We start from the raw sequence: 72,089 nt of genomic DNA on the forward strand, positions 1-72,089 counted from the left end.
GCAGTTAAACTCAATGCATGAAACTAAATTGAAAGTAATAAAAATATGGCCAGTAATAAAAATGTGACACATGAAGAGTAATGACAGTTATGTAGCAATTCTCTAACAATAGTGGTTGGAGGCCGTACACCAAGATCACAGATATGTTAAAATGCTCCAAAATCGACACTTTATGTTAGCTGAAATACATAAAGTTGTTGTACACAGCCAGCAGCCTGTGCACTCTACCTGGAACATGTGATCTGCCTGTCAGAAAAGGTGTCTAAAGTCTTCCAAGGTAGGCAGGACAGACAGACTACCTCAGCTGCTGCAAATCACCCTACATTTTATTCCTTAGACGTGACATATATCTTCAGTTTTTGTTTTTTGTTTTTAGAGAGCATGGCTGATTTGCTTACTGTCTTGGCCAAGACCTGTCTGCAGCAGTGTGCTAGGTAGCTTTAGCAAATGGATGCAAATGTCTTCTTTCTTCTGTTTCATGGGTAATTTAACAATAGATGTAATATGTTCAACTTCTATAAGTAGCCCTTTCGTAACTTCAATATTGGTGGCTGCATTAAAACCCATTTTCTCTCACAGGGAACCAGACATGCTTTCACTAAGTGCAGGTTTTTGTGTTTTTCTCTTTTCTGAAGCATCATTGACCTTTTCACTCTTCTATATTTTTTTCCTCTTCTGGAGACGGGAAAGAAGATGAATATTTACAATATGTAGCTTTTTTCTCTTCCTCTTGCCAAGAAAAAAGATATAACCTTGAAGACAATCATGAATGTCTAGTCGTATAGTTTCATCCAGACTAAAAATATGAAAATTTCTTTTTTGTGTGAATGTTTTTTCACTAATGGAATAGGTATTTTTATAAGAGGTTACATTTAGACATATTTTCCTTAGTAATAAAAATGATGAAAAATAATGGCTATCTCACCAGGTTTGAAACTTTAGATTTTAATTTAATAAATAACACATGTGTAAGAGGATTATTACAGTGTTGAATATAGACTATCTATTTTATTTTGCTCAATGTTTTGCGTGATATTTTTAATATTTTTAAATGGGAAAAAATTAGTACCACAAAGAATAGCTTCGAACCAGAATTTTATTCTAACCAATAATAGATAATGCTTCAAAAAATAAGTAGATTAGAATATATGCAATACTGTAATGACTTTTAAATAAAGGAATGCTGCCCCATGATAACTAAATGACTTAAGAAAAAACTTTTGAAAGTCTAACTACAAATAACTTAAGAAAAATAAATCCTGATTAACTATATTCACCATTTATTTATTTTCCTCAAGACAACAAGTATAGAGGATTCTTCCCTGACACAATACATGTGAACCTGAAAACCCATGCATTTTGTAAATCTTCCACTAAAGATAATAAAACATCTTTAAAAAGGTCAGGGGCAGACCTTTCAAAACCTATGCAACTTTGTGAGCAGAGCACTACCCAAAATTAATAATAACTGTATTTTTGGAAATAATTTGTACTGTCCAGGCAGGAAGCTCAGAGTGGCTAAGAATTGATTTTTGAGATGTTAATCTACATAAAATCAGTAGAGTGGAAATACTGACTTAGGGACACTGTGCCTGTGCAGGTGCAGAGAGGTGAGCCAGGGGCTGCAGTTAAGGTGGGCACCAGAGGAAGTTTAACTTTCTTCAGCCCAAAGTCACAACGGGGTGTGCATCTCTGAAGAGGGAAAGCTGGGTGCAGGCAGGCAGTTCAAATTTCCTTAAAATACAGCTGAAAGGGTCTCTCCTTTTCTGCTCAAAACTTAATTCTACTTGATAGTTTGTTTTTCCTTTCCTAGAAAAAATTCATATAAGTCCTGATAATTTTCACATGCAACTAAGATTGTTTATGGGCTAATTGTTATTATACAAACACACCGGGTAACAGAACAGGCTCAGTGTGCTGGAGAGGCAAACATATGAGCTAGTCCAACCATTCAAGAAATTTCCAACACAGGTGAGAAGATGTAAACTAGAGATGCTTTGATAAATGTTACACTTTTAAAATTTTTGATGAATAAAAAATGACACTTCAGTCAAGAGAGAAGAAAATATTAATTGAAAATATGCTTTAGGGTATGTAACTATAAGATATTAATCACCTCCATCTAAAATGTATTTTTTAATATGGCTAAGTAAAAATAATTTGATTTCAAACGACGTGCTATCCGTATTACTAGGATGCTGAATTGACTAAAAATGTGCACATGATGTTATGCTAAATATCATCTCAATAGATCACCATATATCACATTTGAATGACCTTTAAATGATTAGTAAATTCTGGATCAGTTATTTTTATTTACTTCTCACAAAGGGAGCCCTGTGACAAACCTAAATGGAAATTCTCTAAGCTAAAAAGGAAATAATCTGTACAGTCCAGGCATGAAGCTCAGAGTGGCTAAGGATTGTCTTTTGGGATATTAACCTACATAAAATAGATTAATAGAGACAGAGAAAAAAAGAGAGAAATCTGATTCAGTAACTCCACATCAAGTACAGTGCCTGACACAAAGGAGCCCCTGGACACCTGAGCATGGGTGAGCTGTCACTTTGCACGTGGACTCCATTCCTTTTTTTAAAAATTTTTAAAAAATTAAAAAAAAAATTGAAGTATAATTGATCTAATTAATGTTTATTAATGTTAAATTAATGTTTATTAATTACAATGTTTATTAATTTCTGCTATACAGCAAAGTGATTCAATTATACATACATTCCTTTATAAATATTCTTTTCCATTATGATTTATCATAGGATATTGAATATGGTTCCCCGTGCTATACAGTAGGACCTTGTTGTTTATCCATTCTATATATAATAGCTTACATCTGCTAACCCCAACCTTGCACTCTATCCCTCCCGGAAACCTCTCCCCCTTGGAAACCACAAGTCTGTTCTCTATGTCTGTGGGACTCTATTCCTTAACACTAATTTAGCTTCCATTGAGGAAGCTTTGGATTGCTCATTGTTGAGGATAAATAAATCTTTTTCTTTAAACATTACTCAGAAAAAATTTTTTAAAAGCTAAAATCTACTTTAAGTCCTAAATCAAATAGAGTTCCAACAGTGAGTGGCTATTCAGTAGACATTGCTTGAAATAGTGGAGGGGGCAGGCATGGCTGTGTGGCTCTCAGCCCCCTGCTGTGCATGCAGTGACCTACTTCACTGAGCTTAAAGTCCCGCTAAGTGATGATCTCATAGGCTAACTGATGAGCCTTAGTTTCATCTAGATTAACTTCCTGTTTTACAGAGGTGAAACAGATGGCTAGAGAAGTGAGGCAATTTAGATAATTTATATAACATTGAAAAAGTGATCTATTTTTGTAAATACAAAATAAAGAAACATTATCTTTGCTTATCTTGAGTGGGCCCTGAGGATCTCTTAATAACTATTTACACGTACGCACCTCTGTATGGTTGAATTGTGACAATTGTGTTTGTATCTTGTAAAACATTTTGTTAAATTCCTTGTCCCAAATCTTCCAGACACCATAAAAGAAATTTTACATTTGAGAATACGTGGAGACATGCCAAGTTTTTAGGAGTAAGAATCAAAGAGAAAGACTCAAAGTGCTAAAAATCTGCAGTAGGTCATTAGATTCTTCGCAGAGTTTCACAAAGTGCTGTAGTTACCACAAAGGTCACCCTCTCTTTTGCTGGTCTCTAAACTAGTTGTTCTCATCCGGATTACATTAGAATTACCTGATTTAAATTATACCTATACCAGGGCCCTACCTCAGAGACCAATTTAACAAAGCTGAAGTGCAGCCAGAACACTGGTGGGGTTTGAAAGTTCCCCAGGTGATGCTTATATGCTCATATGCAGCCTCGTGGAGAACTGGAGCTATAAAGGACAGCCCTCAAAGTGTTCTGGACCCCTAGAAATCCCCAAGACCTTTACAGGAAGTCCACGAGGTCAAACCTATTTTCATAATAATGCTAAAGCATGATTTGCCCTTTTCACTGTATCCGCATTTGCACTGGAAGAGCCAAAGTCAATGTTGCTTGAAACTGCTGGTGCAGAGGCTCAAATCAAGACAGTGGCAACTAAGTGTTCTAGGAGGTACTCTGTTCTTCACTGTGTCACACATGAGGCCATTAAAAAAAAAAGCTAGTTCCACTTAGGAATGTCCTTGATGTAGCAATTCTATTATTATTATTATTTTTTATTGAGGTATAGTTGATTTACAATGTTGTATTAGTTTCAGTTATACAGCAAAGTGATTCAGTTTTTTACACACACACACACATATATATATATTCTCTTTCAGATTATTATCCATTATAGGTTTTTACAAGATATTGAAAATAGTTCCCTGTGCTCTACAGTAGGTCCTTGTTGTTTATCTATTTTACACATAGTATTGTGTATCTGTTAATCCCAAACTCCTAATTTATTCCCCACTTTACCCTTTGGTAACCATAAGTTTGTTTTCTACGTCTGTGATATAGCAATTTTTAATTTTGTTAAATCTCAACACTTCAGTATGTCTTTCCAATATTCTGTGTGACAAAATCGGAAGTACACATAAAGATGTTCTGCATAAAGAAATAAGGAAGTGGTTTTAAAGAAAACACACATGTGATTGAGTTAGGAGCTGAACCAGCTACCTATTTAGCTCCTTTTTTCCATGAAACATCACTTTTACTTGAAAGACCAACAAACTATACTTTTTCAGAATTAAGTATTTGATGGATGTTTCTCTTTCTTTCTTTTTTTTTTTTTTTTTTTTTTTTGCAGTACTCGGGCCTCTCACTGTTGTGGCCTACTCCCGTTGTGGAGCACAGGCTCCGGACGCGCAGGCTCAGCGGCCATGGCTCACGGGCCCAGCCGCTCCGCGGCATGTGGGATCTTCCTGGACCGGAGCACGAACCCGTATCCCCTGCATTGGCAGGCGGACTCTCAACCACTGCGCCACCAGGGAAGCCCTCTTTCTTTTAATGAATCAGTTGAGCCTGTCACTTCAAGGAAAACAACTGATTGTATTTGTTGCCAATGGGAAAATTTGAACTTTCAAGAGAAAATGAGGATTTTGGAAAATGTGTTCCTACCACTGTGAGCCTCACAGCTTCCCTATACTGACTTTCCTGATTAGATTGGTGGTGATATTAACAAGTGTGGTTTTTTAAAATATTACATAATGAAACGTGCAAACATTTGAAAGGTCTACATACCACAGTGAATTTTCAAATGAGCAATGCATATGTTACAGAATCATGCATGGGTAAAAGATCCATTCAAATTCGGGGTAGATCAACAGATTTTAATGTAACAGAGTATGCAGTTTCCTATATATTTTATATATATATATATATATATATATATATATTAGTGACACATTTTCTTTATCCATTCATCCATCCATGGGCACTTAGGTTGTCCATATCTTGGCTATTGTAAATGGTGCAAAGAACATAGGGGTGCACATATCTTTTCAAATTAGTATTTTCGTTTTCTTCGAATAAATACCCAGAAGTAGAATTGCTGGATCATATGGTATTTCTATTTTAAATTTTTTGCAGAACCTCCATACTGATTTCCACAGGGGCTGCACCAGTTTACATTCCCATAAACAGTGTACAAGTTTTCTCTTCTCCACATCCTTGCCAACACTTTTTATCTCTTGTCTTTTTTATAATAGCCAATTTAACAGGTGTGAAGTAATATATCAGTGTGGTTTTGATTTGCATTTCCCTGATGATTAGTGATGTTGAGCATCTTTTCATGTACCTGTTGGCCATCTGTATGTCTTATCTGAAAAAATGCCTATTCAGATCTTCTGCCCATTTTCCAAATATTTTCTCCAATCCAGTAGCCTGATTTTTCATTTTGTTAATGGTTTCCTTTGCTGTGCAGAAACTTTGTAGTTTGATGTAGTTTGACTTGTTTATTTTTGCTTTGATTGCTTTTGCTTTTGGTGTCATATTAAAAAAATCATGCCTAAGACCTATGTCAAGAAGTTTACCATCAATGTTTTCCTCTAGGAGTTGTATGGTTTTGGGTCTTACATTAAAGTTTTTAATCCAATTTGAATTAATTGCTGTGGGTAGCATAAGATAGTGGTCCAGTTTCATTCTTTTGCCTGTGGCTGTCCAGTTAGTATATGTTATTGCATGCATGAATGAATGATCATTTGTGTAACATTTTTATTTTCTGACAGACTCTTTTAGGGATAATTCCATTATGTTTTCTTCCCATTGCTACTTTGACAATTATTTATAATATCATGGTTAAATTTAGTTTTGCTTCTTTATACATACATAGGCATATTTGACATGTACTTTCTTCTGAGAAGTCCACTAAGAGAGAAATTAAGAGAAAATTAAGAGGAATAATACTCATATTCACATATTTTCAGTTTAGATGGTAAAGGTGCCATGTTTGGATGAGGCTGATTTAAGTTGCTCCCTTGACAAATTCACATTCATATTTCAACTATTCTAACATTGTGGAAAGCTATTTTCATCAGGTCAAGTATTGAATTCATTAACTATTTATTAGATGCTTGGCATTAAGCAGTATTAAGGTCCCAGCTGGTGGCTTGGGACTTGAAGTTTCCCATCACAGCTATATCTTGCATTCAGGTCAGTTTTATGTTCTATGGAAATATATTCAGTATGTGTTCTATTTGGTTTCTAAGTCTGCAGAATATTCCCACAATATTATCCATTCTGTTACCTTCTCCTTTTGTCTTCATCCTTATTTCACCCCAAATTACCTGATTTGAGACTTCCAAACCAGTTAAATTTACAGTTTTGCTTCTTCTCCCTTTCTAGTAGATCTATTTCTCCCAAAGGAAGGAAAAAAATTAAAAGTTATATTACTAACTGCTTTCTTTATACCAATTTCTACCTTTTTTGGCCTTTAAACCTCATCCTTATTATTTTCATTTTTACTAAGTATCAGAGAGATAAATTGATTTTCCAGAAAATAAATTGCTAAAAACTGGTGGTGATGGAATTTGTTTCCAGAATTCTCTTATTACAATAATTATTCTCCACTATTATATTATTCCTACTTTTAAAAAAGTATGTACCCCAGTCCATTATGTTTTGGTAATAATTAGGAGATTAGTAATTACCTACTGTCACTTGCCTATTTCTGGTTTATTTTCTATTCTTTGTGCATCAGTACACAGACATATGAAACCATAAGTATTGCTATAGACGTCATCTTTACTTTTTCTTTATAACTCCAAGTACTATTTCTGTTAATAGAAATTCTTCCTTTAACATCTATTAGTTTCCAGTTTCACATTTGGAAACTGTTTAAATAATGATAGCCTGATAATAGAAAGAGCTAGCTGTCCTTGAGTGTGTAGTATTGTGCAAGGTACTGTGCTAGGGCACGATCCCTTGTAGCCACACAACAAACTGTGCAGCAGGGATTGTTCATAGGGGCAGTGGGTGCTCAGATTGGTCAAGTGACTCACAAAGATCTGTGTGAATCCAGAAGAAAGGGCATAACCACCTCTTGCTCAGGTGGGTAAATTTCCTCCCAAACTACTAGCTTTTAGCCTATTATTTTCAAGTCAAACGCTGTGTATAAAATCATTTTCTATAATCTAAATTAAGTATAAAATCATTTTCTATAAACTAAATTAAGATCACTACTATGAAAGACCGATATCATATGATATCACTTATATGTGGAAACCAAAAAAAATGATACAAATGAACTTATACACAAAACAGAAATAGACCCACAGACATAGAAATCAAATTTATGGTTACCAAAGGGGAAAGGGGGGGAAGGGATAACTTAGGAGTTTGGGGTTAACATATACACACTAATATATATTAAAAAAAAACAACAAAGACCTACTATATAGCACAGGGAACTATACTCAATATTTTGTAATAATCTATTAGGGAAAAGTATCTGAAAAAAATAGATATATATGTATGTGTAACTGAATCACTTTGCTGTATACCTGAAACTAACACAACATTGTAAATCAACTATACTTCAATAAAAAATAACTTAAAAAAAATCACTACTGTCTGAAGACATTATACTAATATGTCAAATATAGGAGATCTGGGAAGATGACTTTTTTCGCCATTATCAAATACCACATGTATAAATTAATTATTTAATAGGACTTATCTGGGGAGCATAGTAAGTTTTTATCATATCATTTGTTGACTATTTTCAAAGGATTTGAAACATAGAACAATGCCAAGAAGAAAGTAAAACCAGAAATAACTGTTATTAACATTTCAGGCTTATCTTTCTAGCCATGTTTTAATTTATAAAAAATGACATATCCTACTTGGTATACTATAAGAAGGCATGGCAGCTACTCACATTCTAATTTCAGTTGTATCAGAAAACACTTGGAGGAAATTATTCTCAGAACTTGTGATAAAAATGGTGGTGCTCTGTAATTGTTCCATATATTCCATCTTCCCTCCCTATTTCTGAGCAGTTTGCTGGAAACATCTGACTGGCTTTAGCTTCTGACATGGACCAGAGTTCTGGTTATAGAGTTGCCGATAAATATCTGCTCGGCTTTTGGCAGGTCAACCTCTCTGAGATTCACCGTCTTCAAGTGTAAAATGAGGTAGTTAGACTATGTGGCTTTCAAGGTCTACTTCTATGCTGATAATCTAATTTTCTTTGAAAATAGTATCAATTGAATTAAAATGATGAAGGAAGTATTTGAGCTGTTAAATCAGAACTCCTTTCTGAGAGTAGCAATAATTTACCTAATAGGCACTTGGAAAAAGAGCGTTTTTTTCATGCTTCATTGTAGATGCTGTCACTGCTGTATAATATTTATTCATGTAATATTCCCATAGATATCAGCTGCTCTTTAAGGTGTCCAATAAGAAGAAGATGCTCTCCTTTTAATAAGTATTTTAATTTAAAATAATGGCAAAAATAATCCAGAAGACCTAAAGGAATGAAGCAGTGAGGTTGAGACTATTACAGCAAACAGGCAGCACAGTGGCTATTATAGTTGGAAGGCCCTTTTAGTTACCATCCAAATCAAAGGCATAGGCAGTTGCTTATACATAGAACTAGACCAGCAAGATATAATCAGCTTTTTAAAAAGAGCACATGTGCATTTTTCTGTGTATATTTCTACTTGAAATTTACTGTAATTTCTGATATTTATTTTAGGAAATGATCTCCAAAGAAACTCAGTGAATTGTATTATTGATTTGATTAAAGATTTGGCATACAATTTTATTAGTTTTTATTCTATTCCAACATAATAGCCCTGGTGTCATTTTCAGAAATGAAACTCCACATGATGGGTCAAATTCTTCTACATGTAGGAGGCCAGGCTTTGTGGGATGGGGTTGTCTAGTGTACATCATTGCTTTGGGGCTCTCACTGAGGTACCCAAACCACTCCTACAAAGGCAGAAACTGTCTGGTTATTTCTACTTTTCTTAATATTTAATTTAAAAGAGAATGACTTTTTTACGGAAATTAAGATGTTTCACTTTTATTGTAAGTGGCCTATTTAGCATTCCCACTATTCCTTTCATATAGATTTGCTATAATGTACTTGCATGGTGATTTTATAGCAGAATAGAAAATAATTAAAATATAAAAATTAACTTGCTCCAGAGAGTTCATTATGTGGCTTCAGGTTCAGGGAAATTGGATATTGGGTAATTTACAGAGAGAACACAAGATATGGGTAATGACACAATTGTTGGTATTCTGACTATGGCTGCTCTCCTGTGTTCCCTTGTATTTTAGTCCCCTCCACTTGTTCTTATCCAAACAGCTATATTGGGAAGTAATTCTAGAGTCCCTTGTATTTTGATAAGATTTGTAGCTTTAGACTGAAGTAGGTTTGGGATGCTTATGAATCCCTAAAGGGGTGTACGAAGCTTGGGTTGGCAAGAGGCTGGTGTAATCATGGGATAGGAAGGGAAGCGGAGGTCTATAGTTTCCATCAGTAGATAGTTGAGTTGATTTCCAAGGGCTTTCAAGAGCTTTGACCTTATTTATAAAAAGCCCTCAAAAACCCTGAGCTTTGAACTGAAGAACTGGACCGCACTTTGGCCAGGCAGCAGATCAATGACATCGCTGCTGTCCAGCAACAATGCATTTGATAATTGCCTGGTGTGATTATAATGTCAAGTATAGTTAGACCAATTTGCTGTTCATCCCCAGAGGAAAATCCCTTTCTACTGTCAGTTCTGAAGAATGTCCCCAAATTTGCTAGTATCAGCTTCCAAATAAATGACATCAATCTGTGGCCTGGTCAGGATTTTGCAAGCATTCCGCTTGACATCTATGAGTCTAGTAATAAGTACTATTCTTTGATCACCTTTGAGGAATCTAATTTCCTATTTTTCTCTGTTTACTGTCTCCACTGGGAATTTTCGTGTAAGCAGACCATGTACTTTGTGGGCACAGGCAGTTTTGTTCATCCCGATATCCCCGAGTGCTTTCTGTAGTGCAGGTAGCACATACCATACAAACACTCATTGAGTTGTTTTCATGATCCTAGGCTCACCTATGTGAAGTAGTTTTCTCTCTTCTAAGTCAGCCCAAGAATTGTATTGACATAGCATGAAAACCCTTATTTGAAATTTATTGGCCGTAAATAAATTACTTATTGTTCTCATATCACTTTCAGTCTTGAATATCTTGGATATTACGGACTCCATAATAGTTTGGATTTCCCCAAAAGGAGACTCTAAGACAAAGAACTGTGTACAAGGAGGATTTTTTAGGGGAGGCAGGGTTTGGGGGGTTGAAATAATTCTGAGAAGCATGTTGAAGGAGTGGGGAGGTGAAGCAGGGAAGGTAGAGGACACGATAAATGGTGTATTCATGAGTAGGGTAACTGGAATTCAGCCCAGCCGGGTAGCTTCTGAGAAACTGTTTAGAACAATTCCCTAAACTCCCCCAATGAGGGACAAGGAACTGGGGGCATTTATCACTAATTCCCTTGCCTTATTGGTTGAGGGTATAACTACCTGGCCCTTATGACCTGTTCCTTGATCAGGACAGATGTATACCTGTAACCAGGGAAAGAACTCATGCTGAGACAGGTAGCTCCTTGAGACAGGAAGCCATAAAAATGTATAACAGCTATCCACCGAACATGAATATGACCTGTGCGGTGGGCAGAGAGGATATGGTATCAGAGGCATTTCCTAAGTCTTCCATATTATCTTAAAGTTATATTTAAGATCTCCCACAATATATATCTCTTTATTATCCAGCCTCTTTTTACTAAATTCCATTCCATGTTACATTTTACTAGTGCAGTTTCTTACATTTTTTTAACATGTTTATTGGAGTATAATTGCTTTACAGTGGTGTGTTAGTTTCTGCTTTATAACAAAGTGCATCAGCTATACATATACATATATCCCCATATCTCTTCCTCTTGCGTCTCCCTCCCACCCTCCCTATACCCCCCCTCTAGGTGGTCACAAAGCACCGAGCTGATCTCCCTGTGCTATGCAACTGCTTCCCACTAGCTATCTATTTTACATTTGGTAGTGTATATATGTCCATGCCACTCTCTCACTTCGTCCCAGCTTACCCTTCCCCCTCCCCGTATCCTCAAGTCCATTCTCTAGTAGGTCTGTATCTTTATTCCTGTCCTGCCCCTAGGTTCTTCTTGAAGTCAGAAAGAGAAAAACAAATATCGTATGCTAACATATATATATGGAATCTAAAAAAAAAAAAAAAGGTCAGTTTCTTACATTTTTAACATGACCAGATAGTTATCGACACCGCTCAAACAGGGCTTCTCCTTCAGGCCTCAGCCAAAAAGAGCCTCTTCTTAGGTTAGAAAGCATTTCTATTCTAACAATACCATAGTCCCCCTTATCCATTTTTTTCAGTTACCCGTGGCCAACCACGGTTCAAAAATATTAAATGGAAAATTCCAGAAATAAGCAATTCATAAGTTTTAAATTGCACGCCATTCTGAGTAGTACGATGAAATCTCACGCCGTGCTGCTCCATTCCACCTGGGATGTACATCATCCCTTTGTCCAGCATATCCTGTCCATTATTCATTTAGTAGCCATCTTGGTTATCAGATTGATATCACTGTGCTTGTATTCAGATCATACTTCTTTTACTTAATAATGGTCCAAAGCACAAGAATAGTGATGCTGGCCATTTGGATATGCCAAAGAGAAGCCATTATATGCTTCCTTTAAGTGAAGAGCAGAAAGTTCTCAACCTAATAAGGAGAGAAAAAAGAATTGTATCCTGAGGTTGCTAAGATGTATGGTAAGAATGAAATTTTATCAATGGAATTGTGGAGAAGGAAAAAGAAATTCATGCTAATTTTGCTGTCACACCTCAAACTGCAAAAGTTATGGTCACAGTGCTTGATAAGTGCTTAGTTAACATGGAGAAGGCACTAAATTTGTACAATAAGATATTTTTGAGAAACAGAGAGAGATGATATTCACATAACTTTTATTACAGTATGTTGTTATAATTGTTCTATTTTATTATTAGTTATTGTTAATCTCTTACTGTGTCTAATTTAAAAAATAAACTTAATCGTAGGTATGTATGTATAGGAAAAAACATAACATATATAGGGTTTGGTACTATCCATAGTTTCAGGAATCCACTGGAGGTCTTGGAATGTATCCCCATGGATAAGAGGGAATTATTCTACTAATAGCTCTTGTGAGTATTGTGAGTAGCTACAAACTAGCTCTTCACTTGGCAATAGTAGTGTTAATGTTTATTGGTGCTACCAGGTGGTATGGTTACTCTTTTCCTTCTGTTTTTCTACTCTTGCTACAAAAATCCAGCTCAAGTTCCTATTATTCCATGAAATTATTTCAGTATGAATTCCAGTAGAGTTTCCTCTATACCAAATATCTCTTTCTATTCAGTGTTGTACTATTTTCAAGTTCCTTCATGTATGTGAGTTTATGTATAAAATATGGATCATGTAGGATTTCGTTTCTGTACAATGAATTTCCAAATTCAGCCTCTTATTTTTTTTTTAACAACTGGGAAATGGGCATTTCCAAATTCCCATTTATTTTTGTGAAGACATTGTGTTTAATCTGCTAATCAGCTTTATTCCATCTTTAATTTAAATGTTAGACATGGACAAGAATTTGTTGATATAAATATACTTAGAAATGATTTACTATTTACTATTATGTGAGTATTTTTATAAACAATTAAAAATATAACGGATTCTTTTCTGTCCATAATATATTATTTAGGACCATTCCAACTTAGAGAAAACAAATGAACTATACAGACACATGGTTAAATAAAATAATTCTCTCTTCATTGAGGTGTCAAACAAATAAGAATTTATAACAGTAATGTGATAGAGGATAGACATTTTTCCTTAACTTTTATTTATAAAAATCTCTTTATGTGTAATCATGTTTATCTTATTCTTCTAAATTCAATATGCAGGGATATGTTGATAAATGTTTAATAACCAGCTTTCTAGGAAAAACAACACTGATTCATAGTATTTGTTGATTTCTGTGGTGTAAATAATCTCATCATGGTCTATTTTAACCTACTAACTTGGTATGAACATGGAATTGGGAAGAGATATGCAGTAGCACTCAATTTTGATGTTCCCACCATAAAATAAATAGACATAAAGAACCTCAAGAATGTAGACAATAGCAAAATAATTCATGAATGATGACTATTATATTTCTTATTAATAGGATTTATTTAATTGTAAGTTAATATAACTTAATTTTTAATAATAGGGGTGTTTAAAAATTGACTCACAAAATTCCTGAAAATTTAACAATTGCCCTTGGTGAGCCAGCAGGTGCCAGCACAGAACTGGAAGGTAGTTCATTGTAAACTGACCCCTTTAAAAAACGTATTTCCCTTTTTCAGGTCAACATTGCATAGGACACAGAGCATGTTATATTCAATACACCATTTCTCATGTATCTAATCTATCTAAGATTGGGTTTATTAACTTAATGTTCAAAAATTTTATGGTTTTGTGTTGCAATTATCATGTTCATTCCTGGTTCATCTCTATCTAACCTTACTCCCCTAAAATCCTAAAGCAGAGAAGAAACTGACATCCTAGTTTAATAGCTTTACTTGCTTTTGCAAGGAAGCCTCACTTTATGAGTTTAAGTGTTGTGGTGAAATAAATTATGCCAATTTCTCAAAGATTAACTAAAGACAGAATTTTAAACTTGAAATGGAAACATACAGATATGAAAATGTCTTGAAATTATTATTCATATAATGAATGGTGATATGGGCTCCCTGCTCTCTCTCTGTTCAGCCGTGCTATGCCAGGGGCATTTTCGTTTCATCAGAGATTCATAAACTTCCTTGACATTGATAAGGAGGATGTGTACACAGCTGTCAATTCAAGGACTCCTTGGTCAGCATTTTGCTGATTATTTAATTTTGTTCTCTAATTCAGATTTATTAATGTTCAAGATTTTAACATGTGTAGTAGACACATCAGGCATTTTATAATTATTTTAGATTGACCACAACAGATTTAGAGGAAGCTTTCTATTTGAGTTATTTTACATTCTTTTCACATGCACATTGAGAGGGAAGTATGATGATCAAGGGGCTTAAATGGGCTGGTTATCTTCAATTTCTTTGAACTGAAGAGTTTATATTTCTTTTACTGTGTCAGCACTAGTTGTCCTTGCACTTGTATGAGGCTGCACTTGCAAAACCATGATTTTCTACAAAGACTGAAGAAAAATGGTTACAAGAGAACAGTTTTAGCATCTGCAGAAGGCATTTCCAGTAGACTATCGTGTTGAGTCTGGATAGTGTCTCATATGCAATTAGTAATATTTGGTTTGTTTCCTGCCCCCCGATTCTTAGTCTCTTACTTCTTTTACATTGAGAAAGCACTGGACATCGCCAAATCTATTTTTTTTTAACTTGGATAGAGTGAAAATACCAGATTTAAAATGCATCGATATGCTGGGTGGTCTATGACATTGTAAAATTGAGAAAAAGCCTACAAACTAAAGGCTATTTTACTTTGATACAATAGTGACAGTTCTCCTAGCGCCCTGGCCTTTCAGTGTCATTCCTCTTACGATCTTGTTCAGCAGCTTGAAAATTAAATGACATTCAGCAGCCAACCCTGTGATGGTTTGGTTGATGAGAACTTTTCTTGGTGTTCTTAGATTTTACTTTATTTTCTTTCCTCTTTATTTCTCTCACTTGTTATATTTCATTTTGATGTGAAAACTTATTGTTTTTGAAAGTAAGATGATTGTAAACAGTAAGAGAAAAATTCCTGATAGAAATGAATGTGCATTATTAGTACAAGAACCTCGCTTTATTTTTTCAAATATTTCAATTTTTTTCAAATATTTATGAAGCAGTAACAAATAATGTTGCCTTTGGGACTTCCCTAGTAGTCCAGTGGTTAAGAATCCGCCTTCCAATGCAGGGGACACGGGTTCGATCCCTGGTTGGGGAGCTAAGATCCCACATCCCGTGGGGCAACCAAGTCCGCACACCGCAGCTACTGAGCCTGTGCACTCTGAAGCCCTCCTACCACACTAGAGGGAAGCCTGCACACTGCAACGAAAAGCCCACGTCTCAATGAAAAATCCCGCATGCGGCAACGAAGATTCTGAGTGCTGCAACTAAGACCCGATGCAGCCAAATAAATAAATAAATGAACAAACATTAAAAAAAATCCCAAATAATATTGCCTTTGATTATAGAGTTTGATTCATGGTGGCATTTGAAAATAACTTTTGTATTATGAAAAACTTTAAACATACACAAAAGCAAAGAGAGGAGCATATGAATGTCCATGTATGTATAACCTAAGTTCAACAGTTGTAATTACAAACATTTCTCCAATTTTATTCCATCTATCTCCATCACCTCCTTTGTCCTGAAATATTTTAAAGCACATCTCAGATGTCATATTATTTAGCTTCTAAATAATAATTCAGGATCATGATAGCATTTTTGATCAAAGATTTATTTTGCTCATATAAGTCATTTACTGAGATTAACTAAAAGCTTTTGTGATGAAAAATACTAGCTCCATATTTTATCATGTCACTTGCCCTCTTTGAGACTTAGTTTTTTTTCTCCTCTCTGTTGGCAAACTCAACTCAGGCAAAAGCCAAAAACAAAAAGAAAAAAAAACAACAACATAGTACAATAGTGAGTGAACAACAAAACAGTTTTCTGTAAATCGGCAGCAAATAGCTACTTAATAGAACATTTTGTATTCCAGAAGAGGATAATACAGGCATACGTCACTTTATTGCGCTTTGAAAACATTGTGTTTTTTTCTACCAATTGAAAGTTTGATGCAACCCTGCATCAAGCAAGTCTATCCGTGCCATTTTCCCAACAGCATTTGCTCACTTCGTGTCTCTGTGTCACATTTTGGTGATTCTCGCAACATTTCAAACTTTTTCATTATCATTATATGTGTTATGGTGATCTGTGACTAGTGATTTGATGTTACTACTACAGCTCACCGAAGGCTCAGATGATGGTTAGTATTTTTTAATAATAAAATATTTTTAAATTAAGGTATATACATTTTTTGACATAATGTTATTGCACATTTAAGAGACTATAGAATAGTGTAAACATAACTTTTATATGCACTGGGAAACCAAAAAATTCTTGTGACTCATTTTATTGAGATATTTGCTTTATTGAGATATTGCTTTTTTGGTCTGGAACCAAACCCTGCAATATCTTTGAGGTCTCCCTATACTCAGGAAGGGCGCTGTGGTATGGGTGCAAAGACCTTAGTGTTGACATACAACTCCACTGGTAGTGACTGGTAAATTGGAAAAGAAACAGAGGCCCAGTTTTCTTGTTTGTTAACATAGATAAAAGTATCCTCTTATAGTTTATAGAGTTGTTATATGGATTAATAGAAAAAATGTAGGGTAAAATATTTAGAACTTTATAGGTTTTTGTACAAAAGGCAGCAGTGTCTTGCACAAAAGAGAAATTCAGTGATATTTTGTAATCTCTCTTGAGACATTTTTCTCTTCCTTCTGAATATTTGGTCTCTTTCAAACAATTAATTCTAGCAAAGCCAAAATTTTTCCATCTTAACTTAGAGAAAAAATATTTAGTTTTTAAACTTTAATATCTCATATTCAAAAAACTAATTCTTTTTGTACTCTGGCTTTTGTAAAACAGTTATTCTTTTCATATTTCTGCTTTTAACTAAAATTATTTCATTGAGCTTTAATACACTTTCCTCATCTAAAGTTTGGAAAAGTTATCAAGTCCAGCCATTTTAATTTTCATCAAAAGGCTGCCACACATGAAGGACCAATGGGTTGAATTTCTCTAGCGATAATTAAAAACAAATTAGCCTCCAAGTAATACCTTTCTTTATTAATCTCTTCCAATTGCACTTTCTGGACAGTTCCTTTGCAATTGGTTTAAGATTTTAATTCAACTTCTTAGGAAAGAGTTAAAACTTTTAAAATGCATCAGTGACATAGTAGCCAGTAAAACCATTACAATAGTCACAATATCAATTTACTTCCTAAATGTATTGTTAATCCGAAGCCCAGTATTTAACTGATGTTTGTAACTACCTAAAATTATAAGAACAGTGACCACCACATTCAAAGTATAGAATAGTTTCATCACACCGAAATCCCTTCCCTGATCTGACTTCTGTGTCAATGATTTTCTCCTTTTTCAGAATGTCATGTATGTGGAATCATTTAGTAGGTAGGCTTTTGTGTCTTTTTAAAATTTCATTCAGTATAATGTTTTTGAAATTCATCCAAGTTCTTGCATGTATCAGTAGTTCCTTGCTTTTTACTGCTGAATAGCATTTTATTGTGTAGATATACCATAATTTATTTATTATCCATTTTCGAGTTGAAGGATGTTTGAGATGTTTCCAGTTTTGAGTGATTATAAATAAAAATGCTAAAATGTCATTGTGTAGACATATGTTTTCAGTTCTCTTGATAAGAGTGGGATTGCTGGGTCATATGGTAGGTGTATGTTCAATATTATAACAAGGTGGCCATGCCATTTATATTCCCCAGAACAAGGTATAAGAGCTCTAGTTGACAGAGAGACAGAGAGAGATTTAAGTAATTGGCTCAAGTAATTGTGGATATGAGGGCTGGTAAGTCTAAAATCCATAGGTCAAGGCAGCAGGCTGCAATTTCAAGAGAACACTCCCATGTTCATCACAGAATTATTCGCAATAGTCAAGAGGTAGAAACAACCTAAATATTCAATGCTGGGTGAATGGATAAAGGAAATGTGGTATATCCATACAATGAAATATTATTCAGCCTTAAAAAAAAAAGGAAATCCCATCATATGCTGCAACATGGATGAACTTTGAGGACATTATGCTGAATGATATAAGCCAGGCGTAGAAGGACGAATACTGCATGATTTCACTTATATGAGCTAGCGAAGGTAGTCAAACTTGTAGAAGTAGAAAGTACAATGGTGATTGTCAGGGGTTGGGGGAAGGGAAGTGAGGGAAATGCAGTTCAATGGGTATAAAGTTTCAGTCAGGCAAGATGAAAAACTTCTAGAGATCTGAGGTACAATGATGTGTTTATAGTTAACAATAATTACTGTTCATTTAAAAGTGTGTTAAGAGTGTAGCTCTCATGTTATTATTATTTTTTTACCACAATTAAAAAAAGAGTTAATATTGCAGTCTTGCATCTGAAGGCTGGAAACTCAGGAAGAAGTTCTATGTGGCAGTTTGGAGGCAAAACTCCTTTTTCATCGGGAAACCTTAGCCTTTGCTCTTAAGGCCTTCAACTGATTGTTTGAGGCTCACCCACCTTATGCAGAATAATCTTAAAGTCAACTGATTATAAATGTTAAACACATCTAAAAAATACCTTTATAGCAATATCTAATCTAGTGTTTGGCCAAACAACTAACTATATTCACTATATTCTAGCTAGGTTGACACATAAAATGAACCATTACATGTTCTAAGAAATCTTTGTCCAACTTAAGATTACAAAGGTTTTTCTTTTATTTTTTTTACTAAAAATTTGTAGTTTCAGATTTTGTATTTAGGTCTATGGTCCATTTTTAGTTACTTTTTGCCTGTGGTATAAAATAAATGTTGACATTCATTTTTGACATGCATAGTGAGGGCATATGCAAGTCCAATTGTTTCACAGCATTTGTTGAAAAGACTATCTTTTCTTCATTAAATTACCCTGCACATTTGTCACTTATCATTTAACCATATATGTGAGAGTCTATTTCTGACTGCCAGTTCTCTTCCATTGATCTGTATGTTTATTCTTATTCCAGTTCCAAAATTGTCTTGATTACTGTAATTTTGAGATAAAATAATGATTCCTTCAATTTTTCTTCTTTTTTAAAATTGTTTTGGCTATTCTAGGTCCTGTGCGTCCCCATATAAATAATATAATCAGCTTATCAATATCTGGGTGGCCATGTCAGTTACTGCTAATGTTGTGCAGGTCCATGTCCAGGGCACAGATGTGTTTAGAGAAGTGAAGTCCAGTCTGTTCTTTTGGCCACTAAGTGCATTATTAGCAGCCTGGGGAAGGGTGGAAACTGTGAGAGGGATGACTTGGGCTCTTGGGGCTATGAAAGGTGTAGGCAATGGCTCATCACAGACTTGATTCTGCCCATACGAGGGGTAGAAAGGCTGTTACAGAAATGGGTCATTCTCTGTTCATTTGCATCATTAACTTAAATTATTGGCTTTCACCCTTCCCCCCTCCAAAAAGTATGAAATCTCATTCGTTCTCCTTTATTTTGTTAGTAATTTAGTTCTCCTGTCCTCTTCCTGGTCGTCATTTCCCCCATGCTACTGAGCAGTGAGCTGTATTTAAGTATCCCTTTAAATCATAACTCAGAAACCACTGTTCAGCACCTTTTATGCATAAAACAACTAAGGATTCATGGGGTATACTAATCCAATGAGAGAAAGAGATGTGCTGATCCTAATAAAAGGCGATGTATTAAGTCAGGGACGAGGATCCTTTTTTCATATAAAGCTTTTTAAAAAATCTTGTAAGAGTGGAATTGCATGATTTGAATTTCAAAGACACAATTAATGTTCCTTAATGTTTCTCAGTTTGTTCCCAAGTATGTTTTAGGACAAAGGAAGAATAAAAGTTAGCAGTTTCATTACCAGGTCACTGTTGTTCTTTTCCTAATATTTTCCAAATACTTCATATCCAAAGAACAAAATTATAAGGATGATGCAAAGAAAGTATGCTCAATATGTCTCCTGTCTTTGGGGTCTACTAGTTTTCAGAAAAGAAAGAGGAATGCCCTCTACCCAACGTCATTGCGTCTCCCCACTCTCCTCTACCCTACCCAATGACCACCCAATCTGTCCATCTTTCTGTTCTCATATACATTTGAGCATTGGAGGGGTTTCTCATAGAATTCCAAGATGGAAGTAGCTCATCAATATACAACTTCTGTAGGAAGTGTGCTTAAAGCTTGATCCAATGAAGCAGATATAGTTTCGATGAATAAAATAAAAGGCAAAAGCTTGGATTCGATATTAAGATTCAAATTCATATTACTATAAGTAAGGTCCCATAATAATGTTCAGATCCAGCAATCCATATATCTACAGCGATTCTTAATTAAAATCAAGTCACTATTAAGTTTTGTGTTGTTAAACTGTGGCCTTTGACAAGTTTAATACTTTGGCCCATAAATCATCTTAAGCTTCCTCAGGACAGTTTACTGTTGATTTGTAGGAACTTATTTTTAATTATAGACAGAACCTAAATCTCTATGATAAAAGAGTTTAGCACCCATCTTCACTATTATTTCTAAGTTCTATTTTAAAGATCAAGATTGAGAAAGAACTCTCATTTCTCAAATAAGGTTGAACATACATATATATAAATATGTATTTATAAATATTCTCAGTACACCTACTTTCACTCTGATTTATGCCTTTCTTTAGAAAAATGCAATTAGTCATCAAGTGGGAGGGGATCATGTGGAAATAGAAGATGGCCTTGGTTAAAAATCTAAGTGATAGCAATAACTTTTGCTTTCAAAAAACGTCCCATGTTATTGAGTTTTCTTATTAACTTGTCTAGGTCAGTATTTCGCAACATGGGAAGTCTTAATACCATATTCCCTCTCCTTATTTTCTTTTATTCCAAAGATTCTACCTTTGATGTGGGCTAGACTTCCTGGTGCCTATTTTTAAGATTTCACCTTCTCATTTTACTATGATTCCTTCCCATTGAGAACAGCTGTCTTATATCAGAGTAGCATCATTTTCTGTGAGATTAAGACTCTTGATCTAGAGGAGGAACTAAGTATTGGGAGAAATGGCTAATGACTACCATTTTAGCCCCTCTCCCCAAATGTATGTTGTTCAAGGTAGCAGGAGCCTAGTGGGGACCCAGGCCTGCTTGGGAACATATGCTCTAGATCAAATAATAGTCCTAGCATCAGACTAAAATTTAGAAAGGAGTATATTCAGGGTACTATATGTTTCTAGTATATTCTTTGAAGTTAAAGACAAGCCTTAACTCATTAAATAAAGCAAATTATTTGATGGCAAACTGTCTTCTGAGCGATTGTTTTTATATACAGTTCTTTTAAAGAAGTACTACTTTAATTCTATTAAATGTTCTTATGTCTTTATAGAACCTAAACTCAAATGATTAGCTCCCCATTAGCCATAGGGTGTCTTTTAGCAATAAAGTTATTCTGTTACAACATGATATATACAAAAGGGTTTGTGTTCTGCAAATTCACACATTTGAAACAATAGGGCCTATGGGAAAATAATTTTAGGGACAGACCACTCAAAACCCATGTAACTTTACATCCAGAGCCCTAAAGAAACAATAATTGGGGACCTTGGAGATAATTTGGACAGCGTAGACAGTAGGATGCTCAAGGGATGTGAAAATTCGCAAAGACAGTTGATTAGAAATGCTGGCTTGTGGGCACTGGGAAAAGTCGGGTGTTAATAGAACTTTGAGCACAGGAGAATCCTTCAAGGCTGGGGTGAGCTCCCTGGGAGGAAGCTGTTAAAATACAGATGGAAGACCTCCTGGCCTGTGCAGCAGCTGGGGTGAAGGATATTTCCTGATAAAGGTCATAATTCTATTCCCTCTTCTGTTTCCACTTGTCTATAAAAAAATCCCATATGAATCAACATAACAATCAACACATACTGATATCACTCCCTTATTCACCAATTGTTTATGAGCTAGTTTAGGGTTAATAGAAACACAGATCATAGGTAGAAAGACTGGGCTGAATTTCTTTGTAATTGAGGGCAGTTCTCCCCTGCTGTGTAGCAGAATTCTGAGCCTGGCTCCTCTGTGACTACAATTAAATAGCCCCTAAGCTGAGACAAAACATTCTACCAGAAAAGGATGACCAAATTATTGGCAAGTGAATATTTTCCTCTGTTGTGGCTTGTTGGCTGCTTACTAATTATATGCAATTTATCAAACTTAATAATTGCTAAATATTAGTTGCACTAAGTAGCAAAATGGAGAGGTTGTTCTCAATCAAGAGAACAATGATTTCATTTCCTAAAAAAAGAATGTATTTCTTTTCTATTCATTAGTTTCCTAAACCTAAACCAGTTTGTCGAATGAACTTTGAAAAAATAATGATGATGGGTTTCACTGGTGGCGCAGTGGTTGAGAGTCCGCCTGCCGATGCAGGGGACATGGGTTCGTGCCCCGGTCCGGGAAGATCCCACATGCTGTGGAGAGGCTGGGCCCGTGAGCCATGGCCGCTGAGCCTGCGCGTCCAGAGGCTGTGCTCCGCAACGGGAGAGGCCACAGCAGTAAGAGGCCCACGTACCGCAAAAAAAAAAAAAAAAAAAAAAAAAAAGATGTACATTTAAGTAGAATTTGATACCGATTGACTATCTCCCTAGGAATGTCCACCTTATGAGGCAGTCTGAGTATACCCCAGTGAGAGCAGATGATGATTTTTTAAGACATCTAGCATGAAATGTAGTAGAGAATTTCTTCTACAACTATTATAAAGAGGGAAAATTGAGCAGTGGGTTGGATTTTAAATATATTGATATTTTAGCTTGTTACTCTTCCCAATGATATTAACGTGGAAGAACATGCAAACAGTTATGGTACTTAACTCTGTTTTTTTTTCCTAGATAATTTATTGAAGTCATGCCTGAGTAATCATTTTTAATAAGGGAAACATTAAATGATCATCTGAAATTTCATGTTGCATTGGAATTTCATTTCAGGGTAAACATGCTTAAACTATATTCAGGGGAGGTGTCACTATTTAAGTCCACACAGATTTTCACTATTCATTTCCTTACTTCTAATTCATGATCACCTACAATTCTGAAGAGATAGCCTAAATATTATTTACAAAATATTCAGTTCTAATGAACTGTAAGAGATTCTCTTTTATTGTTGTTGGATTCAGCTTGTGATTTTTCTTCAAACTTTCCAACTGGAGAAGTTGACAGTGGGTACATTTGTAAGGAACCCATCTTCTATTAAATACTAATCTCCCTAATTCTCAGTTTCCTAAAAGAGGAGAGATAGCCAGATTAAATTTAACAGGACTCCAGGGATTTGTACTGAGTTATTAATTCTTGTTTTTGTCTTTTTGACAAGGATGTGCTGCACTTTGGGAACTGAAAATTCATTCTGGAAAGCCTCTTTGACTTTTCATATTTGTAACACAGATGTTGGTCTTCAAATTCTCCTGCCTGTTGGAGTTTTATATCTCACAAGCTATTTATATACAAACGTGTTAACTACCATTCCAGGCTTCTTTCAATCTGTTTTGAGGGTTGTAAAGGACTCTTTTTCCTATATTTTGCTTGTATTTAGAAGTGTATAGATTATGAGTGGGTGAAAGTGAAAATTTTAGAATAAGACTCTCTGCCTGTGTTCAAACTCTCTATTATCTAGTCATGTGTTCTTGAGCAACCCATATTTCAAAGTAATATTAGTACTTACCTTATAAGATTGTTGAAAAGATGACTTTATATATATAAAAAGTGTTTATAGTGGCTAGCATATAATAAATATTATATAAATATCAGGTATTTTTATTATTATTCTTTTTCTCTAATAATATTCTTAGCTTGCAATTTTCCAAATTATAACAGTCATAGAAGTCAGTGGTAAAAAGAAGAATAAATAACCCATTAATAAAAATCAATTATCCATCTCCCTTCATTATTTATATGCTTACAGGTAGGTGCCTTTATTTTTTTAAATTATTTTCTCAGAACTCAGCTTGTCTGTCTTGAAATTTTAAGAGATGTCGCCACGTTGCTTTTTCAAAATGGCTGGAACAATCTACATTTCTACCAGTGAGAATAAATTTTTCCTCTTGTGACATAAGGAGGTATACCTTGCAGTTCATTACCCCTCTTCTCAAATGTGTCTACTCTGATATACACTCAGCTTATCTTTTGAGATTTTTAACGTCCATGATTGCATATATTTTTATTTCTAGAAGCCAATTGTTTTTAAGTTTGTATTCTTTTTTTTTTTGTGGTACTTGGGCCTCTCACTATTGTGGCCTCTCCCGTTGCGGAGCACAGGCTCCGGACACGCAGGCTCAGCGGCCATGGCTCACGGGCCCAGCCTCTCCGCGGCATGTGGGCTCTTCCCAGACCGGGGCACAAACCCATGTCCCCTGCATCGGCAGGCGGACTCTCAACCACTGCGCCACCAGGGAAGCCCCAAGTCTGTACTCTTATTTGTGAAAATTTTCTTGAGTGTGTTGATCTTTGCAATTTTATTTTTATGTCTTTAAATATTTTATACAAAGAAATTCTGAGAGTGTTAATGTCTTTAGCCCTTGGTTTTCTAAATCTGTTATTTCATGTGTTGATGTGATGTCATATTAATCTGTGGGAGTCCTGAGGTCCTAGTTAGGGATATTTTCCTTTAAAGGGCATTTGACCCCACTTTTGTCATTGTTTATGTTATTGGGGAACATTCCTATCTCCTATTTCACAGGCCTCTTTGGGGGCTTTTGCATTAGATTGGGAGTCTCAGAATCAACTCTCTTTGTCACTGCTGATCCAAAGGTCCAGGTGTTGGTTTGGAACTCAGTTTTCATGCAAACTTATTCCTCACCATTGTCCATAGATCTATCCTGGCTTCCCATCACATTGACTCTTCTTCACGTGGGCTGTCATGCTAACTTCCCACTACTAAAATCCTGGCTCCCGCATTTTGGGGACCATCTTCCAGAATCCTGACCATATTCCTGCGTAGCTCAGAAATACACTTTGGCCAACAATATTAGGAGCCCAGGTTTCCGGTGCTTCCAGGCTCAGTTCTAGTTAGTTGTCCTGTTTATCCTCAATTGGTGGGATAAGCCCTGGAAATCCCTTCCACCTCCAGTGAAACTAGAGCGGCCTCTAAGAATGCATCTTATCAAGAGTCTAGTTGTATTTGGGAAGGGGTGGTATAACTCAGCTCCCAGCTACTCATGATGTTGAAGCAGAAATCCAAGCTTTTTGGGTTTTGCCTCAAATTCCATCCTAACTCTTGAATCCTTGCTGCTGAAGTACCTCATCTACTATGCTTTCCCCCATCACTCTTTTATCCTTTTCATGATCATGGTAGTCTTTCTTCATTGTTGACTCTACTATGTGCTAAGTGGTTCTTTAGAGAAAATCAGAATAATTCATTGTCGATTTTATTTTTCATAGCTGTGCATTTTATTGGGAAAGCATGTATCATATGAAATTATTTACCTATGCCAGAAATGCCATGGTCTTTCCTAGTAAGCAAAATATCCTAGATTAAGATTGATGAGAGATTCAGCATTCCTTAAGTAATGAAAACAGGAAAGAAAGAAAAAAGACTAAGGAGTAAAGCACTAGTGATCCTCAATAGAAAGCAGAGTTCAACAAATATTGGCCTCATGACTGCAGAACATCCCTAATGTCGTCTAGCAACAGCCACTAAATATACATATATTTTTGTTAAGCCGAGTTTGCAAATGGTCCTGAGATCCAAATAGGAATATTTGGATTTTCCCAAAATGTCCTCTCCTTATTCCTGGGACACACACACAGACGCATACACACCCTCATTTGATACTCTCAAAGCGAAGGATCCCTGCTGTTTTCATATGCTGCCACCGTGTTCTTCTCCCTCTCCCTTTCTTCTTGTGCACATCTGCCCCCCGCGTTTTCATTAGAAAGAGGTGCTCGCCGTGAGAATGCCAGTGCCTGAGCCAGTGGTATGGGATCTACAGCTTGGTTTGCTGCAGTAGTCTGGATTCCATGCAGGGACTAAGAAAATGCTCCTTTCCACCAAGCTGTGAGCCCCAATCAGCTCTGCTTGTGCCCTATGTCTTACAGAGGGCTCACAGCTCCCACAGAACCATTCCATCTCTCTTGGCTCTCACACTGACCTGCCTCAACTTGTCTCACAAATCAGTCCGACTGGCTTCTCGTCCTTTTCTCTAGTGACTAAAACCTACTCCAAGGGGCTGGTCAGAGAGGTCCCTACTGCCCTCATACTTCTCCCTCTTCTGTCTCCCAACAGTTAACGATCACAATGCCCCTGTAAATAGCAGTGGCACTTATAAGATCCTGGGCTGAAGTGGAATGGGAAGGGGCACAGCTTGAGTGCACCAATATTGTTTGAAACCAGACCCAGGTGGCTAAAGTATCCTTTTACTAAAGTTAAACAAGTATTTAATAAGCTAGCTTTAGCATTCCATTCCTTTATTGCCTATGCTGATAAACTCAGCCACCAATAAGGGAGCAGTGACATCATCAATAAAGAACACTAGGGCAAAATGGGACAATCACTTTTTTTTTTTTTGACAGGAAAGTAGGATTTATGGGTGGGCATGAGTAAGGAGGGGGCAGCGCCAAAGCTCTCATGAGTGCGGGGTCCGCCATGTGTCCAGGGCCCACGAGTAGGGATGTATTTGACCCCACAGCCGTCCGTGATGAGCCACTTTTCTGCCACCATGTTTGCAAATTCATCTGCATTAAACTAAGTAAATCCCCACTTCTTGGAGATGTGGATCTTCTGGTGGCCAGGGAACTGAAACTTGGCCCTGTGGAGGGCCTTAATCGCATGCTCCTTGTTCTGCAGCTTGGTATGGATGGACATGATGACTTGGGCAACGTGGACCCTGGCCACTGTGCCCTGGGGCTTTCCAAAGGCACCACACATACCTGCATGGAGCCTAGACTGGGGACAGCATGCCAGTCATGAATGTCCACTGGAGAAAGCTGTCTCCAAGTTCCCTTGGGGCAAGCGGTACAGGCAACAGGCTGCGTACACTACCGAGGAGGCTGCGGTTTGCAGCCATTGCACACCAGGCCCCCATGGAGAAAAGAGCACAGTAGGCTTAACTGGCTGCAAAGGGACAGTTACTTTGGAACAGAGTTATTTGATAACAATGAATTAAAGGTCCCAAATCTCATTTTGTATATATATATATACACACACACATATAAATATACATGGATATAAATTCTTAGAGACATTTTGAGTATTTCTTATGCTTATAATCTAAAGATTATTCAAAATTAAAGAAAAAAATTAACATTGTTAGACTGTGTTTGCATATATATACATGCATGTACAGCCATCTATGACATGATCATCTGTTACACATTTACATATACTAGTATATATATACTCACACGTTTCAATAATAACATGGCTTGTATTTGAAAACATGAATTTCTGAAGGAGTCCTAAGCACAGACAAGTAAAAAATAAATAAAGCTATGTTTTAAATTGAAAATTGGAAGAAAATTTCAAATTTTTATTCACACCAGTTTGAAAGTAATAAGAATCTAGAATAGATGACATATATATTTTAAGTTTATCAATGCAGCAAAGTTTATTGAAATTCTGCTCAATGCTAAATCTGACAATGAGGGACAGTATTTTTTCCCCTACCTTCATCCCTCTCTTCTTCCTGTCTTCCTTTCTTTCCTCCATCACAAATGATTTCAAGGACACTGATTGAAATTCTGATTTACATTCTTCTCATTTAACACACTGTATGTTTTTTACATTTAAAAATATTTTGGCTTCTTTTGATAATTTAGTTTAATTAATGTTTCAACCTTTAGCTGTACAATTTTGTCCTTTAATAAATATTTGATGGATTTTGTGTTAATATAATTTTTAAAAGATTTTTGTCTTTCTAAGTGTTAAAGTAGTATGTGCTACATAATAGAAAGTTTTAAATTTCAAAATTTAAATCCAGAAAGCCCAGTGATAAAGAAATGGTTATGAAAATATGATATAGCCAGATATTGGGATGTTGCACAACTACTAAAGTAGTTTTTTTTATATATATAATAAACTGTTAAATATAAGATGGTAAGTGGAAAAGGACATAAAGTGGTATATGTTGTGTACTTTATATTTGAGTAATATGCACCTATTTCATTATAAAGATATTTGTTCATTTATGTGTATTTAGAAAAGTTTATTAAGGATACATGAATATAAAGCTTTGGTCTCAGTATTCAGCCAAAATCTGCTATTGGGTTTCATCGTTGAGTTTTGGAAGTTCAAAGACCCACTTAAGTGTCATTTATGAAAGCCCTGAACTTTGCATGATCAGTGATCATATGATCGTATTTGTTATCATCATAGATAAGCATCATGACAATGTCAACAGTGCATATAAAGCCCATCTTTGGGGTTTGTCATTTAATATCAGATTATCTGAATATCCATTTCAAATATAGGTAAGGATTTTTGTTGAAACTTCTGTTAAATCTTTATGTGCTTTATACGATAAAATTCAATTTTTCTGGGGGAGTATGAAGTATTTATTGTAACCATCAAATGCAGCACTAATTAATTATTCTGAAACTGTTAAATCCACATATGTAACCATTTATTGAGAACATTCAAATGTTTAAATTTATCAAGAGATAGATTGGCAATAGGAATGTTAAAAGAGAGGACATAGATAACTTAGCTAGATAACGTTTGGAAGAATATATATTTTTTAAACCAACTAATGCTTATAAAACTCTAAATAACATACTGCAAAATAAGAGGTATTAATCTACATTACAATACCAATGTCGATGTTTGCAGATGTTTTAGCCACAGTATATGTGATTAAAATTCAATATTTATACATTAAACAAAACAAGAACGCTACATGATTCTTAGATATTTAATTCCATTTGGCCCAAGACTTTCTAGCAAAGAATTTGTTTTGTAATTTCTGGTTTATTCTGCTGATGAAGTAAAAGTAGAATGCCAACTCTACCACTCAACATTTCATGAGAAGGAAAAACATAAAAACCATATCAATGATCAATCATATTTAATAGGACTTTTTAAAAAAGATTATACAGAGAACCAAAAAATAATAATAATGGAGTGTTAGGAAATAACAGTTACTCTTAAATATCTTGCTTCTTCGCTGATTTCATTTGACAGTGAACATCTATTTTCTGCTGTGAAAGTGCAGTATATTGCAGCAGCAACCCGGGAGCTGACAGCAAGGAGAAATTATTGTTCCTGTACCACAACTGTGAAGCTTTAAAAATTTAACCACTAAAACTTTTGGTAAGCTAGTTGAACTAAAATATGATATTTTGGTAATGTTTCCAGTTTACTCTTGATCTCAGCCGGTCATTACAGGATGTTGATATTCCAGGTTAAACAGAGCATTATAACCTCTGGCTTTTGGCACTTGGAAAAATGTATGTTCAGAGCCTCTCTGAATATACACATTCATAGAAATTATTTATTAGTTTTGTCTCTGGACCTTGATGTGTATTTTAGTTCTTTCTTCTTTTCTGGCTTCATTAGGTTGTTAATTTGAGACACTTGACTATGTCAAAATGCCAACATCCATAAAAGTGATTAGTGTTTTGGAATACAGAGATATTTCTTTAGTAGTAGGATGCAATTCCATGTTTTTGAATATGCAGTGAACCAAATCATCAGTACCAAACATAAATGTGTGGAATAGAAATATGATATAACACAAAGAACTTAAAATGTGTCCATTACTGTTGATCTCAATGCTGCAGTTATAAAGGGATTATTTACACAACAGGTATTTGTGGATCCCAAATGATGTGGTGAGTGCCGTGTAAGCTATTATGGAAGAGGAAGTAAATAATATTAATAATAATAACCATAACAACTATCATTTGTTGAAAGCTCATTATATGCAGGGATTATCCAAAAGCATTCTATACTTTTAAATACTCAAAATAAAAATTTGACATTTTAAAGATAAGGAAAATAAGACTAGTTGGGTAACTTGCTCCAAGCCATAAAATGACGAGTATAAGCACCAATTCTGATTAGTGTCTACATAACTCCAGCACCAGAGTGCTAACACCGTGCACAGTATGAAACATCACTGCTCAGTACACCTGGAAGGGGGAGACGCATTTAACATACAGCAACGAATCTGTGAACAAGAAAAGAGGTTTCAGTGGTGTGGTTACAAACATATATGTGGTTAGAATTCAAAGAAAGAGAGGACTGAGGGCTGGGCCTTTAAGGATAAGCTGAGATGTATTTGGAGGAAAAGAAGAGGGAAAACATTCTAGGTAAATGATCAGTAATGTGAACAAAGATACTTGAAAATGTTGACTTCTCTAGGGAAGTAGGGAAGTGTTTTTGGTAGAAGGAGTAGTGAGTCCACCACTTATACTATTCCCTTAAACATATTTCCAAATTTTAAATCTTTATATTAAATACCTTAGATGTCTTGTTATTCAGTGACTTATATTAAAGATACAAATTCTGATATGGGACTACTTAAAGCATTTCATAATAAGTAGAGTGCTGTGTTAAAATTGACAATATATCATTTTAAAGTTAACAAAATGGAAAATGGAATGAGTCTAATACTATCTCAATATTTCAGCATAAATATTTCCTTTTCGTTTTCTACCATTGCAATGAGGTAGGTTGTTGAGGAGGGATTTCTCATTTACAGATAAGGATACCACAACAGAGAGAGTAATTTGCCCAGGGCCACACAGCTACTTATCAGAAGAGAAGGGATTCTAAACCTGCGATTTTGGGGAGCCAGAGCAAGTCAAATTTTATAGAAGTTTATAGCTGCTTCTCATCTATTTTTCAGCCTTCAGACAATCCTACCTTCCAGAAGAAAACTTACTAAATTCAGCTGCTATCACCTTTTCACTTAAAAAAATTGTCTACTACTTTGGCGTTGTCTCAAAGCTTGATTTCTGAGACTAAAATATCAAAACTTTATGTAAGCGTATAACTTGTGATTGGGTCAGTTATTACAGGAAAAATAGTTATCATTCTATGCCTATTCATTGATTATAAGACTGAAAATATTTTATAGAAAGTCATTGATGTGTTATATTACTATATCACTGTATACTTGATTTTTCATTCCATGCTTTCTTTTAATCAAGAAAAGTGCAAAAATTCTTACAGTGAGGCAGCTCAGTATTGGATTTGGACTGCACATTTGATGGAATTCAGTGGTACAATTTTTTTCCCCAGTAAACTTGTGATAGTACATATATTGCTTTTCTAAAATGCACTTTTTAGATGCCAGTTTCTGGGGGAGAAGATTGCAGAGGTAGATTTAAAGGTAGCCATTAGAAGCCAGAGATACTATCAGAGACTCCAGGACTCTCTTTACTAGTCAAATATTAGGGATTGAAACATATCTATAGTACTTAAGTACACCAGAAAATATGTGCGTGTGTGTGTGTGTCTTTGGGAGGAGGGGAGTAGGGAGCAGAAAAATATTAGAATTAAATTATTTAATTCCAAATTCTTATTCTGCCATCATGAATCAGAAACACATAGGTGGATAAGAATGTCTGTTGTCTACACTGTGGACTCCTGGGGAACAGTATTGTGGAGAGAAGCAGGAGAAGACACCACTTCTAGCTGGGTGCTGCTAATTCCCCACTCTACTCCTAGGGTTAAATAATTTGAAGACAGGAGACTTGGTTTCCTATTGGCAGAGTACCTCAATGACAGTTGGTACATTATTAGAATTTCATATTACTCAACTGAAAACGTGTCTACAGGACCACTTTCTAAGTTCTAGGGAGCTGCACAAATGCTTTGTTGTTATCATTAGAGCCAACACCCATAGTTGATGGAATTCACCCACAAATGAATTTTGGAATCTCTTACTAGAAATGTTTCCTTTATTGTTTACCTTTCCACAACACCAGAGAATCTCCATTCACCTCCAGGATGCCTTTGGAAAACCACAGGAATTATTTCCGAGTCATTCTCTTTAGCTTGAGGTTTCCTACCAGGAGGCTGAATATGGAATGGCATTGAAATTCTGCGAGAACTACACACAGGTTAAAATGTTGTGCAGATTTGAGACATGCGTGAAAAGGAAATCTATTAAAGTGAAAGCAGAGGTCATATTAAGGTGATGAGTACTTTTTCTTTTTTCATTAAATAACATTCCTATAACTGGCTTAATAAAATTTCCAGAAGAACCAAAATAACATAAGTCAGGAAAGAACAAATACTTAGGTCTTTAAAAAGTGTCAGTGTTGCTTCTTGACAAAGTTCTGGAGTAGAAATTCTATCATAGATATACAATTATGGTAATTACATGGTTTTTCCTTTTTTGTATTTTAAAACCACAGCAATACCGCAACATTTGGGATAGTGAACGAGCCTGAGTAACTTTAGGGGAAGGTCTGTGTCAATAAATGGCTCCATTTGCATCTCATGGATACAGTTTAGTGTATTTCAGTAGGAAATCGTATTGCTGCAAATTAGATACTGTAATTAGATATTTTTCCCAGCTTTACTCTTCATAATGAAAATATGGTCAACTCCACATCTAAATTTACTTTTATTTTCCTGGTTTTAAGAGCAGGCTTTAAGACACAACTTGTATTTTCAGTTGTGCTCATTGAAAATATCTATAACTTCATGGAGGAATGGTCTATATTTACAGTTGGCAAAGCAACTGAACTAGAAAATCTAATGTTATGTTTCTGCTGATTTACTGTCACTTTAATGGTATGTTATCACAATCCTCTTACACTTTTATAGTCTAGGGTAGTTTTAGGTTAACACACATTTAATGAAAAGTGAATTGAATGGTACCAGGCATACGCAAATATAACTGCTATCACCTGAGTGAATTGCCTCTTAATATTACACATACAACTTTATGAAATTCAATCCTGTGTTGTTATAATTGAGAGAGCAGAATTTTAGATTCCTAATAGGTTTGAGATGAGATAGTAAACAAGTTTGTTTGATATTCGATGCCTCGTTTAATGATATATTTGCCCTTGTTCATGGGCAGCCAGGGCTGAGGGTGCAGGGTGGGACAGATGTTCTTCCCTCTTTTGAAGCAAAAACACTTTCCTCTTCTTTTGGGGGAGAGGAGAGAACTTCACAGAGGAAGAGACAGATGAACTTCACAACATCCAACGATAATGCCCAACTATACAAAGAGAAGTGAGGGCGCATTTTTGAACCAATTATTTATCCACTATTAACAGTCCCCTCTCAAAAGTTTCTTTTTCTCTTTTATTGTTTAAATTTGTCTAACCATATGTTTGAAGGGGGAAACCACTGGAAATACGGACTTACTTTATAAGAAGTCATCTATATAAAAGAAGATATAAGAAATAGAGCATCTTAACTGATGTGATAGGTAGGTGAATTGTATGCAACCCTGGTTTTTGTGCTCGCGCAGAAGAGACCTATGTTCCAAACTAGATTCCACTACTTTTCCTCAGAGGAGGTCTTATTTGCCTCATTATTTGCACAACATAGGGTCATCTGAGATTGTCTCAAAGGTCACCTGGAAGTCTTTCATTCTATTATTCAGAATAAAGCCTTGAATTCAAGGATAAGCTTACAAAGTCCTACATCTGCGGGGCTCATATCATTTTACCTAACCATCTTCATCTCCTCTGATGAAATAAGTTTTTAACTTTTTTCAATTTCCTTAAATATCCCAGCCTCCTTCGATGCTAGTCAAAGCTTTAAAAGAGCAGATGTGGGAAGAGAGCAGGTTGAATAAGTGCCTTTAATTTATAAGAATAAAAAAGTCATTTTAGTTTAAAGAATATATCAATAAGACAATCAAATGAGCAAATAAAAACAGAAAGACATTATGATTCCACCTTTCCTCACCTGTAAATAATCAGACTAGTATAGAAATCTCATTTGCAAATTATACCTAGCCCACATTCTGAAGGAAAACTCACTCATATATTCTAATTCTTGCTTTCTTCTTTTAAGTTTTGCTTAAAGAGTAATTATAATTGGGAGAAGCCAGAACCCTGGCTTTAGATCTGGAAGAGTTAGCAATATTATCCACTGCCACTGTGTTTTGGTGTCCAGACTGAGCTACTTCTGATCTTGGGAAAAGCAGTCTGTTTACAGGAACTTTGGAGGTAGGGGTGGAGATTTGAGTGACTAAGTCCTGTCTGCAAAATGGATCTGTGATTTTTATTGCTTAAAAAAGAAGAGGAAGAAAGTGAAAATAAACTTCTATTAATATTTCTGCAGCTAGAATTAGCTGATTGCATTTGCATTTGATGTTCACAGCTTTCTGCTTTTAGAAACCACCAACAGTCTACTTGGCTACACAAAAGTAAAACAATATCTAGTCAAGAAAAGCAACATTTGTGACAGTCAAGCATAACCTGCTTTGCACCAAAATGTGAAAGGATTGTCTTCCCTGAGTGAAGAGATATTTATGATGTGAAATTATTTTTGGCTTCTTCTAGTTGAGGCCAGAGGCTGAGATTTGAAGTCTGGAGTCAGAGACAGAGAGCAGCAGACAGCGGGTGCTACTTGAGATAGATGGGAAAATATCAATAACCCAGCACAAGGCCTAAGAGAGGACATGGCCAAGCAGAAAAACTGGCAGAGGAGGAAATGCTAGTTGGAGCAATAACTTGAAAAAAAATTTCAGGTTTCAATTTCCTTCCCTGCCCCATAATTCCATTATAGGAAAACCTTAATAGCATTTATTGAACACTTAGCTTTTTGTTAGGTGTGTGCTGAGGAATAAAAGGCAAGGGCATCAGTTAGCAGTCTGGAGCAGAGTGAACTGTGTAGAAGGGTGGCACATGAAATGGTATGTGAAGGGCAGAGGTGATATACAGAGAAAGGTGGAGTAAGATGGGCAATAATGATAATATTAACATTTGGCAAGAATTTAGTAGGTGTCATGCATTTTCCTAGGTTCCACAGGGACTCCTGAGGGGCCCAGAGAATATTTGGGGGAGGGGCCTAGACTTCCTCTAACAACACAGTGTGTGGCTTGGTGTACTACTGATGGGCTGTTAAAGGGAAGGTGAGCCTCCAGAAGCCTAGAGGCCCCAGGGAACCTCAGGGTGGCTGCTCTTATACATTTACATCAAAGGAGAGCACTCATATGCACAGTCTTTATTTCCAGAATAGGACTTTAGGCAGTGCGGAAACAGTCAGTGACATGGAAAACAATCCTATTATCTATTGAAAGAGCTAATGCTGTCTGGTCACAAAAGCCAGAATCTAAGGATCAGAATTCCAGTTCAACTCTAGAACATATTAGCTATGAGCTCTGGGGCAAACCTCATGACTTTCTCGAGTTCCATTTTTCATACCACAGAAGCTAAGAAGATGAAATGAGATTGTATGTAGAGATGTTAAATGTAAAGTCCCATAAAATGTTAGCCATTTTCATACTCTTCTTTTTATCCCTTTTTCTAGTTTTACCATAAAATATTAGTGGAATGATAAGTTTGGGGAATAGAATGCGTCAGGAATGAAATTAGTGAAAATGCTAAATTAAGAGCAGGCCTTATCCATAATATTCTGAGGGTTCCCCCTCCATTCTTCTAGATTCATGGCAGTACTTTTCCAGTTTTTAATATTACCAAGTTATAAAATTTAAAAGAGGAGATAAAACTCTGATTAACCATTGAAAATCTAGTTGAGAAGTATTGGTTAATAAAGAAAAAAAGCAAATATATATATGTTTCTTAATAAGGACTATTATAGAGTAAAATATAAAAATGAATAACAATGAAAATCAGAATGAGATCCAGAAGTAGAAATATTTAAAGGACACCCTTTACCCTATTGACCATGAAAAACCTACAGTATCTAGTGTATACCATACCAGGGGCATGTCGAAAGGGTTAGTTACTTAACAAAACAAAATAAAATGTCTGAAATTCTTTTTAAATAGTTTTAAATAGTTTCTTGGCTCCAAATCAGAAAACCTCAAAGTAAAACTCTCTTCTTGCCAGAATCTAAATTAATTAATTGGCCATTTAAGAGTCAGAACTCTAAGAAACAGACATTAGCCAAAGAGTTTTTCAACAGTCATTCTAATTTCAGATAAAATTTTGATATTCATTTTTAAATTAATTTTTAAATAAAAATGAGGAGGTCCAAAAATTTTCGTAGCTTGCTGGAGATCACTGAAGTAAACAGCGAAAATATAAGGACTGTAATCTGCATCTCCAGACCTATCCTCCAATGCTTTTTCCATTATATTTCATAACCTCTTACATATCCATATATTTCATATAGTTCCTAAAATAGTAGAGTCTACCCCACCAGCTTTCTCTATTTATTTCTATCAGTTAAGGAATGTACTCCTTTTCTAGATTAATGTTTTACAAAGGAAAATAATGAATTTCTTTGGCATTTGTGTGGAAAGGATTAATTTATTGAAGACAATATCTCTACAGGTTGGTGCCCCAGAAAGAAGTTGACCTCCTACAAAACTCCATGGAAACTAGCTACAGCCAAGTGCATGGAACAGTCACGTCGATCAGAAGGCTTGGAATCTGTCCTGGATCACAGTGGTACTCACCTGAGCACGTATGCTGAGCTGGTCGGGTAGAGATGGAGCCACGTTATAGTGCTGTTGCATTATGGCCTCTGATCACATGGTGGAAGTGTTGAAATTTTCTTCATCATAAAGTTCAAAAAGCCCAGGATCAGAGTCCCCCTTCCAGAGTCTGCCATTCAGTGCTGTTACATTGCTGTGAGCTGCACTAGTGTGTGTGGGACAGTGAGGGGCCCAGGTACCTACAGTTAATCCTGTCTCTGTAGTGTTTACTCCAAAGGATCTCCTCCAGGAGGCCTGGCAAGTGTGCTGCTCAGCATTTGCTTTTGTATTATAGTCTGGTCTATGTATGTAGTCATGAAAATCAAACCAACAGATATTGCTTCATATCTCAGTAAGTATCCCTTGTAATGGTTTTATAAATATGTTATATATACATGTATATATATATATATAAATTATATTAGACCAGTATAATATAAGTATAGTAGGTTGAACCATATCAAATTCTAATATTAAACCATTTTTCATTTACAAAACAATAGTAATTTCATATTACCGTCGTTACAAATTTTTTCATCCAGGGCAATGTTAACTTCAGTTACTCAGACTCTTTTTTTTTTTTAATTAAGGAAAGATTTCAACGTTTACTATTAAATATAAGAAAAATATATATATATGTACAGTTCATATTAACAAATGTTAGCATTTTGCTATATATATACTTATTTTCTTTAGGAAAAAATAATACAGGTAAAATAGAAGTGTTACCAAATCAAACTTGGGTATGCTCGCCTACATGCAGTAAAGCCAATCTACTGACACTGGGTTGTAGTGAAGGAAAATGCAGTGTTTATTGTAAGGCTCCAGACAAGGAGTCCGGGGCAGCTCATGCTTAAAAAGCCCACACTCCCTGTTGGGTTTCAGGGAAGGAGATTTTAATAGGCAAAGTTTGCAGGGAGGGCTTCAGGGTGTGTAACCCTCCTCTTATTGGTTGGTGGTGAGGTAACAGGGTGGTGCTCCAGGAATCTCAATCATCAGACTCTGGCTCCAGCCAGTCTGGGGTCCATGTGCCTGTGCTCAGGCTGACGTTACCATCCTCCACCTGGATGGGGGCCTTAGTTCCTGTAGAACTCAGAGATATGTATCAGATTGTCATGTACATCTCAGGCGGAATCAGGGCCAGGCCCCCATTTTTGCACTATTGTTTCTTTCTGCACTTCCCTAATTAGTAACTGTTTGGTTCTGCCCTTTGGAACTCAGGGAAGGTCTAGGAGGCTGAAACCTTTTTTCTATAAACAGGAAATGGTGGACACAGAAAGGCCTTCTTACCTGGGAGGGCCCACTGGGTCCTGCTCAGTTTTAGAAGGTCGCTTCCTGTCCCTTATTGACTCTTTTCTTTTCCTGTTGTCAACCTAGAGAGATAAATTCTGAAGGAGTCTCTGAGATAAACAATATTATCTTCTTTTGTTATCATTATTTTATGAAAAATATGTAGTATTATTTTATGTTTTAATAATTCTTACATTCTTGGGTGTGATAGTGACGTGGTTGTGCAGAGGAATGTCCTTGTTTTCTGGATATATATTATATTTAGATATGGAATGCCATGAAGTTTGCAAATTACTTTCAAATTGTTCAGGAAGATGTGTGTACACACGTGTGCATGTGTGTAGGGAAGTAGCAAATGTGACAAAATGTTAACAATAGGTTATTTTAGGTGAAGAGTTTAGGAGTGTTTATCTTAGTATTCTCTCAATTTTTTTCTGTAAATTTAAAAGAAAAAGTAAAAGCTTAAGAATTTTAAAGCACTGTGTAACTGAATCACCTAATATGAAATGCATTTGAGATAATTTAGTTTAACTTTCTTTCAGCAAACAATAACTTAACACAAAATGCTAATCTTAACAATGTAAAACTAGTGTTTTTCAATGTAAAATGGTGCATCCACTTCAGAAAACAAGTTTTTCGGTTCCTCAGAATGTCAAGCCTGTGGTTACCATATGACCTAGCCATTGTAGATTCCTAGGTATATACCTAAGAGAAATAAAAACATATGTCTATTATTTCTAATATCCGAAAAGGGGAAACAACCCAAATGTCCATCCGCTGATGAATGGATAAAAAATGTGTGGTATATCCATACAATGAAATATTCAGCAATAAAAAGGAATGATGTACAGATACATGCTACTCCATGGATGAACCTAGAAAGTATTATGCTAAGTGATAGAAGTCAGTCACCAAAGACCATGTGTTTTGTAATTCCATTTATATGAATATTCCAGACTAGGCAAATATATAGAGACAGAAAGTACATTAGTGGTTGCCTGTGTTACGGAGTCCAAGCCCATACTGCTTGCTGCATGACAGGCCAATAAATCTAGAGAAAAGGTGTTGGGGCAAAGAATAGCGACTTTATTTGGGAAGCCAGCAGATAGAGTAGATGGTGGACTAGTGTCCCAAAGAAATATCTTGCCCAGGTTTGGATGCTAACTTCTTTTAAGTGTGGGAGTTCAGCTATTCAATTGTGACATGTTGGTCTTGAGATATCTATTAGACATCCAAGTGGAGATGCTGAATTGGCAGTTGCATAGGTAAATGTGGAATTCAGGAAAGTGATTTAGGCTGGAGACATTAACTGTGAAATGCAACTACATAGGAGTTGGCATTTATAGACATGATACTGGATAGAGAAGAGATTTTTCAACATTCAGATTTTTCAATATTCAGGTCTTAGAGAAGAGAAGGAACCATTAAAGGAGACTGAGAAAAGTAGTAGCTGTTAGTTGAGCCACAAATGATGAGTATGTGGTGCCCTGTAAGAGATCTGTCACCCAGAACTGACCCTTAGATATAACTTTGGCATTATCTGCAGCTACCATTGCAAAGACAACAATCATGAGCTGAGAATTATTCTCCTGTTTAGGTTTAAGCTACCCAAACTTGAGATCTTACTGGATCGTCCATCTTGCCTCAAGTTATAAAGTTTGTAATTATCAGCCTCAGAGGAGCAGTGGGGATATCTGAGTTTATTAAATAGGCAGTTAGTAACAGTTGGGGAATTGCCTGACTAGGTGAGGAGAAAAATTTTTTGGGGGGGAGAGTAAAACATGTTCAAAGTTGAAAGGAGGGGACTAGGAGTCATATTAACTTGATTATTACAATCCATTTTGTACCCCACACTGGTGAAATTGGCTTATTTCTTGGGACTAAAATTCCACATTCTAGTAAAATACTTTATGTAAAATAATCTTCCTTTAGAGTATTCAAAATGCCCTCGGTGCCTATCTGTTTCCTGCTGATAGGCTAGTCATGCCAAGGGTAACAAAAAGATTCCAGAGTTAAAATTACTGAAAGTATATTGCCCACTCTTGCCACACGTGCAGTGTAGGTTGGCTGTAAAGACGATAATTTCCAGATCTAGCCATAATGAAATAGGAATTGAAATACATAAAAAATTAGCCAACCTTAAACAGAAAGGGAGATGGTTCTGCTCATTTTAATCACTCGAGGATCCAGGAGGAGGGAAGTACCATCAGTTTATGACACTGTTATCTCAACATGAGGCTTGAAGATTCTACAAGACTGGTGTCCAGTATAGAGAATGGGGGTTGAATGTTAAATGCCCATGTCTTTCAGCTCACATTTTCTTGACCGAGATGAGTCACTTGGCTATGCCTATTTCTCTAGGTAAGAACAAGTGTATCTTCCTTGTGTCTGGAATCAGAGAAGAATCTGGTGTGCTGGGGAATGCTAGTGAGGTCTGTTAGACTGAAGTAGCCCTTGTGACCTTAGGATAATGAGAAGTAGGAGGGCTGCCCCTGCCTGTTGTACCTCTATGCTACAGTTATAAGCTCTGTGTATTTGAATGAATTGGAGGTGGTAGGGAAAGAGAAATAGTTCTCTATGACCCTTGAGTTTATCAGAAAAAGGAATGGGAGGATAGCAGAAAAGGGTAGAGGATCAATAATTATTTTAAAAGAGAGACTTGCATTGTCTTTGTAACATAGTGTTTTGAATTATTAAATGACGTGCTCTTATTCTCTTTTCCCTATCACACTTATTTTCTCTTTCTCACTAGGAGAATGTTTGTGCCACTTAGAGTAAGCCATGCCACCCATTGATTCTGAGACAGGTAATCGTATCAAAGAAATGATGGCAGCAAAACTAAATTTAAATTCATATATTCAACTTTAAATTTTCATATGTAAGATAGAAAAGTTTGGATCTACCTGAGCAGAGTGCACTTTTTTTTTTTTTCCTACTCTCAGACTACATTGAGACTCGTTTGGCTGGAGGAGAATTATCAGAGAAAGCCCACAAAAATAGGATGTGGGCAGAAAGGGAGGACATAGAAGAGAGACCCTCCTCAAAGATTTTCTGCAGGTCTTAGATGATAAATGTCTCAGGAGAGGAGACACATCTGCAGTGAGTTGGAGCGTAATGGGGATGTGAGATGACCTTAAGTAGAATTTGGAAAAATGAACAGCTGAAGTTGAACAAAGAAATTGATGAGGCATGAATAACAGGTTTACAAGGGCCAAGAAGAATTTAAAGGGTACACACTTGTGGGAGCCAAGCAGGCTCTGATATGAACATTTTCCCTTTGTTGCCCAAAGCAAGGCAGACCAGGAGAAAAGCTGGGCAGATGGCTGGAGGCGTGATAGTAAAGGTTATATAGGGAAGTGTAACAGAAAATCCTGGAGCACTGCTGCCTTGAAGCCACACTAATACTATCTTAAACAACAGAATTACTATACAATAACACTAAAATTCTGTCATATACCTTTAAAAGAAGCAAAACTTTCCAAGAGAAAACCCTCATTTTCCTTATATTGTAATTTTAGAAACTCCCGAATTGTTTATTCATTTTATCAACTCTGGAAATGTTAAAAGCCTTTGGAAATACATTGATATTGAAAGAAGTTAATATATTCCACATGCTTCTGTGATTTTCTATTAAGTTCAAGTTATATGACTCATAAAAAGTAACAGAATGAATCCTTTTGATTTTGTTCACTTTGCCTCTATAGAGTCCATGCAGCTTTCTCAGATAAGAGGTGGCATGGCATAATAGCAAACACAAACACCTGATGGGCAGCCACAATTTACCAGATGTGTGTGCATCAGTTTTCCCAGCTGTAAAATGGTGCTCATAATACGTATTTCTCAGATTTGTAGTGAAGATTAAATGACTGCAGAAACTAACACAACATTGTAAATTATACTCCAATAAAGATGTTAAAAAAAAAAGAAAAAAAATGTTAAATGACTTAATGTGTATAAAGTGCCTGGCACATAAAAGCCTTTTCGCAAAGGTCGATTGCAGTTTTTGTTACAGGAGATCTTGGTCTTTATCAGCAGCTGTTCTCTTTTGATAAAATCTTTCTTTACAAAAATAGTAGAAGGTAGAGTTAGAAAGATCTCGGTAGCATAGACTTCAATCTCCCACCAGAACTGGGCTTATGTAGAGTTCCAGATGACATTTCCCCAACCCACTGTTGAATAATTGTATTGCTAGCATGCACTTGACATTAGAAGGGGGCTAAGCTTGATGAAAGATTCAATTATTAAAACATTTTTCTACTAAATCCAGCTTTCCCCTGCTCTGAGAGTCCCACACGTTGGTATTTACTCTACCTCTGGAATTATAATGAGAAAAGCCTCTTCTATCTTCTACATGGAAGTCCTTGAAATAGCAAAATATTAAAAATGTTTCCTTTGCACTTATTTCTCAGTTCAAAAATAATCTTTGTTTATACATGTGGATTATAGTGTAAAATCCTTATGGTTCAGTAAATACTCATTTCTGAGAGCACGATTCAATTAAAAACTACATTTTAAGATGGTTACCTCTCAGTTTTCCCTCTTCTGAATTAATATCACTATCAGTCACTCTTTGAAATTTGGTAGAAATGACAGTAATATCTAGATGTGTGGATAATGAAATAGGAACTCCTAACGTATAAAAGTTAGCCAAATAATTTGTAGGTTGGGAAAAATTAAAAATGATATATCGCTTGCTGGGGAGATACAACTGAAAACAAAATCTTTTTTCAGCCCAGAAAACCTCTCCACAAAAGTAATAGAGAAAGAAAAAGCTTTAATCATTGTATAAGAATTAGAATAGATGTATATCATGGTAATCTACTAAGCGACTACAGAGACAGAAAGAAATCTCACCTTTTTATAAAGCCAAACTGATGCCCGTTACATACATGTTTTCAGGATAAACAATGATTAGATCCCAAGTTAAAGAACTTAATAGCGCCATTTATTGCACATTGTTTATCCTAAATCTACCTGGTTATTGGGGTAACCATCTGTGTTAGTTAACTGGTTTTATACAAAGGAAAAATAAACTTCTCATATCTTTATGACAGGTGGGCAACTGGGAGCAAGGCACCCACTGAAGTTAGGCTCGTTCCTCTCGCAGAAACTGGGAGATAGAGGTGTTATCTCCCCTGATGTTTACAGTTCCAAGAGATGGCTCCCAGGTCCTTGGGAAGGACATTCCTGGGTCATAAAGCAGGCAAGAGGCTTATTTGCTTCTAAAAATTTGACATGTATTTCAAAGAGACAGAAAAATAACTTATAAATGCAAGTTTTCTAAAACTATTTCTCTAAAAAAGGTGAGAGGAGAACTCTTCCTTATTTTCAACAGAGAGAATTAAGTCTCTCATTTTTAATTTTTGTCTTGCAGGTCCTTGCACCCTGTAAGTCACATTTGTTATTAGATTTTGGATTGCATAATTATCATGGAATGCCATGAACTAGAGAGGTTCATTCCTGGAAACTGGTAAGCCCAGTAAGTATTCCATGTGCCGTGTGGGTGTACATGAAAAATTTGGAGATAACAATAAAAGACATTTGAGTACGTTGCAAAAAGAATCTGACACTTAAGTTTATCATTGACAAGGGAGAATGACTGGATCTTTGTTATAACCTCTGGAGAGTTTGAGCACTCATCTTTTTTTTTTTTTTCTGTATTTAACATCAAACTTTATATCCATCACTCAAAAGTAGAAGTAGCTACAGTTCATTTTCTCTGTGCCAGGTGTTGAACCAAGTTATTTTATATGCATTATCTCATTTAAATCTCATATCATCATGAGGTAACAATGCAAATATTAATATTAACAATGTACTATTCATAGTTCTGATTTGATAGGTGAAGAGTAAGGGCTTAGAAATTAAGTAATAGCAACAACTTTGCCTGAGGTTCTACTACCACTGAGTATTGGACTGGAAATTTGAAAATGGTGTTGTTTTTTTTGTTGTTGTTTAACATCTGTATTGGAGTATAATTGCTTTACAATGGTGTGTTAGTTTCTGATTTATAACAAAGTGAATCAGCTATACATATACATATATCCCCATATCTCCTCCCTCTTGCGTCTCCGTCTCCTCCCACCCTCCCTATCCCACCCCTCTAGGTTGTCACAAAGCACTGAGCTGATCTCCCTGTTGAGTACTCATTTTAAGTCAAGAAAAGATGGAGAGAAATAATCTCCGCTTCGGGGCACAGTAGAACGCTCCCACCTGATATTTACAAAACATGTGTCTGCATTTCACACCAGGGGTCCTTGAAGCTCAATTAAACATTCAGATTCCCAAAACACTTGGCTTGAGACTACTCTGGAGAGAAATCACAGCCTCCCAGCAGGTCAGCGCTGGGCATTCCTTGTTCCACTCAGCAGGAGTTCCTGCATTAGGTTAGCAGTCCCTGTAGCAGTTCACACAGCTCTCAGGGAGGTCTCTTTCCCTCAGATGAGAGCTCATGTTCAAGGAGATGGGATCCACACTGGGCACATGTGGAAGCTGCCCTGATTTAAAAGCCTCTACTTAGAAGCTTCATGCCCTGTAGGAGAGACTAGCTCTTATAAAAACTTTATAGGCATAGCATCCAGGATCCCTGCAAGGGGTTGTTATAAGGGTCTCTGAAACTAGGGAAGCTAAAACTATGGCATTTCCATCAGGAATTTATAGTTCATTTATAGTTTCTTCTGGTCCAGTGCAATTTACCAATCAGGGGTCATTTTTGTAATAAGCAATGTTGACTAGTATATATATATATATGTATGTATATGCCATATATACATATATATACGGCAGTCATTTTACATTTAACAGAGCTATAGAGTTAAATTGAAAGTGAAATGGCAGCAGAGAAAAGGGTTATGTTAACCTTTGGTCCATCTTGATATTAAACAAGTTCTCCAACCGTTTAAACCTCAACTTTCTCATCTCTCAAATGGAGACCAAGTCCTTATCTCATAGTACAAGTTGTGTACATGTAACGTGACAACTTGAGAGAGGGAATTGGTCCGTCAGGGAGTATTCTTTAAGCTGTCTGTGATGGTCCATGAATTATGGCGGTTCAATTCTTGTCAGTAGAAAGTTCTGTTCTCTAGAGGAGCTATTGAGAGAGGACATCTGGAGGGATGAAAACAGTGCCCACCCTCAGATCTGGAAAATGCCTCTTCAAGGTAACCTCCTATAGCAGAGTTGTAGCAAACTAACCTGGATCACAGGATTCACATGAGTGGTGGGCAGGGGGTAAAGCTGGGGGCGCAGGTTTCAATCTAAACCCTATTTGAGTTAGTTGAAGCTGTGCAATCTGTTTTAAATAAACCTGAATCAAGATAAAGCAATAATATGTTTTAATATGATCCATAGCTGTAAATGTTTTATGTATATGTGTGTATGCATTAATGGGTGATCTATATTCCCTCTTGTTTCCTCTTATTGCACCTGCTCAGGCTTTAAAATGATGTTATGCTTTTTCTCTCTCAACTACCACCAACCTCCCTGATCACAATTCTTCTCAACCTTCAAGCTTTATCTTATACCTCACCTTCTATAGAAAATTATGTCCCGGTATCCTAGCTAGAGTTGATATCTTGCCTCTAAACTTGATACCAATTATATTCAACTTATTCAATCTCTGACATATGCCTACCAGATTTATATTTGTTAGGCTACAAGAATGTATTTGCAATATTTTAAGTGTTCTTTAAAAAAAATCAGTATTTTACACATAGTGGCTGAAATTTGATGATTGTTTGACCAACATCAACAAGTAAAAACATAAGGAAGAGAAGAATCTGTGAAGTCCTTTTAGTGGACAGTTTCCTCCCCATCCCAAATTAATGACAGGCTGGACGAATTTGGTTCTTCCTTGATGTAGGTGCCTCTTCAATTCCGTAAAATGCCTCAAATCTTGTTCTTTTTTCTGTTGAACTGCATTATCTGCTCTAAAGTGTAAGTATCACCTCATTACTTTGTTCTTGTCTTTTCCAGCCCTTCCCAGCTGTAGCTGTTAATACATTCCATGTGCAAATTCAGTTCTGCAATGTTCTGGAGTCAGGGTAAGAGATATATGCAAAACCTGAGCCTCCCTAGCTGGAAAATTGCAATGTTTGTCTTGCTATATTTGGAATCTGTAATTCACATGTCAGGGCTCAATGCTGTCACCATTTGAGGCTTCACTGCTAGTAATTTGCTCTGCTCTTTTCTCACTCTTCCCTGGAGAATGAGGACTTTCCTGAGTCTGGTGTGCCTGTGAAGACCTGCAGTTCACCTCACTCTTGTTAGCTCCATTTGTTCTGGACTTTTCTTCCCCTTCCCAGTTACGTGACTTCATACCTCGATTTGGTACCAAATTTTGTCTTACGATACTACTAATTTTTTCTAGTAGGTTTAATTACTCATATTGAAAATAATTATCTCATACCTTCTCTTGCCTCAAACTCCCCCCACACCTGCTTTCTCTGCCCTCTGTATCAGCTAATGATCTCCCTTCATCCTCCAGTGTGAAAAGGGAGTTCTCACATTTCTCAAGTTCAAATCTACAGAACTATAGTCATTTCAATATATCTCCTCCTCCTTCGTATCTATGGCACTGAAGGAAATGCCTGCCCTTCATCATGACCTATTAGGCTCTGCAGGGTCTGACCTCTGCCTCTCTATAATTTCCTTACTGATACTCCTCTAAGTACTTACTGCACTGCAGCTCCCGTCTGGAACGTTCTTCCCTTTATCTTTGCATGACTAACTTCTTCCCATCACTGAGACCCATTTTAAATGTTGCCACCTTGGAGCCACATCTCCTGACCACTCAGTCTAAAGTAGATCCCACTGTTATTCATGTGTATCTCAGTCTGTTACTGATTTCCTGCGGTGTCAATACTTTGTCAGCTGTCTCCACTAGACTGTAATACTCGAAGCCAGAAAGTGTGTCTCACCTAGTCCCAGTGCTTTGTGTCCTGGTATGTAAGTGTCCCATCAATATTTTATGGCGGAATAAGTGCTATTGTCCAAACTAAAGTGTGAACCTACCGTCACTACCTCACTTGCTACCTCTTTACACATACTCCAATTCAAACTGGCTTGGATATACGGAATCTCAACTAAATATTTGGCACACTATGTGTTGGATTCTGTGTTGCATATACAGACGATTTTTAAAAAGTCTTGAGTCTATGAGAAAGTTGCATAGGAGAATTCATCAGACTGTCCAGTGACTACACACATGCTCCATTACCCAGGCACCTCACGGGCTCACAATTCCCAGGCTTTCTTCATCTTCGGACCACAAATTTTAAAACCCTTCAGAAAGGGGAGTTTTGCCCTGTGTGTGAACCTTTGTTACGGAACTCTTATCATGCTCTCAGAGACTGCTTTTTAAATTGGACACTTTTACACCAGATTTGCAATGCTTGGCTGGCTTTTTTGGGAGGTTCTCTGAAGCAGTCTGACTTTGCCCCATCCTTGGCTTTGTAGCTGAGGTCCACATATGTTCCATTCAAGATACATTGGTATTGTATCATATCATATAATATGTATCAATACATATAAGTATTGTTTTATTTTGAAGACAAAGCAAAAATAATAAAAAAGACCACTTTTAACTATATTTTCTAAATCAAAGATAATATTATTAAATTGTAGCAAAGCACTAAAAACAATGTTATAAAATTATTATAAATTACCAGCTATTAAATGTAATATTTATTTGTATTTCTTAAAGTTAACTTTAATGGTTAAGAGTGGTAAGAGAAAAGCTAATGCTTATATGAAGCTGAAAATATGAATTATCTTTTAGCATAGAAAATGTAGGCTGATCTTGAAAATATAATTTTACTTAGTTTTTGAGATCCTTAAGAACTTTAATTCAGCAAAACTTGTCTATCTAGAAAGAAAAAAGCTGTAACTTTTAAAATAAGTTTCTAACTGATTATTTTACTGTCAGTCTGTGTGGCCTTCAACTTTTAATTAGCTAGATGAAATATATATAGCTATTTTATTTTTCACAAGGATAAATGTGATTAGAGTATTTTATTTCCAGAGGATACTGTTCACTCACATAATCATCATTTGATTTCGAGTTTCAACATATTCTTAAACATTTTTTTTTTACAAGTATTGGCCACACACACACACATACGCACACACCAAATAAACTTTGGTAGAACAAAAATATCAAGACAAAGATATGGATGGAAGGAATACTTTGCAGATCAACACATTTCCTTTCCTAAGTACAACCATTTCCTAGGCCAATGTAGACACATACAAAGTACTTTATGAATTTAATTATTTGAATGTTATAAAGGTAATGTAGGTACTGAACTAAATTAGCCTATTCTCTTGTTCAGATAGATTAAAAATGGCGATAATATTTTATGGTAACATAGCTTTTTTATTTCAGTTAATGTGAGAGATAGTTTCAAGTAGCAACTCCATTGCACCAAAAGAGGAAGCCTTGTTTTAATGCTGTAAAGCTGTGGCCCATACTAGTAAGAAAATAAATGTTCCTACTCAAACCAATTTAATTCAAAAAATGTTTCTCTTGCATACTTGAAATTTGCTGAGGGTAGATCTTAAACATTATCACAAAAAAAAAAGAAAAAGAAAGAAAGAAAGAAAGAAAGAAAGGAAGGGAGGGAGGAAGGAAGAAAGGAGTGGGTTAACTATGTGGGATAACTGGATGTGTTAATTACCTTGATCTTGGTCATCATTCCACAATGTATTCATATATCAAATAATCGTGCTGTACATTTTAAATATATACAATTATATTTGTCAATTATTCCTCAATAAAGTTAAAAAATGTTTCTCTTACAGATGCTAAGTAAAGGATTTTTAATTTCCTTTCTTGTTAGGTAGACCTGATAGCTGTAATTCTGCATGTATCTCCAGCTAAGTTCATCAGCCTTTGAGATTAATTTCTTCTTTAAAATAATGTTCTTTGGGAGTGTTCCTGGATACACTGATTTCAGTGAGCTATTTATGCTCACAGTAGCTGTTTTGCAGTTTCGAGGTTCAGTGTAGCTGTGGGCTCACATGAATGTTTCACTATTACTGTATGATGATTTATTTTTCATTTTTTGTAATCTGATTGAAGGACTCACTCATTATGATACATAACAGTTCAATATAACAAAGTTTTATATTTTGTGTCATAACTTTTTCCACATATGTCTCAATAAAACAATATCTATAGTAAATGAAAACAGATATTTTTGCCTAGCAGTCATCTGTCCTATGCAATCAGAAAATTATCTTATTGATAATAGGAATTTAGGATAGGGTGTCAAGGTTTTAATCCAACTTCATTTTGAAAGATCCTTTAGACATGAAACCTTTATTGTCACTATACCTGAAATTGATAGAAGGGAAGGTTTTATCCAAAAAGCATCTGTCCCATTTACACACATTTTGTGGAAATCACACCATTAATCAGGAATGTTGATGATCATTTAAGACATAGAGCAAATGCCCTTGACATCTGTTTCAAAGTTGCCATTTTAAATTGCTTGATGGTGACATATCCTGAGAAGAAAGCTGTAAAGCTGTATAGGAGGATTAAAGACAAAAATATGTTTTAGAAAGTTCCAGGAAGTGTTTGGAGAGAAAATAACTGGTGATTTGATTTGACATAATGTTTCTATAAATTTAGTACTGACTCAGTAAATTTAACAATGTGAAACTAAATCAATTACAGTAACTCATATCATAGAATATTATGACACATTCATTTTGAATTATGTACAGTACAGAAGTGATTTGGTTCATTAGAATTAAGCTCCATGGGAAAACAAAGAACAAAAATATAACAGCTCCAATAATGATTCTACTGCAAATAGTTGCGTAAGTAAAACCAGAAAGAAAGAACAATTAAAATCCATAAGAACTAATAACGTTTCACTAAGTAAAAAATATATTTGAAACAAAATTTGCAGTTAACTTGGAAAAATATATCACACAAGGGAAATATAAAATACTAGTCTAAAATTAATTGCAAACATAAAATATTAATACTTAGTTTTGATTCAGGTAAAAAATTATGGCCCCTAGCTTTGTAGTATATTCTCGATGCATTCCGTTTCCACCATTAGTATGCATTTTTATTCTTCTTGACGTCTATCTTGAAGGTACATTCTTTTGAGGAATGTTTCTTAGTATGGCAGGTAATATTTAAAGGTGAAAAATGCACACGTTCTCTCTAACCTGTGCACCATCTTGGTAGTGGGAGCTTATGGAGGTCAAGACTCAAAGATATCAGAAAAGATCTCTCATATAAGTGAATACTCCTTTGACTTCAACAACCTAAAATTAATTTCTCCCAATGGCATTCAGGAGATGATTACATTTGCTGCCTTATCTTCCACTGTAGAATGATAAAGCTTTGACTCAGTTTAGAGGGTTGTGAAATACCAGTAGCAGGTGGGGACCTGAGCCCATCTCTGAAATGACATCACAAAGTTTAGTTACATACTCTATTCCAACAGAAGACAATCCTGGGTCAAATTAATCTGCAGAATTACCCTTGATCTGAATTAATTTATGTAAGTTCATTTAGAAAATCAAAAATAAGTATAAATACAAGTATAAATATATATGCACACACACAGGATAGTATATACTATTCGTAATGTTAACATACTATTCATATGTTAGACATGGAGTAGTATGGTCCTGTTGCTTATAGGATCTCATAAGTTCTCCAATATTATACACTTGTTTTCTACTAAAAGTGCTCTGAAGAGTACTTAAAGCTTATAATTGTGGAGAATCCTGAGGGGAAGGGGCTGCTTTTCTTCACGGCTGTACAGAAATTATCCATTAGTGTAAATTCTTGTTTTTCTTTGTAAAAAAAAACTCATTTAAGAGTGTTATTTTTTTTTTTTTTTTGGACACTAATGATGAATTGTTTCCACTCAGTGAGGATTGATTTAATTAGGTAGCCTAGGGACCTTCATTCAGTAGAACTGTTGATATAAAAATTGTTATTGAATTGAAATAACCTAACATTTAAATTATATATACTATATACTATATATACATATACTATATAACTGAGACTACTAGGTAGTCATTAAAACCATGCTGTAGAAGAGTATCTAGTATCTTAGAAATTGGTCAAATTATAAAGTTAATGAAAATAAAATTCAGGTTATAAATCTGTATGTATAACGTAGTCTGTGTTTTTTGATTTATATAAAAATAACGGTGAAGTTTCTTTTAGTGGTTAGGGTTATGGATGATTTTAAAATCTATTCTGTGTTGTGTTCAATATTTTTCTTTCTTTTTTTACTATAGTTTTTGTTTTTATCAAATTTACACATGACTTTAAGAGTCAAAGTATTATATAATGTTTATTTTAAAAAAATAGTTTTTCCCTTTTCAGATCATCCACTTAAAACTTGTTTAGCAAACTCTGTGACATTCCCTCCACAACTAATCACGTTCTTGTAGTCCCCCCTCTTGGCTCAATAGGTGTTATTTTTGGACTCCCTCCCTTCCTTCCTTCCTTCCTTCCTTCCTTGCTTCTTTCTTCCTTTCATCACTTTCCACCAAACAGTAACCAATTCTCTTGGTAAAGTTATATAACACCTTTGGTTATATCAATATTCAGTTTTCCAATTTTACGTTGATATGAACACTGTTTTTAGCTGAGCTATATAAAACACCATGATTTTTCTTTTTTCTTCTCAACTTTTTGGTGTCCATGGAATTATTGTCTTTTTTTTTTTCTGTTTGCTTACTTTTCTAAATATTTCTCACTAACGTAAATTCTTTACCAGTTGTCTAATTCTGCTCTTTAGGTATCCAGATATATCATGTATTATATGCACTTTATCTTTCTTGGAGTTATGTTTAAGTATCTTCTGTATGCTCAACTTTGGGCTGGTTAACTTTATGCTCCCCTGGGAGCTCCTTTTAACATTCCCTGAGCATATCTTTGTCTTGTTTCTGATGTTGGATCTCCTGTTAGTTACGTCTCTCCCCTTTCTTGGTTTACTCTCCCCTGTTACGTGGAACATATCCTCCAAAGGCATCCTGAGAAAAGATGGATGCTAAAATGGGTGGATGCCCTTATTCTCCACTCACATCAGCTGGATCATCGGATTAGACATAGAATTCTGCGTTGGGAATTATTATCCTTTATGACGTTGAAGGCATTGGTCCGTTGTTTCTGGCTTTTGCATTGTCCTTTGAGAAATATGATGCATTCTGATTGCTGATCTTTTGTTTATGTCCTTTCCAGTTTTTCCTCTAAACCTTTGGAAGCTGCTAGGAGCATCCTATCCAGAGTGGTCTGAAATTGCAAATATGCAGTTATATTATTTCATCATCATTATGTGGGCATTAATAGGACTCTTCACCACGAACATGTGTGTCTCTTGGTTTTCATATGTTTCTTTGTTTGAAGCTTTACTTTTCTCATTTATTTATGATCTCTTTCTTTCTGGAACTCATATTACTCAAATATTAGATCAACTGGACTGTTGTCTAGTTTTCTTATCTTTTTCACTATACATCTTGTATACTTTGTATTATTTTCAGAGAATCCTTAGCAACTGTATTTCCAAAACTCCTGTTGATTTTTTGAAATCTGCAGTAAAAGTTTTAATTTTCAAGAGATTTTTGCTGAATGTTCCTTTTAATAGTGCAATATTTTCTCTTTCTCTCTAAAGGTCTTGATTTAGTTCTTGATTTTTCACCATTACTGACTTCAGCAATGGATGCAGGTCATCCTTTTCTTTTCCCGTCTTCTTCTTCTACTTCTCCTCTTCTTCCTCCCCCCTCCTTATCATTATCGTCACCTGCTCTCTGGCCTTATAAGAAATCTATTGCTGCTATCTCCTCTCTTCCCATTCCTGTGGATTTATTTCCATAACATTTCTTTCACTGTTGCTGTATTGGATTGTAGGGAGAGAATAAAAGTGTTTATTTGTCATGTATATCTAGACAAATACTCTGCTGTATTTTCATGATTCAAATATGTTGACTTTATAAGAATTATTATACGAATCTATACTATGTTCTTTTAAACATATCCCCAGGACAGCTTTCCCCATGTTTTATCCATTTTAATTTTATTTATTTAGACGTATTCTAAATATTTGCTGAGTCTCATAATGAAACAAGAGAAGTTTCCATTAAATCAGCACATTTGATCCCTTGAGGGTGAATGTTTCATTTTAAAATAATATTAACAGTGTTACAATCTGTGTGCATAACTACATGGAGGCTATAAAGCCTTGGCTTACCCATTTAAAAACTTTTACTAAGCACCTTTTCTGTTCCATGTCCTGTGCTGGTTTCTGGGGAATAGAAGGATGAACCAGTACAGTCTCCTTCCCCTAAGGAGCTCCAAGTCAGGGAGAGGATTCTGGAGAAAATCTTTGTGTTGAAAAAGTTACAATCCAAAGGAAGTTGATTACTGCATCTAGGGTCACATGTTCATTGGCCTGGAGTTTTGACGCGGGGCTCAATGCTCTATCACAAATACACTGTGACTTAATCTATTATATATGTGCCTTGCAATGCTGCTGCTGGATTTGGTAATGTGCCAGAATTCACGTCAGCTGTTCTAAGGCTCAGCTTTGATTCATGATGCTGTATATAACATAATGACAAATTACACACATGGACAAGACAATCTGCTTAGACTCGAATCCTGTGTAATTGTAAGCAAATCACCTAAGCCCCATGGTGCCTCAATTTTTTTCTGTGTAAAGTGGTTATCATAATAGCATTTACTTCACAGAGTTATTGTAAAGATTACAAGAATTAATGTATTCAAAGAACTTAGAAAAATGCTTGGCAATAGGAAACACTGTCCAAGTTACGGCCTGAGTAGTGCCTCCTCAGAATGTGCAGATTGCATCCCTAATCCTCAGTGTGACAGGATCTGGAGACAAGGACCTTAGGGAGGTAATTAAATGAGGTCATAAGAGTGGGGGCCTAGTCCAATAGGGCTAGTGTCCTTATATAATAAAGAAGGGACAGCAAAGATTTCTTTCTCTGTGTTTTTGCAGAGAAAAGACCATGTGAGAAATGGCAAGAATCTGGCTGTCTATAAACCAAGGAGGGCCCACCCAGAAACCAACTTTGATGGTGCCTTGATATTGGACATATAGCCTCTGGAAATCTAAGGAAATAAGTTTCTATGTTTAAGCCACTCAATTTTTGTTATTTTGTTATGGCAGCCCACCCAGATTAATACAGCTATTACCATCTACCTAATGCCTTGCAATGTATTTTTTGCTTAATGTTAATCATCTATCCCATCTGATGAGGAAGGTGCCTTCCACATCCTTGTCAATGATAGGATTCACTTAGGGCCTTTGGGTAGAGTTTGGGGATCCAAAGAGTTATTGAGCATTGTCTTAGTTCTTGAGTATAATATACAAATGAGTGGTCAACTAACAATTGTAGGGAGGGTTTTCCTAGGTCTGAAAAATGTTCAAGGAGGAATTGAGACTTGAACCAGACCTCCAAGCAATGGTAGAAATACAGAAGAAAAGACACTCATGGGCTTCCCTGGTGGCGCAGTGGTTGAGAGTCCACCTTCCAATGCAGGGGACACGGGTTCGTGCCCCGGTCCGGGAGGATCCCACATGCCGTGGAGCAGCTGGGCCCGTGGGCCATGGCCACTGAGCCTGCGCGTCTGGAGCCTGTGCTCCACAACGGGAGAGGCCACAACAGTGAGAGGCCCGCGTACCGCAAAAACAAACAAACAAACAAACAAAAAAAGACACTCATGACAGCGGAAACTGAGTGAGAAAATCCCGAGAGCTGGAAACTCAGTGCTTCTTTCTACCTGTGTCATCTCTGGCAAGTCACTTATCCTTGCTCATCATCTTCAGGTTCTCATCTGTGAAGGAGGATGGTAAGTAATAGTGCTTGATAAGTTGTCTGTGTTTAAGTTTAAAACAGTTGTCAAATAATATTTATGAACATAATTCGAAGATGTTTATCACATGGTTGGGAAAAAAAAGAATGCAGCAAAATAGGAAAAGAGTGATGGGAAAATGTTGGAGAGGAACATTGTGGCCAAATTTCAGAAGTTTTAGGGTTCATTCTAGAGGAACCGAGGAAATACTGAAAGTTGTTAAGCATGGACACTGTATTGTTTTAGGAAAATTAATCTGTAATCTCAGAGCTGAATGTTTTGAAATAGCGACAATTAATGTATAGAAATTAGCAATGTTTTACAATATTCTAGGAGAGATATTGCTGATTAGTTTCAAGGTAATGATACTAGGAATATAAAAGAAGACAGAACTATCACAGAGAAAATAATATCAGGTTTGATAGCTAAATATACACGGGGGAGTGAAGAAGGAGATATGATTATGTCATTTTGAGCCTATTAGCCTATCAAGGCAAATGATGGATCAATTGTGTTGCAGAGACAGATATTCTATTTTTGTTTAGAGTGATTTGTGCGTGTGTGCGAGTCCATGCACGTGTGTGTGTGTGTGTGTGTGTAACATCCACCAAGTGGAGATACTTTAGTGTAAAGTCACGAAGCTGAATGAAAACACCCAAGAGGGAATGTATGTCTCCTGATTATCTATAATGACATCTACTTGACCACAGAAAATAGACTTTTAGGACATTACTAGTTCAGGTGACAGAAATATACATTTTAATTTTGTTGCTTAATCATTTAAGCACAAAGAAAATTTGAGTCCAGTCAGATGGGGTCAATAAAACTAAAAAGCCCAAAATGTCTAGGTTTAAAATTTGAAATTTAACCTAAACCTTGATGATGTTAATAGGGCAAGTTATATTTGTTGGTCATATAAGATTATTTTTAATATCAAGCCATCAGATCCAAACTGTGAGAATGATACACATAATTCTTCAGCGGGTTTCAGGAGAATTGCAAAGAAATTTAGGGGACTGGGCCGGGAAAGACTATCACTTACTACTTTAGAATAACTGTGATTTTCTTCTATTGTCTGTGTGGTGGCTTTCTGACATTTTTCTCTTTGAAACTTATAATCTCTGTCTTCCTGAAATCATAGATTTTAGATGAGTCAAGGTCCAAAATTAGCAGGAAAGGGCAGAGGCTAAATGAAACTTTTCATCACTTGTGATTGGAAATGTTTCCCATCTGACTATCCATCTTATAAAAATCTTAATTCAACACAAATTTATGTTCCGAAAGTAAGATGGATCTAAAAAAATTTTTAATATATATTCAATCTGCAAGAAAACATTGATTTTAATAAGACTGCCACCTTAGCTTTTCTGCATTATAGCATAAGCTGTAATATGCGTAAACTTGTTTTCCTTGTTTATAGTTTAGTCGTTTTAAAGTAGTCTCCTAAGACACATACACCTGTAAAGACTTTACTGTTATGACAACTTTAAAGAGCTGGATTAAAAAAAGAAAGAAAACTGTTAACTCAAACATTTATTCTTACAGTAAACTTAGAAAACCCAATCTTTTCTAAAACTTATATTGACAAATCTCACTGTTTTCTATCTTTCTCAATTTAATTTTTAGATGGCTGGATTTCACAGAATTTTTTGTCACTTGGGTAGTAAGTGGAAGGGAATATTATCTCAACCTCACCGAAGTTTAATAGGGTAAATTTCTGTCACACCAGCAGAGATAGACTACAAAATAAGGACTTTGGGAACTAATTATAGTTAATATTTATTGAGAGTTTACAACCTTAGGCACTGGGTTCAGACAGGTAAGTCATTTAACCAACATGACAACAGCAGGTGCTTCTATTAACATCTTTATTTTAATGGATAAGGAAATCCAGTCTTAGTGCTTAAGTCAATAGTTCTCAAACTTTGGTGTGTATCACAGTCACCACGAGAACTATTAAAGGATATGAGGTCTAGGCTTCTTGAAATAGAGGAAGGCCTGGACTTTGCATTTTTACCAAGTTCTCCAGATGCTTCTGAATGCCACCAAAGTTAGAGAACCATTAGCTTAAGTATCTTGCCTAAAGTAATAAATGGAAGAGCTGATATTTAAACCCTAGGTGATAAGATGCCAATAATTTGTGCTCTTAACTAACATGCTGTCAGTCTCCATTTGTATTTACTCACTCTTCCAAATTACTAGGATGTCTGTATAGTTTCTGAAAAAAACAAATATCTAAATGACCTCCTCCTCCTTTGAACAAAATGAACCAATGGTCTCTCATAGTATATAGGTTTTCTAATTAACTCTAAAATAAAGAAGTGTGCTATTGATATTAGATACAAATATAACGAATATATATATATATTTATTTTTATATTTATATAAAATAAAAAAATTATATATATATTTACCTATATATATATATTTATATATATATTTATAAATATATTTATATATATATTTACCAAAATAGTATTTTGGTAAATTGCCTCTGTAAATTTTCTAGCAGGAACAGGGTAAAGGTATTGCAGAAGTCGTTTCTATATTGGAAGTGTGGTTAAAGCTGATGAATTCTGAGACGGCTGAACACTGGCGGGTCTACAGACCTGGGAGACTATACATGACATCTCTGCAGCTTATAACACAATAAAATGAATTTTTAATAATGTGCTTCCCTTACACACTGGACATTCAAATACTTTACACTATTGGGTATAAAATGAAGCTAAACGTTAGCATTAATGGTTTAACACAGAAACTGTTTACTTTGCAGCTCTTACTATAAATCTGTTTTGAAAACAACATAATGGAGCAGCAGCCCTGAACCTCACATCAAGTACTTTCCCCATGAGACACACTGGTAACAACTACAAGTGTAGTTAAGGTTTTCTTTTTCTGGCCCATAAGGAATTTTTTTTTTTTTTTTTTCCTGTGCTTGGAGTAGAAAATGCTTTTCAGACAGTTTTGGGGAAAATACTGAAAAAGCTCTGATTTACTTTTATGGACATATGACTATAGCATCCCCTGCTGATGACTGCTGGGATTAAAGTGCATGCGATGCTGACCTCAGAATTCACAGTTGCTCAAGCCGTGTCATGTCACTGGTGAGGCAGAGCAATAATGCTACCTCAACTTGTCTTATCTGACCTTTAGACCACTGTTAGGTGTTTAGGTTTTCTTTCATTAATTCGTTTATTCAGCAAATATTTATTGAATGCCCCTTCTGGCTGGAGATACTCTAGATGTCTGTGATATAGGTGTGAACCAAACAAAGCTCCTTCCCTCATGGGTTACCTATTAGGGTGTGGGAGAGGGATAGAGACAGAGATGAAGAGAGATGAAGATGGAGAGAGAAAGAAGACAAAGACAGGTGTATACATAGTAAGTCAGGTGGTGATAAGCATTATGGGGAATGAAAATAGAAGCAAGATAGCAGAAGAAGCAAATGCAGAGGGGGTTGAGAGCTTCTGTTTTTTATAGGCTGATCTGTACTTTGTGGGGGTTTTTTCTTCCCATCCTTTGAAAGCATGCACTAACATAAGCAAAAAGGATACAACATCTGTTTCATAACACAGCTGCACTTTAGGAAATGTACCAACTACATCTACATAATTTTGCCTCTAGCAGAAGACCTCAAAGTTCTCCCACAGTGATGAGAATAATAATAAGTCCCAATCAGAAGTCAGAGCACAAAGCTGAGGCAGGGGTAGGCAACCCACAGGTGAGGAATGAAATGAGAGACATATCTGCCTGTGGAGGTGCAAGGCATGTTTTTAGAAAAACATTTACATTCAAAATAAATGCATCAATCTTTGCTTTGCATCAGAGCTACATTTGAAGTTGTTTTTAAGACCAAGCTCTTTTTCTTTCTTTCTCTTTGAAAAATCAGAATTGTTTGTCACAAAGCTAGTGGAACAGAGCACTGTAAAAATGATACAAGGTCACAGCTGTTTGCACATTGCATTTCAAAATCTGAAACCGTGTTATTACAATCCCGTTCTTAATGTGGACACATCTGCACAATGGATAAGGATGGCTTTCAGCTTTACCCCTGTTTCTGGCCCCTGTCCTAAGACCACCCAGGTAGCTATGGCCCACCCTGACCATGTCTGCTGGTCAGAAGAGAGAGATTACTTGTGTGGAGCTCATATGAGCCAAATCTCAGAGCAACAGAATGAATAATTTCTGTTTCCAGGTGTGTTAAACCAAGAAAGAGAAAACTCAGTTGAATTTATTCAATAGCATTGATCAGTAGAAAGAAATATGGTTAGAAAATGAGAATCCATTATGAGCAGAAAGATGGAAGACACAGCCAGGACATTGACTGCCTTTCATCCCTCTGCCTCTCCCAAGGCAAACCCCAACTTTGAGTCAGTCAAAGCTTCTGCCTTCTCAACATTTATACCCAGGCTGCTATGCATGCTCAGGAAAAATCACATACTTTTAGGCGAATGGGAATATGACAAATTCATGGTCCTCAAAATAGCCTGGAAAATGGTCCTCAGAATACCCTGGAAAATTCTCACTATGTTTCTAGTCAATTCTGTATCCAATTTTTAACCTTGGCTTCTCTCCGCAACTGATGACCTCATCAGACCTTATCACAACCTTCCTCTCAGGAGAAGAGCTACCTTCTCGTTACAGGCAGAAATGGAGACCACCTGGTTGTTCTTCCCCAATCTTGCTGACACCTACATCACCTACAAATGTATCAGCATCTGTTCAGTTCTTCCTTATCCCCTCCTCCTTCGGTGGCAGAGGTCTTAGTCTAGCTGTTCTAGATGACACTTTCCCCAGTCCTCCCATATTCTCAGTGAACTTGTGGTATCACTCATCCACCTAGCCTTCCATTCCCTCTGCCTACTGGCTTTCTGAGGCCCTGTGCAGTAGGGTAAATCAATGGGCTTTGAGGTTTATAGTTGCAGAGTTTCTGCACAAGTTGCAAAGTTTCTCTCAAACTCAGTTTCCTCATCTGTCAAGTGGGGATCAGGATATCTCTCCACAGGGGTTTTGTAAGGATTAAGTGACATAATATGCAAAGCACTTGGATCATAGCAAGTATTCAAAAAAAAGATGGCTTTTATTATTGCTTGTCTTACTTCTACGGCAGCATACTACCAGTTTTTGCAACAGTCTTTTCAATACATGTTTACTTATATTTCCAATTTTATCCTTACAAAAGCTTATAATGTAAGCAGGACAGATGTAGAAATAGATTCAAACTAATAAAGTTGCTTTCTCAAGGTCACAGAAATAGGTGCTGGTGAAACTGGGACTCAAAATTAGATTCTCTGAATCCTGCTTCAGTGTGTGTGCACCTACATTTTCTGCCTTTTTTAGTGTCTGATTCCTTATGGGGAGTATGCTACTGTCTGTGAATTTTGGACTCATTTGAACTTAGGAGCTAATGAGCTGCTATCATTATAAAATAAAGCTTGTATCTCTCTGTGCAGATATCATTTGTGTTTTTCTTTGTATTGTGGGTTACATACAAGTTTGTTGTTCTTAATGTATGCAAAGTGGGATAGGCACTAATTGCATTACCTGAAGTAAAGACTACAGCTCTGTGAGGTTAAGAAAACTACAATAGATTTTATATAATGCCTTGTGAACAAAACTCCAAACATTCCTTACAAAGACTATATAACATATGGTTTAGGATCCATTTGAATTTGCAAGTGTAAAAAAAACATCCAGGGAAAGAAAATTTGTGGATTTTTTTTCTTCAGCCATTCTTTATTTTATACATTTGAGGTTTAGGAGAAATTTTGAGAAGTCAATTAGTTCAGTTGGCTGTTTTCAAGAGTATATTTAGGTCACTTGAATTTCAAGATACTTTACAGTTTATGTAAACATCTTACATCAGTATGAAATCACATTTTGGGAATGGTTTCTTTATTCCATTTGGGGAAAAATAACTATTTTTTGAACTATTAGAATAAAGACTGACCCAGTGAATGAAGAATCAGGAATACATAAGAAGGTGCTGGCATAAATTTAAACACAGAAAACAGAATTCTTACAGGAGTTGTAAGAATCAAAGTACTTATTCCCCTAGCTGCTGTGAGAGTTGGAATTGCTGTGGCTAAGGAAAACTGCCTCATTTAATATTATACCTGGTCCTGGGGGCAGCCCACATCCAGTAGCCAATAAATAGGGTTGTATAAAGGCCTGGCCTTCTTGCCCCAATTCAAAATGGCATGGAAATGTGTCAAAGAGAAATAGTACCAGACACATGTTAAATGTAGCAAGACAGATTTTATTCAGACTACTGCACTAGAGGAGATTAACTCCAGTATAAATGAAGCTCAGTTCCAACTAAGAAAAAGGTAACTAAGATTTTAAAATGGAGAACAGGGAGAGAATGAAAATGGGCTAGAGGAAGTGAAAAAAAGGGGAACCAAAATGTGAATGGGGGGCTACAGGGAAATAAAAGTTAAAAAAGGGAGGTAAGTGGAAAATTGCTGAAAATGGTTTGGCAATTTGGGTAAGGATGGTGTGCGTTTTGTGGTCTGTCAACACTGCATTTTCTTGAGCAAAGACTCAGTGCAGGTATTGGGAACACCTTTAGAGTCATGGCCTAGTGCAGGTAGAAGCCAGGCCAAAGCTTTGAGCAACCTTTGTGCTGTGTGAGAGGTCACAGTTCACAAGGTAATCCTCATTTCCAATACTCCTTTTTGGGATGACCATTGAAACTGCAATGAAGGATGACTTCTCCCTCTACACAATCTGGCCTCCCCTCACTCTCCTGTCTTCCACAGGTATTGATCCCAAGATCTCTAATCAACATCTGACATGCTAGTCTCCATCTGAAGCTATTTCTGGGGGAATCTAGCCTCTAACAATGTGCTTCTCATAACGGTAGTCCCTTGACTGTTTACAAATTTGAAATAGATGATTCTTTATTCCCTCCAAACATATCTTGCTATATAAGTCAAACATCATTATAGCCTTAAAAGTTATACCAGCTATAAGATTGTGGCCCTTCATTTTAGCTAAAAAGTTATGGTTTATTTTGGCTGACACATTATAAAGTCATTTATGTGTAAATTTCTACACATTCTACATTTGAAGTTTTGGTTTTTGCTATAATGATATATTCTATCCTTGAATAACTGAAATGGATCAATGGTTCAAAGGTTATCTACTAAATCATAAATATAAAGAGAGGCATCACAACATAAATGCTGCAATTCAACATTATAAATACAAATATATTACATTTTAAGTACAGAATTAATTGGATGGCCACAGCAAATAAATCTGGCATGATGCTTTTAAACAAGCAATCAAAAACAGTGCTGACAGGAAGAACTGTATATATGAAAACTGGATTTTATTGGACCAGTGGTTCATCTGTCTCTACTTTTGGAACATTGTTTGTATTGGAAATTTGTCAAATAACATCATGAAATCATTGAAGCTACCGCATAATTGTCAAACAAAAAGCACAGTGATCTCGCTAGTCAACCAAATTAGTTGTTTTTACAAGAAGTGAAAAACATTGCTTTCTCGCGTGAAATTGGTGAATTTAGTTTCAAAACATAGAAACTGATCCAAAGTTTGAGTCCTTGAACAAGAATCATAATATTTCCCTCCAAAATTTAAAAAAAGGGCAAAGTTATGGATAAACCTTAACTTCAGAAAGAATGGAACAGAAGCAATTGTTAAAATTTATTTTATTAAATAGCACTATGGGCATCAACTTATATTAAGGCGCTGACTGTCAAGAATTACTCTCTCAGATAGATAACCTTACAGTGGGACAAATCCTTGATATGCAGAGAACGAATGAGTTCCTGGCATGTGAGAGGTAAGTGTTCTATGAGATCATGTTTTCTTTATTATGAAACCCCCATGTTATAGAAGATGTCATTTTTAACTTTGGTAATGATTACTTTGTGAACCTGAATGAAGCTTGGAAAAGGTGCACTGGCATTAACACTGAAGAAATACCATTTATGTGGAGTCAACAAGGATGGCCATATCTATCAGAAGTCAGTTTTATTCACAAAGTGTGCTTGGTATCCAATAGAACACTTCCCGGGGTTATTTCTATGTTGAAGGAAAACGTAGATGTTATGAATGTGAGAAAATTTTAGCCATGTAATATAGGTATTTTCAACATTCTGGAAAGAAGAAAAAAGCAACAATCTTATATGAAGTTTTATTTTTTTTCTACTCTGAAGTGCATAGAAAAATATTCATATTTTTTTCTATCATCCAAACTTTTAAAAACAGATTCTTTTAACACATATGCCTCTTTTGGCATCACCCCATTTCCCTGCAATCCAATTATAGTAAAACAAAGAATATTTTACATTTCTATCTCTCTGCTTTCTTATCTCCTGTTCTTTCTATAGCCCACTACAATAAGGTTTCCATTTACACTCCTCACTGAAACCACTTTTGCCAATGACAGACTGTCTTCCATCTCAGCAAGTTCAAGAGTAACATTTTCAGATATCTCAACAAATTTTTGCCAATTGAATTCCTGCTTTTTTTCATATACATATGCTTTATAAATATATATAATTTATATGATAATATAAATAAAAAATATATAATGTGAAAGACTTGTAACAAAACACAGTCATTCTTTATCTAAACTCCCCACTCCTTATTCCCATTTTCAGAGAAAAATACTTTTGAATTATTGTTGTTTCTTCTTATATTTGTCTTTATAAAAGCTATTATTCTCAGTTTTTCCATTTAATGCATTACTTATTGATTTTATACTATTAATGGGCAAATGACCTGAATAGACATTTTTCCAAAGGAGATATATGAATAGACAACAGACACATGAAAATACGCTCAGCATCACCAGTCATTGGGAAAATGCAAATCAAAACTACAATGAAATGTTCCCTCATGCCTGTTAGAAGGCCAACCGTCAAAAAGCCAAGAGATAGCAAATGGTAGCAAAGAAGGGGGGAAAAGAGAAGCTTTGTGCACTGTTGGTTGGAATGTAAATCAAAACAGCCACTATGGAAAACAGTGTGTCCATCAATGAACAGATGGATAAAGAAGTTGTGGTGTGTGTATATATATATATATATATATATATATATATATATATATATATATATACACACACACAATGGAATATTATTCAGCTATAACAAAGAATGAAATCTTGCCATTTGCAACACTATGGATGGAACCTGAGGGCATTATGCTAAGTGAAATAAGTGAGACAGAGAAAGACAAAGACATTTATATATGAAATCTTAAAAAAAGAAAAAGAAAGAAAAAAAAAACTTATAGAAAAAGAGATCAGACTTGTGGTTACCAGAGGTGAGGAGTAGGAAGGAGGAGTAATTGAAGGAATGTCGTCAAAAGGTACAAACTTGCAGTTGTAAAATAAAGAGATAATTACTAGGATGTAATGTACAATATGATGACTGCTGTGTGTTATATGTGAGAATTGTCCAGAGAGTAAATTCTAAGAGTTCTCATCACAAGGAAAAAAATTTTCTTTTTCTTTTTGTTGTGTCTATATGAGATGATGGATGCTAACTAAATGTACTGAGGTAATCATTTCACAATATATGTAAACTTTTACAATGATGTAAGTCAGTTATATCTCAATAACACATGAATGATAGAGGTCCTTCTCAGTGATTTTAAACACATTGGATTATTGATCCCTTTTAACTTGAAGACATCTATCTGAAGCTCTCTGTTTTTCTTTAATCTCTACTGATTGTTCTCTATGCCTGTTGTACAGCTCTGCACCCAGGACTCGCTTCACTATCGTTTTGTGAGCTCCTTGTACCATACTTGTGTGAGATCCACTGGTTCCTAGACCCTTTCTCTTTCTCTTTCTTATTTTACTTGACTGTTTAATGATGCAAAAACTAACCTAGCTCCATGGGAAAGTGTGCATAGGAGGTAAAAATGCTTAAGATTATACACTCTTGAACATGTCTATATTTTAAATTCAGGTTCGATTAAAAATTTTGGTGGTTATAAAAATCTGGGTTGGAGTTGGTTCCCCTCCCCATTTTGAAGGTATTGTGCCATTGTCAAATTTCCAACGTGGTTTAAATAAATCCAATGATTTTCAGATTTCAGATCTTTGGATGTGATGTGTTGTTTTTCTCCTTATCTCTGGAAGATTTTGTAGTATTATCTTTGTCCTGAAATTTTATCATCATTCATCAGTCTTTTGTCATATGTGGTTTATTTTGTGAAAAATATTTTAATAACTTTAGAAGTAAATTTAATTTTACATCACAGAATTAGTTAAGGGTTTGAGGGGATGACACATTTCTCATGCAGACAGCTACCTAAAACTTTGGAGAAAATGTGACCAATTTTACTTGCTAGTCAGTTTACAAGGAAGAGTAGGCAATATACCCTAATAGACGGGGGCGGGGCGGGGGGATGTCTGGTTTATACAGAATACTGAGACCTGGTTCTTTCAACTTTCCCCGGCTCTCCTCCTCCACTCCTTCTCCATCTCTCTCTACCCTCAAATCCATCATGTCCTACACGCTTGATGTCTCAACTTAGTCTTACTATTTTCTTCACTCTCCTTCATTACCATCACATTTGAATTGGTAAGTTCACCTAGAGGCTACATCTCACAGGAGATTGAAACTGAATCAGTACAGGCAGTTTTCCTCTTGAAATTTTGGCTGACCTAACATTTTACAAGACAGTTGGACCCTCTTTCTGGGTCAGATCAGTCCTTCCTGTTGTTTGTACAGTTTCTACTTTTCCTAGAGCTCTAAAAACTAATAAAAATTCTCTGTTTACACTTGTATTTAAACTGAAAGAAATACACATGTTTACTTCATGGATAGGGTTGTATATAAGCAGAAGAAACAGAATAGCTACATATTTCAGTTAGAAGATTTTATGCTTTAATGCCATGCTCTGATTCTCAAAAACCAGTTCATTATTTACTTTTGGGCAGTTCCACTCTTAGTTCAAACAAATCAGTAAGTTAATCAGTTATTCACGTTGCTGATTATGGAGAACTTGTGGAGTATTTTATTGGTTGGGAAATTTTTGATGCCAAGATATTTTGAGAATTTTTTTGATAAAGCAATGCTGTGTGACAAAAAGAACTAAGCAGACTGGGTTAAAGCCCCTACCCTCTAGCCCCTCTGGGGACATTTAGTATTTGTGTGACCTTCTGTAAATTATTTAGCCTCTCTGGTTGTTTGTGGATGCATTTATATCATGAGATTATACTCTCCTGAATTGAAGTGATACCGTGAGGTCCTTTGTGGTCCTCAAAGTTCTGATTTGATATCCTTCAAGTGATAAAAATTATAAGAAACTTAGGAAGGTTAACAACTGACTATGGTTTTAAAGAAAGGAAGAAATGATTGTTTTAGTGGGTACTTGTGGATAGACTGGTTTATTGTGTTGAGAAATTTGATTTCTATGATTCCAAAACTTTTTCTGAAAATTTGTTTAATTAGCTACCTGTGAAATAGGTCTGTAGTGCATTAAATACCACCACAGAAATCTTTAAAAGTGGTCTTGATATGGGTGGGGGTTTTTTCCCCTACATTTGATCAGAGTGCAGAAATCTGAACCATGTAATGCCTTGAGAGCTTTTTAAGCTCTGTTACTCCCTAAATCTATTTAAAGTAATAAAAACAAAAGCCATAAAATTTTTCATATCTAAAAGAATTGACTTTACTGAGGCCTTCACATCCCCAGAGATTTACTGGCTAATCCCACTCTTATTCTATTTACACATCTCTTATTTATATTCAATCTGAAGTGATCTAGGCATAAATTTTTTCTCTCGTAGAAGAGTTATCTCTTGAGTCTATTCTTAAAATGGAATAAAATAAGATGTATACACCAAACCTGAAATGCACTGTGCATGAGGAAAGTATAAATCCCTCGAATTTAAGAGTTAAAGGGATCTGGTATACAGTAAGGAGAAGAGTGGGTATTGCAAATCAGTGTGACTTTTTTGCGAAGCATTTATTTTTTAGTTTTGTAAATACAAACCCATAAGATGAGAAATCAATCATAATACATCTCTATTTATAAATTTGGGGATCAGCTAATCATTCTTGGAGTTTAGAGTTTGCTTTTTCTGTGATATGGACATGTAAAAGATTTACTGCTTCTATATTAAAGCATTCAGCTGTTAGGTAAAATAATAGCAATGAGGAAGACTCTTCTTTGAATACCCACACCACTGCTTAATCTAATGAGTTACTATAACTACTTGGGCATCAGGTTTTTCCTCTGTAAAATGAAGGGATTGATAGGCTAAACTTACACTCAAGTAATTATTATAATTGAATTGATTATAATAAACATTGTAATTTTATTTTCTGTTTCATTTCCATGACTTTAGGGGTTTTTTTGTTTGTTTTTTGAGCTTATGTGAAACTTAAGTAATTTTAAATACTAGTTATCTTTTATGAATCAGCAAAGAAATAATAATACAGTCACAGTGGCCACTCTAGGTGTTTTCTGTTTAAATATATGGCTATATTTATATTAGATAGTTGAATGTAGAAAAAAATATTTTTTCAAACAAGAATAATTATAAGAATGTCCTCTAGAGGGATCCATTTTATTGCTTTATAGCCACAGGCTTGAAATTGTCCTAAATTTTTGTTTAATACATATTAAAATATTGAAGATTTACTGCCATGACTATTTCATGAAGGGGGGGACAAAATCACAAATAAATCATGAAAAATTTAAAGAATCTTTTTTTTATAGAGATGAAAGGTCCATTTTATGCAGATAAACATTTTTAATATGGTATGAAACTAATGATATAATAGATTTTCATGGAAAATAAATTCCTTTTCCATACATAATAACTCTTAAAACTCCATTCTTTTATTGGAACTTACAATGCCCGTTAAATTTTAGTCTTAGTTTGATAAAATGTTCCCCAATAAAGTCAAGTCGGGAATTATATATGACAATCTTCAGAACAGATTTAACATGGTGGCAAATGATGAACTACTGCATCATTTATACATTCTTTGCACATCCCCAGTTATATTTTTTTTCATTGTTTAAAATAAAACCATTAAAGTATGACATATCTAAATGAAACTAAGGGTAATTATTTTTTAAAGTATATATGTGTAGGTATTGAACAATGTTATTTCTATAATTTAGGAGTTTCTTTGTTTTAATGACACATTTACAATTTTACTTTCTTTTTTTTTTTCATTTTAACATCTTTATTGGAGTATAATTGCTTTACAATGCTTTGTTAGTTTCAGCTTCACAACAAAATGAATCAGTTATATATATACATATGTTCCCATATGTCTTCCCGCTTGCGTCTCCCTCCCTCCCACCCTCCATATCCCACCCCTCCAGGCGGTCACAAAGCACCGAGCTGATCTCCCTTTGCTATGCGGCTGCTTCCCACTAGCTATCTACCTTACGTTTGGTAGTGTATATATGTCCATGCCTCTCTCTCACTTTGTCACCGTTTACCCTTCGCCCTCCCCATAGCCTCAGGTCCATTCTCTAGTAAGTCTGTGTCTTTATTCCTGTTTCACCCCTAGGTTTTTCATGACATTTTTTTTTTCTTAAATTCCATATATATGTGTTAGCATACGGTATTTGTCTCTCTCTTTCTGACTTACTTCACTCTGTATGACAGACTCTAGGTCTATCCACCTCATTACAAATAGCTCAATTTCGTCTCTTTTTATGGCTGAGTAATATTCCATTGTATATGTGTGCCACATCTTCTTCATCCATTCATCCGATGATGGACACTTAGGTTGTTTCCATCTCTGGGCTATTGTAAATAGAGCTGCAATGAACATTTTGGTACATGACTCTTTTGGAATTATGGTTTTCTCAGGGTATATGCCCAGTAGTGGGATTGCTGGGTCATATGGTAGTTCTATTTGTAGTTTTTTAAGGAACCTCCATACTGTTCTCCACAGTGGCTGTATCAATTTACATTCCCACCAACAGTGTAAGAGGGTTCCCTTTTCTCCACACCCTCTCCAGCATTTATTGTTTCTAGATTTTTTGATGATGACCATTCTGACCGGTGTGAGATGATATCTCATTGTAGTTTTGATTTGTATTTCTCTAATGATTAGTGATGTTGAGCATTCTTTCATGTGTTTATTGGCACTCTGTATATCTTCTTTGGAGAAATGTCTATTTAGGTCTTCTGTCCATTGCTGGATTGGGTTTTTTGGATTTTTTGAAATGAAGCTGCATGAGCTGTTTATAAATTTAGAGATTAATCCTTTGTCAGTTGCTTCATTTGCAAGTATTTTCTCCCATTCTGAGGGTTGTCTTTTGGTCTTGTTTATGGTTTCCTTTGCTGTGCAAAAGCTTTGAAGTTTCATTAGGTTCCATTTGTTTATTTTTGTTTTTATTTCCATTTCTCTAGGAGGTGAGTCAAAAAGGATCTTGCTGTGATTTATGTCATAGAGTGTTCTTCCTATGTTTTCCTCTAAGAGTTTTATACTGTCTGTCCTTACATTTAGGTCTTTAATCCATTTTGAGTTTATTTTTGTGTGTGGTGTTAAGAAGTGTTCTAATTTCATCCATTTACATGTAACTGTCCAGTTTTCCCAGCACCAATTATTGAAGAGGCTGTCTTTTCTCCATTGTATATTCTTGCCTCCTTATCAGAGATAAGGTGACCATATGTGCATGGGTTTATCTCTGGGCTTTCCATTGATCTATATTTCTTTTTTCTCTTTCTTTTTTTTTTGGTGGTATGTGGGCCTCTCACTGTTGTGGCCTCTCCTGTTGCGGACCACAGGCTCCGGATGCGCAGGCTCAACGGCCATGGCTCACGGGCCCAGCCGCTCCACAGCATGTGGGATCTTCCCAGACCAGGGCACGAAACCGTGTCCCCTGCATCGGCAGGCAGACTCTCAACCACTGCACCACCAGGGAAGCCCCCCATTGATCTATATTTCTGTTTTTGTGCCAGTAGCATACTCTCTTGATTATTGTAACTTTGTAGTATAGTCTGAAGTCAGGGAAACTAATTCCTCCAGCTCCATTTTTCTTTCTCAATATTGCTTTGGCTATTTGGGGTCTTTTGTGTTTTCATACAAATTGTGAAAATTTTTGTTCTAGTTCTGTGAAAAATGCCATTGGTAGTTTGATAGAGATTGCACTGAATCTGTAGATTGCTTTGGGTAGTATAGTCATTTTCACAATGTTGCTTATTCTAATCCAAGAACATGGTATATCTCTCCATCTATTTGTATCATCTTTAATTTCTTTCATCAGTGTCTTATAGTTTTCTGCATACAGGTCTTCTGTCTCCTTCAGTAGGTTTATTCCTAGGTACTTTATTCTTTTTGTTGCCATGGTAAATGGGAGTGTTTCCTTAATTTCTCTTTCAGATTTTTCATCATTAGTGTATAGGAATCCCAGAGATTTCTGTGCATTAATTTTGTATCCTGCTACTTTACCCAATTCATTGATTAGCTCTAGTAGTTTTCTGGTAGCGTCTTTAGGTTTCTCCATGTATAGTATCATGTAATCTGCAAACAGTGGCAGCTTTAGTTCTTCTTTTCCAATTTGTAATCCTTTTATTTCTTTTTCTTCTCTGATTTCTGTGGCTTAAACTTCCAAAACTATGTTGAATAACAGTGGTGACAGTGGGCAACATTGTCTTGCTCCTGATCTTAGTGGAAATGGTTTCAGATTTTCACCATTGAGAATGATGTTGGCTGGGGGTTTGTCACATATGGCCTTTATTATGTTGAGGTATTTCCCTCTTTGCCTATTTTCTGGAGGATTTTTATCATAACTGGGTGTTGAATTTTGTTGCAAGCTTTTCCTGCATCTATTGAAATGATCATATGGTTTTTCTCCTTCAGTTTGTTAATATGGTGTATCACATTGATTGATTTTGCATACATTGAAGAATCCTTGCATTCCTGGGATAAACCCCACTTGATCATGGTGTATGATCTTTTTAATGTGCTATTGGATTCTGTTTGGTAATATTTTGTTGAGGATTTTTGCATCTATGTTCATCAGTGATATTGGCCTGTAGTTTTATTTTCTTCTGACATCTTTGTCTGGTTTTGATATCACAGTGATGGTGGCTTTGTAGAATGAGATTGGGAGTGTTTCTCCCTCTGCTCTATTTTGGAAGAGTTTGAGAAGTATAGGTGTTAGCTCTTTGCTAAATATTTGATAGAAATCGTCTGTGAAGCCATCTGGTCCTGGGCTTTTGTTTGTTGGAAGATTTTTAATCACAGTTTCAATTTCAGTGCTTGTGATTAGTCTGTTTATATTTTCTATTTCTTCCTGGTTCATTCTCAGAATGTTGTACTTTTCTAAGAATGTGTCCATTTCTTTCAGGTTGTCCATTTTATTGGCATATAGTTGCTTGTAGTAATCTCTCATGATCTTTTGTATTTCTGCAGTGTCAGTTGTTCCTTCTTTTTCATTTCTAATTCTGTTGATTTGAGTCTTCTTGCTTTTTTTCTTGATGAGTATGGCTAATGGCTTATCAATTTTGTATATCTTCTCAATGAACCTGCTTTAAGTTTTATTAATCTTTGCTATTGTTTTCTTCATTTCTTTTTCATTTATTTCTGATCTGATCTTTATGATTTCTTTCCTTCTGCTAACTTTGTGGGGGGTTTTGTTCTTCTTTCTCTAATTGCTGTAGGTGTAAGGTTAGGTTGTTTATTTGAGATTTCTCTTGTTTCCTGAGGTAGGATTGTATTGCTATAAACTTCCCTCTTAGAACTGCTTTTGCTGCATCCCATAAGTTTTGAGTTGTTGTGTTTTCATTGTCATTTGTTTCTAGTTATTTTTTGATTTCCTCTGTGATTTCTTCAGTGGTCTCTTGGTTATTTAGTAGCATATTGTTTAGCTTCTATGTGTTTGTATTTTTTACCATTTGTTTCCTGTAATTCATACCTAGTCTCATAGTGTTGTGGCCAGAAAAGATACTTGGTATGATTTCAATTTTTAAAAATTTACCAAGGCTTGATTTGTGACCCAAGATATGATCTATCCTCGGGAATGTTCCATGAGCACTTGAAAAGAAAGAGTATTCTGTTGTTTTGGGATGGAATGTTCTATAAACACCAGTAGAGTCCATCTTGTTTAATGTGTCATGTGAAGCTTGTGCTTCCTTACTTATTTTCATTTTGGATGATCTGTCCACTGGATGAAAG

General features: G+C 35.7%; 1 non-coding gene across 1 annotated transcript; it reads right to left on the bottom strand.

The window, feature by feature from the left end:
• Positions 1–27,199: 27,199 nt before the first annotated feature.
• On the bottom strand, positions 27,200–27,334 carry LOC117312248 (small nucleolar RNA SNORA70). Its single transcript, XR_004526506.1, has one exon. It is a non-coding gene; the product is annotated as a small nucleolar RNA SNORA70 (small nucleolar RNA).
• Positions 27,335–72,089: the final 44,755 nt, after the last annotated feature.

This window comes from Tursiops truncatus, chromosome 4, assembly GCF_011762595.2.
Source record: "Tursiops truncatus isolate mTurTru1 chromosome 4, mTurTru1.mat.Y, whole genome shotgun sequence".
NCBI classification, from domain to species: Eukaryota; Metazoa; Chordata; class Mammalia; order Artiodactyla; family Delphinidae; genus Tursiops; species Tursiops truncatus.